General features: G+C 35.3%; 1 protein-coding gene across 8 annotated transcripts; it reads right to left on the bottom strand.

Annotated features, from left to right (window-relative positions):
* Positions 1 to 13549: 13549 nt before the first annotated feature.
* Positions 13550 to 66526, bottom strand: LOC117399737 (eyes absent homolog 1). 8 transcript variants are annotated; one of them, XM_033999095.3, is made up of 19 exons: positions 66245 to 66526; positions 60874 to 60924; positions 58477 to 58604; positions 57335 to 57400; positions 55417 to 55494; positions 54138 to 54204; positions 53649 to 53794; positions 53270 to 53407; positions 49499 to 49581; positions 47226 to 47412; positions 44671 to 44813; positions 44067 to 44150; positions 38060 to 38149; positions 21490 to 21548; positions 21218 to 21378; positions 20894 to 21008; positions 20367 to 20488; positions 17085 to 17185; positions 13550 to 14187 (listed from the first exon to the last, which is right to left on the bottom strand). In XM_033999095.3, exons 3-19 carry the CDS (start codon positions 58598 to 58600, stop codon positions 14107 to 14109), a joined length of 1845 nt encoding a protein of 614 aa, XP_033854986.2. In that variant the 5' UTR covers positions 58601 to 58604; positions 60874 to 60924; positions 66245 to 66526; the 3' UTR covers positions 13550 to 14106. The 8 variants fall into 8 exon arrangements, with proteins under 8 accessions (XP_033854986.2, XP_033854988.2, XP_033854987.2 ...); XM_033999097.3 differs by lacking the exon at positions 66245 to 66526 and having other exon boundaries at positions 53270 to 53392; positions 60874 to 61322; XM_033999096.3 differs by lacking the exon at positions 66245 to 66526 and having other exon boundaries at positions 53649 to 53791; positions 60874 to 61314.
* Between the last annotated feature and the right edge of the window lie 5563 nt (positions 66527 to 72089).

The following is a 72089-nucleotide window of genomic DNA, read 5'->3' as shown; positions in this document are numbered from 1 at the left end:
TATTTAGACACGAGGGGGCACAAATCACTTCACAAGCAAATTAAGAAGTGTAGTGATATGTGAGCACAGGAGTGCACAGATTAGTTCACATGCTGGGATTCAAGTGAATAATTAATTGGTAATTGAATCCCAGCACAATTGTATATATAGATGCATGAAGCACTCACTCGGGGTTGGGTGTTCGATGAGTAGTGAACGGGAGAGAGAGGAGGAGAGAAATAAAATAAAATAATAATAACAACAATTAAAGTATACAATTGCTATTCCGTGCTGGAAGGACCAGCACGATACTTGTGTGTTTGTTCGGACTCACCGTGTTTGTTTGTCTATTTGTCCACTGTTTGTTTAGTGTTAATTTGTTTTGTTTGTCCATTTATTTTAGCCTCAAGTGCCGTGTGCTGTTTTTGTTTAAATCTTTTATTTATTTCATTCAAATCTTTTATAATATTTTAAATTATATTTGAAAATTATTGAAATATAAAAAAATATATAATTTAATAGTAAAATATGTAGATAATAAAGGCTGTATTATTATGTTTTCTATTTTTCATCTTTCCATGCTTTAATGAGTTAAGCCCGGAACCGACAGGCGCGGTGCAGCCCTGCTGGGCATATTTACGGTGCGAAACCGCTAGTCCGCACTCGGACACACAGGAGCGGTATGCACTACGCGACTGACTTGCCCCCCATATAATCTACTAAATAAAAACACTGGTTTGTTTATTAAAGTTGTTTTTCTGTCATCAATATGCAGGTGTATGAAATGAGCGATCAGCTTAGCAAAGAAACATACAGTACGTTGCTGACAGCAAGTAGCCTACTACTAAAGTGTTTGAAAATATATCCTTTTACAACCAGTTATTTAGTAAAAATAGTAGTGACCTACGGAAATGATAAAAAAAGGCAACAATTGACAACAGTGTCAAATTGGTTACAGGAAAGATGCTTATCAGAGGTGATGTATAAAATACTGACCTGCCTGTCCTTGTATGAAATATAGGAGTGATCAAACACTTCAGGGTGCTTGGACACCTCCGTAGACAACAGTTTCAGTCAAGATTTTTCCTGTAAAGAATGTGTTGTCATCACTTGGCTGTGATTGGTTAGTCCACCGAAGGTACTGCGCGGCAGCCAGAAACAATTGCTCTGGATTTGGTTTGAGTGGCACTGCTCAGCACCACAGCAGGACTAGTTGTATCATCTCGCGTTAAATGATCCAACACCATATTAAAGCAATGGCAGCAACACAGGTGGCAAAATGCCTCACGTGCCGCGCCTGTCTGTTCCAGGCTTTACCCTGATGCTTGTTAAGTAATATAGCAAACTAAAGCTTCTTAGGAAACTACTGTCATCTTGCCGCATACATATTATTTTCCAGTAGAATTTGAAAGAAAGTTATTTAACTGAAATGTATTTATTCAGAATATCTAGAAGTCCCAACAATCTAATGCATTTTATATACAGAACGTTAAAAAATTGATTTTATAAATACGATTGACATGAAAAATATGAGGTGAGTTTCGATCACAACAACTACCTAGTAGACAAATGTTTCATCATTTCTTTTCTATTACTAGTGGAATGTAAACAGCATTGTTATCAATTTGTTCTAGTATTTTTTATTTCACCATCATTATTATTATTATTATTATTACCACAATACCTTTTCTGAGGGGGTGCACTATCTCATAGTTATTAAAATACCTTTTCTGAGGGGGTGCACTATCTCGTAGCTATTAAAACACCTTTTCTGAGGGGGTGCACTATCTCGTAGCTATTAAAACACCTTTTCTGAGGGGGTGCACTATCTCATAGATAATAAAACAAGTTTTGGTCTTCATCTGCTAAGCATGAGGCGTCTGTCAATACAGTAGTAAAGCAACAAATAAGGACCATTATTATTACAAAAATAAGTCACCTCATTATATCACAAGTAGAGCTGCACAAGCTTTTAGTGTTCAACCTGTGAAAAGGCTTGTCTTAAAATCAAAAGCTTGATATCGTTTGCAAACAGGCTTCTTTTTGAGCTCAATGATAGTCTACGGGGATTCGAGCTTGAGTTAAAAAACAGACAAAAAACACATACACCACTCTTTCCAGTGCAGTGTTTTAAACTACAGTAAAACTTTAATTATCCGAACAACTCCATTATTCAAACAGCCCTTTGTTAACCTGTCTCGTTGTGTGTTGAGCTCTTCTGCCTTGTTTGCCAAGAAAATGCACTATTCAGCCCTCAATTTCTGGTATTTACAGAACAGCGCAGTACTGTAGGTTATATATTTACAGGTAAAGTGGTGAATTATATATATTTTTTTGATTGGGTAAGTCATGTAAAAAATGTCACTGTCATAATTCGATTATCCAAACACCTCCTGGTCCCAATTAATTAAGATAATAGAAGTGCTACTGTATTTGGGGTCAGAACATTTAAGGAACAGATTCCAGTGCCTAGGATTCCATTCTGATTACTTTTCTTATTGTATAGCAGCCGCATGGTGTGCAGGTGAGTCATACAGCACAGGTTTGCGTCTTGGCTGTGGGAAGTAAGACGGTCTTCGCTGGGGATTCTGAAGGAAGAGTCGCATTGGCTCTGGCAATCCCATGGGATGGGGAGATAAAACCGGTGGGGACTGTTTCTCCTCATTATGCTACAGTGAACCCTGCTGGCCAGATACCCAGTGAGCTCAAAGACTGACACCTACAGGACTGGCCTTTGTCCCCAAGAGGTCGGTAGCTTGCTGACATCCGCTCTTGAGTTCCTGGGTGACAAAGGAAGCTGGCTTGATTGTGGGATCGGAGGACGTCTACTGAACCTTCGGATCTCCTGAGCCATGCTGTGGTGAGAGGAAAAGCAATTGGGCATTCCAAATTGGGAGAAATCAAGGGTAAAACAATAATTGGACACACTACATGTCTTTTTGCCAGACAGCAAGTTTGCAAAAGTTAGGGAGTCTGTTTTATTTTTTCCAGTCCCCCTCCCATACCCATTTTGTTGCAATAAAGGAGTTATTGTGTTAGTGGCAAAAGGTGACTGATAGAATGTACTGACATGTTAGTTTTCATGTTTAAAATGTTTTCCTTTGTTGTTTACTGTTTATTATTTGTATTTATATTTACTTTATTTGTTTCAAATGCTGCTTATATTCATCCGTCTCTCTCGAAAAAGACGGTTACGGTGGAAACAACAGCTTGAATGCATCTCAAACTTCCTGAATGCAGACAAGCTGAGTATGCAAACAGAAATGTAACCGGTCTCCACAGTTTATAGAGCTTGGAGTGCGAATTTGAGCATACAAGCATTTTGAACAGTGCCAAAAGAGAAAAATGTTACGAGCTTGTTTGGGCTGTTCGAATTACAAAACAAACGTGCTCGCTGCCATTCTAATCACAAACTACTTAAAATTAGGTGTTTTTGGTTTGTTGTAATTCTCCATAGAATTTCCCAGGAATGTATTTATGTTGATTTTGAAACACATGTATACTTTGTTCAAACTGTGTGACAAGTACAATCCAATTCATTTTTACGTATACCTCAAACACAAACACAAGGTGTTTTACTGCACTTTTCCCTATTACATCTTTAGAGATGCCCAGTAAGGGTGGTGGGGATTGCTGATCCTCAAACTATTTGAAAGCTAGTAAAAGCTGTTAAGATATTATTCATGGGAGCAGGGGATTTATTGGGGCCAGCCATATGTCTGTTCTTCTATCCATATGTGTGTCCAACCAACCGTGATGAAACTTGCTATGAACTAGGTTTATCACAAGTGATTGCCTTTTTATGCACTTATACATGTTATTGTTGAAGCTTAAGGGGCATAAGAAAACCCCTTATCCAACTGTCATGAAACACCCTGCACTGCTTTCAGGGGTAATGGTTCCCAAAGTGTTAGTTAGTGGCTCCTGTATGACAAATTGACTCGCTTTGCTTGCAAGCCTGATGCAACACGAGAAACCACTCAGCTGTACAAAAAAACTCAACAAACTTAGAGGCAGCCTGAAAATGCACATTTTTATTCCATGCTTTTTTTTAAAACAATGTTTTTCGAAAGCTTACGATATGACTTGTCCACAGAACAAAGGACTTTAAATACATTAACGATTGCAAGGTAACATACAACTATTAAAGGCCTTTCTAGTTGTAGAGAAACTCAGCAGGATCAAGTTCTTGTGTTTGATATACTTGTAATATAATATTTTTCAGTAGTGGTACTCTAAACCTAGTGACTCTCAATGTCAATCTGCATGAAATTGCTGTCTGAGTATTTCAATAAATCATGCAAGTGCTGTTTATCATCATGCTATAGTTTTATGGCTGGTGTCTGGGCAAGGATGTCCCTGCTGGGCAGCAGACTGCCTCATGTAATGTTAATTTATATGGCTAAATATCCTTGAAGAAATCATTTAAAAACATTTATGTTTTATTACCTGTAAAAGTCTATGAAATATGAATGACCTGTTTGATGCATACAGTTTATTTGAGTTCCTTATTAATCAAAGGAATCGTCTAAACGCTTTCTAAAACAGAACTATAATAAAGTAATAAATGTTTCGTATGTGCGGCTAATTTAGGTTTGTGTTTACTACAAGTCTATGTATGGTATTAAACCAAATATGACATATTGTATAGTGCATATTCACATAACTAGCATAACTGCAGTCTACCAATTGTTAATGCTACAAAAACTGCCCCATGTTTCATTGAGCCAACAGCCAGTGGACTATATGTATCTTCAGATATGTCCTACTTGTGCAGTAATGAATCAACAGAAAACAACACATAGGTGAACCTGTTTTAAAGATAGAAAATCTTAGCTGTTCTTTAAAAAGACAAAGGTTCAGAAACTCACTGCTCCATTATTTAGGCTTCTAAGTCATACAAAGTTCACAGGGATATATGCAGTATAAGTCTATTATTTTGTAACAACTCAGGAATAACAGACAAGTAAAATGCTGTTCCTGTCAGCTGTACATTGCTCTGCATTATCATTTAGACAGAATATGAAAACATAATTCATTTTAACATTAAAAAGTATAGATTTAAATAAAATTCCATGCATGCTTAATTCTCCAATGTAGTTAGAAAAAAAAAGTCTTTATTCTTTATCTTGTCTTATGTTACAGACTGGATGGTCTGTGCTTTGACCACCTCATAAAATAGAGCTCATAAATATTGTTCATGTGTTATTTAAACTAACCCAGCTCCCTGTGGCAATAGGGTTTGATGTTTTTTAAATGCTCTCTTAGGATTTCAGAAGCATTTTCAAACCAGAAGTGTTGTTATAAATACTTGGGCCAGCTGTAAAGAGAATACACTATTTGTAAAGTGTATTATTTTTATTGCCTGTTAGAATTATTGCTTGTGTCTCAATTACTAGAATGCAGTGTCCACTCCTGTCCGCTTGTGCAAGTAAAGCTGTCTGTTAAAAGGCTAGTTTAGTTTTTATAGATAAACAGTTATGTTTTAGGACAGTTATGTGTTATGGACCACATGACAGTGTTGAGCTCACCAAAACTTAAAATTAACTACCAATCTGACTTTAAAAGAATTTAAAGCACAGTCGCATAGTGTGCAGGGATGAGTCATACTGCACATGTTCGCGTCCTGGCTGTGCGGAGTCGCCAGTCTTTGAGGATTCTGAAGGAAGCGTCGCACTGGCTCTGACGCTCCCGTAGGTTAGGGAGGCAAAACCATCAGGGACTGTTTCTCCTCATCGCACTACAGTGAACCCTACTGGCCAGGCGTCCAGCGAGCTCAGTGGACACCTGCAGGGCTGGCCTTTGCCCTCCAGAGGTCGGTAGCTCGCTGACATCCGCTCTCGAGTTCCTGGGTGTAAAAGAGGAAGCTGGCTTGGTCGTGGGATTGGAGGATGCCCACTGAACCTTCGGACCGCCTATTGCTGCAGTGAGAAAAAAAATTATAATTGAACGCTCCAAACTGGGGAGAAAATCGGGGGTAAAATAATTGGGCACACTATATAAAGTTTCAGCAAAATATTTCTATATTTTTTGGGTGGTGTGAGGTTGAACATTATCCTGACGCTGCAATAGAAATGCTGTACAATTGAGAATATTAGAAACAAAAATGTTCTGAAAATAAACATTGCTCTGATTTAACATTTAAAACATTTGAAATACTTCCGACTTTAACTTGATTCCCACCTAATATTTATTAAAAAACATCAATACAACTGTTTCAAGAACCAATTCTTAAATGAATGCTGTCTATAGATCACTACCTTGTTTGAATACAGTAGATCCACGAGACTTTATATTGACAAACAATTATTTCTGTTGTGATAGAATATGGTGATTGTTTATTTTTTTTTTTTAATTTAGTAGTCGCCAATTTTTTACCCCGGTTTTCTCCCCAATTTAGTATGCCCAATTATTATCTGTATCCTCGGTTCACCGCTCACAAACCCCCCCCCTGCCGACTCGGGAAACGGCGGCTGGAACACGCGTCCTCCAAAACGTGCTCCAGCCAAGCCGTCATTTTTCGCACTGCAGATCCACAGCAATGCCACCAGACCTATAGTGCCGGAGGACAACACAGATCTGGCAGCTCCACTGCAGAACCACAGGCTCCCTATCGGCCACAGGGGTCGCTGATGCGCGGTGAGCCGTGAATTCCCCTGCCGACCTAAGCCCTCCCTACCCGGGCAGCGCTCAGCCAATTGTGCACTGCCCCCTATGAACTCCCGGTCACGGTCGGCTGTGACATTGCCTGGATTCGAACTTGCGATCTCCAGGCTATAGGGCACATCCTGCACTCCGCGTGGAGCGCCTTTACTGGATGTGCCACTCGGGAGCCCATATGGTGATTGTTTACCAATCAGCCCCTACTTCTGCTTTGCAAAGCTTGACACTTTGCATAGCAGTCTGTTCAGATGTGTGTTCTAGTGTGATCTGTGTTCTGCTTTATCTTGGCTTCCTATGTCTGTCAGAAGAAGGTATTATTGGTTAGTCCTGATATATAATTGTTCAAATAGTCACTGTCCAAAATATCTCTCCTGCTTTTGGAGGGTGAGCCACAGCATATTCTTCAAGATCTGAGGAAAACTCAATATTGTCCCTCATTGTAAAACTGACTTTGGTACTTGTTCATTTACATTTCTTAATCCAAGATGACGTAATCCTTTGCTGCCGATGCTAAATCTGCAAGCTCTCTAACACGTTTTAAGACAAAGCTTCTTGCTTTATTAAGATCCTCTTTTACTTGACATTGCTATAGATTATTGTTGCTGTATATACAATTTGTGAAAGGATGATTTGCTGTAACTGAGTGTCTACAGTCTATTGTATAATATCCATGTATCATAACAGAAGGTACGGGATGTATTGTATGCTAGTTTATTGCCCTGCCTGAATTCTCTGTGACTCATTGACTATATCCATGTGATTTCACATCCCTGCTACACATTCCCCTTCATAGCTTATCTTGCAGAATGCCTGAACTCTTGGGTGAACTTCTCAGCACATACGAATTTCCACAAGCCTCAGATGAGGAATTTAAAGACTCAGAAGCGGTTATTAAAAACACCACTAACAGTAATTCTGGAATTTGTATATGCAAGTCAACCAATATTAGAAGATATTGAAAGATATTGTACACATGTGAGTTTTACACCAAAGCTTGACTGCAACAGACTTGGACTGTACATTTTTTCCAGTGGGAGACGATTGACAATCAGACAATCAGTCAAAGCTGTATAATTAAGGTTTTGAAATAAATTTCCCTACTCTTAATTAACTTCAGTGCAATTCCAATGCAAAGACATTATTTAGGTCATTTTAGGTAATTAGGTAAGGCCATCCTTATCTGTGGAATAACCACAATACTCTATAAACATTCATGGGGTGTCCTTTCTCTGTGACCCTCCTCCAAAGAAAGCGAGACAAGAGTTTTATTCATTATTTGTTTATAATTTGTAGTCCTATGACATAAAAGTAACAGGGGCAGATTAAATCTAAATTTTAGCTAAATTGCAATAATGTATTCAAACAATAAAATGACCTTGCCCTCCCCAATTCCTATTCCTATATATAGAATATATATATATATATTCCTATATCTATAAATAGAATAATAGATGGGCTTCAGTGAGTTACAGGAAAATAATTTCATCCAGGGTTTCTGTGACGTCATAAAAACTGTCACAAAAATAGCTGTTTCAACCACCTGTTCACATGTGAAACCTGTTTAAACTGCCTTTTAGTTACTTTAAAATAAAGCACCGTAAAATATAAAATAAACCATTTTTTTGTATTTATTAATAGTCTATATTAAATAACAGTGGCAATGAATATATGTTGTTTTGGTTTCTTTTATGTTTTAAGGTGCTTTATTTTAAACTTCACTTTAATAATGGAAGGGAAACACGGAAACAAATCATTGCAGAGTTATTTAATTAAACACAAACTGAAATCTTTTCTTCTCACTAATTATGTAGTCCATAGACAACTGAAATACAACAAAAAGTACTTACTTGCATAGCCCAGGGGTTCCCAAAGTTTTTTTACCTGAGGCCCACTTGTTCAGCTGCATTAGGCACTGCAGCCCACCATTAGCACCCCTTGGGAAAATGTAAAATTAAAAAAAACATTTTATATGTTTAAACCTGTAACATTTTAAATAAAGCTAATCTAAACTGTCCTTTATTCATTTGAATAGATATTGTGAAAGATGGAAATTGCATAGAATATGCACTGAGTGAAAATATATTTTTTGAAACACATTAATTTTAGTGAATAAAATAAATTGCAAAAACTAAACAGATGTTTTCATCAAACTTTTAAATTAAGTACCTTGCTATGATTGATTCTGGAAATGCAGTTATTTTTCTTGGTCAGCAAACAGGAAAGTGCATGTCTCTTATTATTCCCATTCATAAATACCTGAACAGGAATCACATTTGAGTAAAACCAGTACAACGTGCACAAAAACATAACTCTTAAATCCTCATTTCTGAATGCTGTGTAACTAAAACATCCAGCCGTTACTTCATACAATAACTGTCATGCACACAATACAGAAGGAAACGAGAGCCCTTGCTTAAGTTACTTTATTCGCAACTGCTCTGTACAACCAAATACAACTTGCAAAAATCACATTCAGTTGGCTTGCAACATCTCCCCCCACCCAAAAAAAATAAATCTGAGCACAGCTGCACCACTTAACCAAAAGAAAACTTACAAAAATAAATCCATCTGCAGCGAAATTTGAATCAGTCAAAAACTTTTTTTTGTATTTATTATTTTACAACAAAACGTATTCTAGCGTTATTTTAAGATGACTGTGAATGAGCCAGCAATCAATAAAATAGCAGTATATACAAACATTAATAAATCAATTACCGGTATGTAACAAGATTTATCAGTTTGATTCATAACTTGATTTAGTTAATATTGAAACATACATCAAATGACTCAATATTTTAAATGTTAATAGCTACTTAGTAACAAAAACATATTCATCATAGGCATCAAATGAATTTTTGAATGAATGTTATTACAAAAGTTAGTATGAAAATGTTTCTACAAAAGAAAAAAAAAAACATTCCAACACCTCAAAACTGAGCCCAAGGTACAAATGCATTCAAACTCCTGTAGCTGCCTTTTTTTGTTCTTTATACTTTGCAAAACATATTCTTTGGTAGCGGATTAGACATATTGTAATTTTATTGAAACTGAACACGCTTTTAACATCTGCCACATGACCTTAACATTGCCCTATTGTCAAAGCTCTTGCTTTACATCCCGCCTACAGGTAGGCAATCTGTTAGCTCTGATTTGTGAATTTCTGCTTTGATTGACAGTCCGCCAATACTCCCTTGCTACACTTTATTTTTCTATAATTACAGCTGCCGCAGACGCCTGCTTCTTGCTATTAATAATAAAAAAAAAACATAGAATGTCATTGCGGACCACAGTTTGGGAAGCCCTGGCGTAGCCTACTCTATGTACTGTACTTTCTTTCCTTTACACAACTAAAATATACATAGACTCAAACAAAGGTTTTCTGCTATATTGTTAAAGCACTGAAAGCATAGGGAAGCATGGTTAGGGTACAGACGAGTACAAACATGGTAAACTGAAGAATTCCAGTGCAAATTTACCATGGTAAACTTCACTGCGGTAAAGCGAGCACACTGACAAGCAGATTTTTCTAGCATTCTGTCCCTTGTTTGGACAACAAGTTTTTTTCAAAAATTGCACACCCCTGAAATTAGTATATTGCAGCTCTTTTCATTAACACATTTTCTCTTAATCCATACGACAAAATGTATACTTTGCTAAGTGTCACAACGAAATGCAAATTGTGGTATGTTTGCACTGCAACTGGCCCTTAGTACACCTACCCCTAAATGGTTGAGATAGACAGGCATGCTTCTAATAATCAACAGAATGTTAATCTGCAAGTACAATACACAGATTTAATTTGGGACCAGTTTCTCACACTCACATTCCAATACACTTTTCAGCTGCATGGGCAGAGGATGAGGCCTGATGGTGTGTACAGCAGTTTTCAAAAGAAAGAAAATGGTGGCATCACATTTGTGGGTGTCAGCTAGGTTGTGCTGCAAAGAAAGAGGTGCAGAACTGGCACCGACTCCTAATTCATGAATAAACAAACAAATAATTCATAATTTTATATATTTAACATATTCAAGTGCCTTAATGCTATTTTGCGGCTGCTTTGGTGCTATTGTAAACTGTTTTCCATCACTCAAGACTGTACAGTAGTTAACAGGATTAGCAAATCCTTGAGAAGCAGGAGATGGACGGCTTGCTCAATTACAGACATTTCCGTTTGTTCTGTCACAAACCCTTCATTTAGACCATTCCATCGCACACCAAAACAAGCAAGGAAACAGGGAAAGGGCCAAATACACAAACACATCTCTTACTGACAAAGAAAGGAAGTGGGGTAAAATAAAGGAAGATTTTTTGTTTTTCAGAGTGAAATGACTCTAAAGTATAATAGTGAAATGAGACTTGCAGTAGAAGTACTTTAGTGTAAGAGAACAGACTTTCATTGTGCTTAAATCAATTACATGAATTTTGCAAGCTGAGTTCTTCCTAGTCTTGTTGAGTAAAAAATGTCGATGATAATATGAAAAACCAAATATATGATTCAGTTGCTGGTTGTTTTTTTCTTCTTCTTTAGCCTCCACAGGGTTTAGAAGACCATTTGCACCTTCTGAGGGTCTGGTAAAAGTAGCATTATAAGAAAAAAATAATGAATTATATGAAATAATGCTGTGTATGATTTTACCTTTTGTAGAATGTTAAAATGTATCTGCAGCTGCAGTTAAAGAAATTGCAGGGATGACCTTCATTTTCTCTCGTCCAATCTAATCATTACTTAAATCTTCAGGCTTCTCTATTTATACAGCTATGGCCAAAGGTTTTGCATCGCCTAGAATTTTAGGATTAAGACATAATTAAAAAAAAAAAAAAAAAACGACATGAAAATAATTCAGATATTCTATTTAACATCATGTCATCAAAGAAACCACAAAATGATACCGCAAAAGTCTACTGTAAGCCATAAGAGTAATTTTAGTATATGGAAAACTACAAAGTGGTATGTAATTCAATATGGTAATGAAACATTATTCAGCAGGTTTCATTTGACTTTATGAAGCAAAATTAGGTAATTCTATACAGGTGATGCAAAAATCTTTGGCCACAGCTTTACTTGCTTTTGTATTTTTGTATAATTGAGTGATAGAAAAGTTCCGCCTCTTAATACCCCAGCATACTCAAGTCAGCCTTAGACGAACTTTGGCCGGCTCCTCAGCAAAGGAATCCAAACTAAATCACCAACATATACCAATCTATCAATCTGATTGCCATTCTGACTCATTAATTGTACACTATTTATTTGGGTCATCTTTAAAGATGCTTAAAAACCCAATTTAACTGACCTTGTCTCTGTGTCTCTGAAGGAATGCATCAATAGCAATGTATTAAACAAATGAGATTGATATTTGAAAAGCATGCGATCTGTTATGGTAGAAATACTGAATCTTAAAGTACATTCATTAATCTAGTATTTTAAAATAAACCACCTATTTGTTAACAGTTCACAAATCAAGTTTTATTAATTTAAACACAAAAATGAATGCGACAAAAATCTGTACACATCTTTTGCAGACACAACAAACTTGTTTTTACAGTGAGACCCAGGTCACCTATTGGTTTCCAGTCTGCATTATGCAAATTTAAAAAAAGCTAAAAACAGCAACTGTTGCATTGAACAGGACAAAAAAAAAAACCCAAAAAAAAACAGCCTATGCTGTTGGTTTCTATAAAATACTTAAAGTGTCTACTGTTACATTGATCTAGCAGCAATATGTAGCCCCCATTACAAGGAGGTAGATGCTTTTAAATAAAATAAGCTAATTTGCAGATCTGATGAAAAGCTGACGCTAAAAGAAGCCCGTTTCAAAGAAACAGCATAAACAAACAGAAATTAGGTTCTTCTACAGTGATTGTAGGAGGCCAATAATCATAAAAAAAGATTGGTAAGTTCCAGGGCAAGAAATTCACAGTAAACAGAACAAAGAAGTTCTCAACCTTCTTTTTTTTTTAAGAGGTGCTGACATTTTACAAGGTTCAAGACCTGAGAAATATCAATCAGTAATTATGTTTTATATATATATATATATATATATATATATATATATATATATATATATATATATATAAAATTAAATCGGACCTAGTTACAATGAAAAACCACAACTTATATATATATATAAAGTTGTGGTTTTTCATTGTAACTAGGTCCGATTTAATTTATATATATATATATATATATATATATATATATATATATATATATATATATATATATATATATATATTGGTTTAATACAAAAAAAAAAATCTACAAGAACTCTAGTTCATTAAAACATATTTTCTAGTGATTAAAAAAACAAAACATTTTGTAATAAAAATATATACTATATCCTACACATTTATTTTGTATCAGGAGGTTGAGGCTTAAAACTACTACTCAAGCAGAGTTTTAATATAGGGGAGTATCACAGAGCTGCAATGTAGAAAAGAAGAACAAAGAGTACATGGAAGCCATTTACTGCTAACACAAGGTTAAAAAGAACATCCTTTTTTCTAGTGGAGATTCATGGCTAGCACTGACCTTGCTGAAAGAGAAACACCGAGAAAGAGTAGAGATTGTAAAGAATAAAATACAAATTATTGTTGACACTTGGCATGCTTCTGGTCTTGACAAAACAAGTTATCACAAAATTCCATTATCTACATATTTATAATGCACAAAAAAAAAAAAAAAAAAAACAGTTGCACTTTAACACATCAACACTAAGGCACATCACAACCTGATGTGCACACAATGCCTTTTATACTTCAACAACAAGGCATTGCTACCTTCCAATAGCACGTTCCTAAACAATATGTGAAGGTATAGTCCAGTGATTACAAATTTACACAAACAAATGTCATTTTCTGTACATGATTGTCTCAGCGATGTAATTTTTTTTTTTTCTTAAATTACTAGAAATCAGTTTTATAAACTACTTATTGTTGCGACGGAATTAAATGTGTGTTGTGTTGTCAAAAGGCATAACTCCATATTCGAGTACCTTCAAAGGAGATTGTGACACAAAGCCATCAGTTCATAAATATGAAATTATAGAGTACCCTGGGCGTGAGTGTTCATCAAAAACCTTCCCCACATGCAAATGTATTCCACTGTCTTTGTTCAATTAAGTCTTCAGTGTACTTTTTATTGAAAAAAGAGAAATTGCCATGGCAAAGACTTTGTGCGATTGTAGGCTCAGTGTTAAACGTTAGCTCTGATTTCTTCACAGGTGTGAACCCTTGTAGCAACGAAGTACAATGAGGGTCGTTAAAACATTTTGATAGCTTTTTAAAGTCAGCAAATTTACAGGACTGGGGTCAGCCCCTGCCATCCCATCAATTCATTCTCCTCAATTCAGAGAAAGGTGAAAGGTTAAGACAAATTGCGGCATTATGTCAACACTCTGGACACGTTGCAGTGTTCTGCAGTGTAGTCTGTGGGTCAGCGTGGCATGAGGCTCAGTGGTGTGGTTGCTACAAGTACTCCAGTTCCAAGGCGTGATGAAGGGCCATAAGGTCAGAGTGGCTGGAAATTCTCCAGAAGGGCATATTGTGCTGTGAACAGAGCAAAGAAGAAATGTAAGAAAACACAGCCTACTTTGGAAAAGCAATCAAATCTAGAAACGGTTTAGCAAACAGAGATATTCAACCCTCAAGACAAACTGTTTAGCTTTGACAAGGAAGCGTTTTGGTATAAAGCAATTAAATAAACATTAATACTTGTAAGTAGACAATGCTTGAGCAAAAAGACAGTTTACACACTATTTCCGGAGACTGGCAATTTTATATTTTTTCTTTCTTTTTTCTTTCCCTTTCACATTGTTAAAAGTATAACCTAACAAAGGAATCTCTTCGTAGACAAATATCTTTTTTATATTTAGATTTTGGCAGTGTCAATGGTACAGGTAAAGATGACAATCAGGTTTTGCCCACTCAAAAAAACAAAACAAATATACAGACTTTGAGAAATATGACTCTTGGGTGATTTATCAAATCAAACTTTATTTATATAGTGCCCTTCACACCAAGAAAAAGTGTCTCATAGTGCTTTACACAACATACATAAGACAAAAACACTTAGATATGAAACAACTTTTTAACCAAGGTACCCTTTTTTCACCTTTGTAACATTGCTCGTCTGTACCCTATGTTGGCTGTGCCTGATGCAGAAAGGCTAGTTCACGCCTTTGTTTCTTCCCGGCTCGATTATTGCAACGTGTTGTTTGCAGGTGTCTCCAAGGCTGCTATCAGCAGGCTACAATATATTCAGAACTCCGCTGCTCGCATTTTAATTGGCACTAAACTGGGTGCCCATATTACACCGGTTCTTGCTTCTCTGCACTGGTTGCCGGTTGAGAGCAGGATTGATTTTAAAATACTGTTGTTAACCTATAAGGCTCTGAACAGTTTAGCTCCATGTTACATTGCTGAATTGCTTACACGTTACACACCCGTACATAATCTACGTTCTTCATCCTCTGGTTTATTGGCAATACTCAAAACTAAGCTTCGCTCCATGGGCGATAGGGCGTTTTGCTGCTATGCGCCCTAACTTTGGAACAACCTTCCTCAATCTATCAGGGATTCTAAGACCGTTGAGGCTTTTAAAAAAACAGTTAAAGACACACTTATGTTCAGGCATTTTTTATTTTTGATTTGTGTAATTTCTTTTTATATTACGTATGCTCTTAATATTCTGTATGGATATATAGTTTTCTGTTTTTTTTTTGTTTGTACTGCGCTTTGAGATGCGTGCATTTAGGAGCTTTATAAAATAAAGATTCTTCTTCTAGATAAAATAAATAAAATACAAATATACAAAAAACATACATTTTTGAATAGCAATAAGACAATGTTTCTTGCTCTTATTGTATTACTTGTATTGTAACGCTTGAAATGTTTTTGCTTACGATTGTAAGTCGCCCTGGACAAGGGCGTCTGCTAAGAAATAAATAATAATAATAATAATAATAATAATAATAATAATAATAATAATAATAATATCTGTGATAAATAAAATATAAAAAAAGTGATACAATTTGCATTAGGAAAACAGCATGACATCATGGCAACAGCAAACCCCCAGATCATCCCATGCAGCCACAACCTACATCATTTATGTCAAGGGAAGTCTTCAAAACATTTTCTCGGACCATTACCAATGCTTATCAAAGGTACATAGTCTCAGAAGGTATGTGCTCCACTGAATAATGCTTGCACTGACCCTAGAAAAGGTATTTTCCTTTTGTTGTGTAAATTGCCTTTACTTTAAAAGTTTAACAGCTTTAAGACGTTATCTCTTTTCTAATTAAAAAAATACTCAGCTCAACTATGCATGTTTAGTTGGACTACATTTAAACTGCTTGACCATAAATTATATAATATATAACATGCATATTATACAGTGTACACAGCTTGCAGTGTTGTCAAAGGTGGACTGCAAAATAAAGCTTTTTAAATGTTTCCCTAAGAGGAAGGATGGAAAGCCATTACCCCGTCACATTACTTGTACTGCTCAGGCATAAGATGTGCTTTCATCAGTTAAGATTAGACATTCATTCACAGAGCTGACTTCAAAACAGCCTTCAGTCTTAACCACAGCCGTCAATCCTGTTTAGAATGTCGTTACTTGATTTATTGACAAGTTCATTAGTTCAATAGATAGAGAGGAATATACTCCCAGGAACAGATTTATATTTCATTAGCAAACTGTCATTGTTCAACTGATTTCATTAGGCCAAAAAGTAGCTTGTCTGGACATGTTGGCGCTTACTTTGCCAACTGAGAAAACCCAGTTAGATAGAACGGAAACAGTGAAAAGATGTTTTTTACTCTTTGTTGTCTTTCACAACACCTTAGTGTTGATAATAAAAGTACCTTTCAGTTCATTAGGTCAGGTCTATGCCTGTAAGTTAATTAATATTTTCAAGGATGTGGTTATTGTGAGGGAATTTAGTTTACTTCAAAGCCTCTTAGAAAAGCTGAATACACAATTCTTGTCACCAGGCAGCAGGTAACACAAATCTTCTCATTCATACAACAAAAGAAATATACACTCTGATGTTTAAGTGCTTGAGCTGCAATCAAACCACATGATGGTATACATCAAAGCTTTCAGCCAGTCAGCTTTTCTTGTTCTTTTTTCAATGTGCTTGTCATTTGCATAAATCTCCTAATTTCAACAACAAAGATATAAGCCTCTTAAATACTAGTTCTATTTATGGGTAAGTACTCATACCTGAGCAGACTTGTATAGCATTACATGTCATTATGCAAGTTTAAGCTCTAGATAGAGAAGTTCTGCATAATTGTATTGTACTGTCCGCTATACAAGACCTTTTCCTGGTAAGTGCCAGTTGCTCATTTTGAAATTCCAGTGATGTTTGTATGTTTACACATGAGGAGGACATACTGCAAGAAATAGAAGGAAACATTTTGGGAAAATATATTACCTTTTTAGATGCTTGCTCCTCTTCTACTCCATCTCCCACCACAACGTATACTACTTTTCTCCCAAACCTCTGGATTATTCTTTCGAAACAACTTTCTTTCCCTGAGAACAGAAATGAGTAATCATTGTTAATAGTGGGTGGCACCTAGCATGGTCCTCCTTCATTAAACAAAATGCCTTTAAAAGAGAATACAAAAACACAATAAATAAATAACAGCAGTGCAGAACTCAGTCCTAATGAACCATAGCGTTCTATGTGACCTAATTAAAAATTTAGTACAACATTTAAGTTTGTATTACATATATATATATATATATATATATATATATATATATATATATATATATATATATATATATATATATATATAGTAGAAGACTCGCACCACTCACGGGTTCGTGCCCCTCTAAAAATACGACCCAGTACACAGAAATGGATTTTCTCGCGCTGACGTGCTATATTTTTAATAAATACAAAAATAAAACAAACACAAAACAAAACCCAACTCCGTTTTGGAGCGCTAATTAAACAGGTAATTCCCTGACTAACTCACAGGACGGCTAAGCCGTTTACCTGACACCACCATACACAAAAACCACGCGGGCTTAACACAGCACTTACTTCTCAGGACTGCTCGGAAGCAGAGCACCTCACTTCTGCCTCCTTCTACACAGCAGCCCGAATAATCTGACTGCCTGTCCTTTATACCCTGCACCCAGTTCTAATTTAATAATAATCTCCAGGTGCAGGGGACCATTAAGCAATAAACAATTAACAAAACTGATTAACAGAAACGCAAAACAATTAAACAATAAACCGACGTGCATTTTCACATGTTTTTTTCTTCAGGGAGGCTTTAACCCCCTCCCTGCTATCTCACAATATATATATATATATATAATATAATATAATCTCAACAGGGGACTAAATGCCCGACGCCATTGTCCCCTGGAGGTAACTATAGTTCTTCCCGAAAGTGCCTCCAACTCCCGAGAAGTCCTCATAGTGGACGTAGACGGACATCCTGAAAGGCCTTACTGCAGTTATAATCCAGGTCAAACAGTGGATTTAAAAAAAAACCAAAAAAACAGAAATCATGTTTAGCAAAAAAATATTTGTTTTTTTATTAAATATCCTTACGCCAATAAAGGGACCAAAAAAGTAGTCCCATTTATAACTTTGAACTTCACACTAAGTTAAGATGAGTAAATTAATTTGATTGAAACATGTAAGTAAATGTTTGATACGTGTTGAATTGTACATTGCCATTGAAAAGATCCACCAAGAGGCAGAGTTGAGATGGCACCGGATTCATTTTTTTTTTCTCAAAACACTGTTGATTCTGCAGAACGGAGGCACAGGAGGAATACAAATAAATTCAATGCCGTCTCGGATTTCAATCATTTGTTAGTCTGTGTCGGAGAGAGGTGGATAATGTGCAGATGTGTCTTTTTGTGTAGCGTTTACAAACCGCTAAAAAGTCATTGTTTGAAGTGACGAAGTCGGGTTGAGTGCGTATATTGACAGATTCCCCAGTTTTGTTTTCAATTAGACAGCGGTTTATTCCAGCTTGGAGACTAATGTAGTTTGAAATTGTATATTTTTCTCCTTGGGCATTTCTTACATTTCAGAATGAAACATCAAAATAATAATAATAATAATAATAATAATAATAATAATAATAATAATAATAATACAGTTATTAATGTTAAATGCACAGGATTCTTTGTGACATATATTGGCCATATTCCATTGTTATTGTTGTTGTTGTTGTTAACATGGCTGTTATTTTCAGTTTTAAAACGAATGCAGTAGTACAGTACCGCTATTACATTATGGACTGTCGCAACAGCTACCGTAAATTGAGCAGGCTGGGTTTTGACAGCAGTCGCAAAAGAGACATGTGCGTCTGTTTGGTTAACAATGAAGTGCCGTTCCTGATCACTAAATTCTGTCTTGTGAATACAGAACAATGGCATCCAAGCAAAGCATTGTGTGGAATTTCTTTACCAAACATGAGAAAACTGAATTTGCAAACTCTGCCAAGGAAATATTTCATTCAAAGGAGGAAGCACACTTAACATGCTCCACATTATTCTATGTTATTTATTTGCTTATTTACTTTTAAATAAAAGCTACTTATTTGATATTTTTTTATAAGAAACTATATCTGCGCAATAACTGTAGATAAAGCATTCTGTATTGGAAGCCACACGGTTATTAATGGATCACTGACATAAACCCAACAGGATGTTGTTATGTTGTTTTCTTTCTGATTTAGTTCCTGATAAGAATAGTTGCTGCAGTTATTATTATTGAGGTGTACTTGCGGCTTGCTTTGTGTTATTGTTTTCTGTAAAACATTGATATTTTGTCAGTTAAGAAAAGGCTTAATGCAAAGCTTGCTTTAACGTTGTCTTTATTATGACGGCCAGAGACCTGCGCTTACAACTGCATTGTCATGTTTCCTACATTTTCTTTAAATTCTCAAATTAATAAATGGCTACCCGGGTAGTAAAGAGAGACCCAGGTAGGATCGGGTAATTTAAAACACGATGGGTACCTGGGTTTTTGGGTACCCATGCCAACCTCTAATTATAAATATATATATATATATATATATATATATATATATATATATATATATATATATATATATATATATATATATATACATACATATATACACATACACACATACATGTATACACAGTATAAGTCTTTGTGGAATGACATACATTTGCAGAAGTGGTTTCATATGTACAGCTGAAAAAGGAGAGGCCCAATTCAGGCTTGGGTCCAAGAAAATAATCCAAGTCTGATTAGGCCCCTTCCTTAGAACTGAACATCAACCATCTCGTATGTCTCTACTTTCCATACAACAAAATCACACAAAAATATGTTTCAATCTGCTTTCCATAGAGTACACACTTGTGTTTATACAACACAATAAATGAACTGTATAAAACTAGAACATTTTCAAAAATGTTGGTATTTTATTTATTTTGCATTAAGACTGATGAGAAATCTTTAGAGCTCACAATATGCACACACATGCACACATGAGTTTCCTTCTCAATCCTTGTCAATGCTATATAACATTTATGAATTGATTTACCCCCCTTTTTTCCTAGTTTTTTTTTGGGGGGGGGGGGGGATTATTACCAGTATTAATGCTTAGTTAGCAAAAATAAATATGAAACGTCTTAGAATAAACAGTGAGACTGTTTTAGAGTACAGTATCAGTTAATAATAATAAAAAACATCTTTATTAGTTCTTACCTATTTTTGTTGCACTATAAATATTTTCGATTGGAAATACTATGCCCAGTCCGTAGAGCAAGACTTTTGCCAGGGCAGGTATGAGCTGTGTCGTTGTGACTAGAATATTCACACAGTTCGACCTATAAGAAAAAGAAACGGTTAAAAACAAGCAAAAGAAAAGATTAGCAGTACAACTGTTCTCTGGGTTGTTCTTGGAGTTATAGACCATTAGATTAACCTTTACTGACTTAGTTTTAAATGTCCTTTAACTGGTGTTGATGTTTTCCACCAGGGGTGATTTATTGACCCTGTTAGTTCATCATATAATACATAGGAAAGAGTAGGGTCAAAAGTTTTAGGTTGGTGGAGCTGAGATCAATGTTTTTTATGTGATTAAAAGAGATATATGACAAGATTAGGTCTCTTACACTTCTTTTAATATATATATATATATATATATATATATATATATATATATATATATATATATATATATATATATATATAGTTTCTTTTGTTTGTCTTGTCTGAAAATATCCATTTACCTTGAGTGAATTAATGAGAGTGTTTTAAGTGCCAGTGTTAACCAGGAATCTGTCAAGGCCTCTATCTCTGCTTGCAATTGTAACCAGGCTTCCCTTTTAGCTGGACCCAGCAGACCTAGAATGTAACAAGAAAGCTTGTTTAGTCGGAAAGTCTACCAGGTATTTTATTTTATTTTAAATCTTGAAGCTACTGTACATTTGAAACTGTTAAAGTAAAATACAAAGATGAAGCAGACCTTTCCCAAGTTTATGTAAAATGTTTACTTACATGTTACTTTTTTTTTGACAAACCAACAACAATACTTATTTGGGATGACAACTTACCACCAACATTGTTTTTGTAGGTGGAATATATTTCTTTTACTCGTCTATACCGGAAGGCTAGTTTTCTCATCCAGTCCACTCCTCCTCGTACGCCAGTTGCTAGGCAGAGGTTTGCACTGGTTGCCGCTGCATGGAAACCATCTGTGCCAAAGTTGTATGTGCTATGATTGAAAACAAGAGAAAGGGCAATTTTTATTTTTATATTTATTGAATCAGCAAAAATGACCAGCAAACTGTACAGGTAAAATGTCAGGATCACAGATGAAACGTACCTTAAGTCCTGGCCATTGTCATCTGAAGACACGTCATCAATATGGACCTGATCACATTCCTACAGAAAAAAAATAAATTAAAAAATAAAATGTTAAGTCGATGGTTTTATTTTATTAAAACAATACATAAATAAGTGGGTACATCACTAACTTAGAGGCTACTGGGCCACCACTAGGTGGCTCCCTTACCAAACCACCATGATCTCTAATATGAATATTTGCAGATTTTAATATCATTTATTTAGTTATTTACACTTATCCATATGTAAATTACCATGCGTGTCCAGGGAAGAACAAAGATCTGATGAAAAATTAGGACATGTGCTCCTTACAGAGTCCTGTAGTACCTAAAACATCCTGCAGCCCTTGGTTGATTCAGTGTACACAGTAACAAAAAACAGACTTTCTGGTTAATGTAACGTACTAGAAAAATTTAACCTGATGCTAACCACCAATGAAATTATGACCTCTGATTGCTGCCGAGCCACACACCAACACAGCCTGAGGCGAACTTTTCAGGGGAAAGCAGACAGAAAATCTAAAGCAAGCTTTGCATTAAGCCTTTTATAGGAGTCACATTTTTTCCCCCTCAGAAGTATAATATGTAGCCTTGCTCTAATATCCAACCCAGCTCTGGAGGAGGGATAGAAATGCTTTTATACCCAAGCATAAGCAAATGTTGCTACCGCAGTACCGTCCACTTACTTTCATTTTTAAGTTCAAGTTTTAACAACTGTTATTGTAGTTATAACTGTGCAGCTGATTTTTCTTTACTGTAAACTAAATGCTGGCCAACTCTGGAAAGAAAGTTAAGGTCTGTTTGAATATATTTTAAGTATATTATCATAAATGTATATTTATTTTAGGTTACAACATACCATTTTAAAATGTTACTATGTCCTGGAAGGTATTATAAAGAAAACACCTGTCCTTAATTTGTCTCTGTTTTGTTTATACAGTAGACATTTTTAATTAAAATGAAATGCATACTACCATTTTTAAAATGAATTACTTTACGATATTTTATAATTCAAACCAAGTTTTTCCCATAAAAGTCCTTCTCTAATTAAGTTTCAACAGACTGTTAAAAGAGACCAAAACACAGAAACCACTTCCTAGTTTTAACTTCATATGAACTTGACCAAATGTTGACGTTATTACATTCCTGCCTAATGCTATGCCAGGGTAATAGCAAGGGCTTTAGACCATAAATCTTTCTGTTTTACTGGTTCCCCTCTGAACACATTTTTCATCTCCCTGGATTTGTTGGGAAGGGAGGGGAGAGAGTAGTGAGGAGAAACTCGAACCAGCTGTTCCTTAACAGAATTAAAATCTTGACCCCCCCCAACCCCTGTTCTAATGCATCCATTCTCCAGCCAAGCCTGTCCCAGCAAGCCGCAAGATCCAAAGAGGAAAAGACTTTGACCTCATAACCTTCTCCTCCTCTCCTGAGGTCAACAACTTCAGATAAGAAAATAAAAAAGAAAGTCAATATGGCCTCACAGGAGGGCTGTGAATTTAACATTTTAAAAGATTGGCTGCCAATTGAAGACATGGTTCAGGAACTCTAAGTTGTTTGTATAATCTGTTTCAGGACAAAGTTATGAACGTTTATCTAATGCAAAGGTGCCACCAATTTGTTACAGGCTTTGCTCACTGAATGGCCCAGCATTCAGGTTTTCTTAGTAAAATCACATTATTGTTTTCCCCCCTTGTAATACACAGCTCAAGCAGAAGAAAAAAAGAATAGCCTGAGTCCTGGGAAAGACAGACATAACAATGTTTCTCCCGATCGACCACAAATAGCTCTAATCCTCTGATTCAGAGGGGGAGTGTTTGTATGTAAAGGCAAAGCCAAAACCTAAAATTACACAGTTAACATCATTAGACAACCCAACCCTTTTCCAGAAACCTATTTAGTTGTAAATCTCTAAAACAACAATCGCCCAATTATCTACTAATTGCATAGTAATGAATATATTACAACAATTCTTCTTAAACACCCTGTGTTTGTCTTTCAATGTTTGTTTTTTGGGGGTTTGTGGGCTTCAAGTGGAGATAACTATTTGAAACATTTTCTTGGGCCTGTAAGCTTGCACTAATTGTATGCTGGTGATTCACCCATCATTTTTACTGTGAAAAGTCCAGAAATCTAATTCTTTGTCACAAGTTAATCTTAAGTAGTCTAAGTGATAGCTTATTATGTTCCAAGTGTGATATTATTATTATTATTATTTATTTCTTAGCAGACACCCTTATCCAGGGCGACTTACAATCGTAAGCAAATACATTATTTTGAAGGTACACTGCTCTCCCTATTGGTTACATTTCTGAAACAACACTACCGTAATAAAAATCCATCATTTAATATAAACAAGAACAAGGACATCACACAAATACACTGCATAGGGTGAATTTGTGTTATAAAATTCAAAAAATCACAAAAAACAGTACCAACTGAAAGAAACTATGCATACAAAATAAAACAACACAGCAAATATCAGTCACAGTTTTACTGCAGTCCATATTATCCCTAACATTAAACAATCCTAAAATATATAGAAGACCTGTTGTTTCTTATGTTTGCAAGTTTTATTTTGTTTTGCTTTTACTGTTAAGTGCATTCTTGTACTTGGGTTATCCACTTTTCATGATACATGCCCTTTAAAACTCCTTTCAGTTCAATTTACACAACAATTTGGATTTATTTTGTTATTAGACCTCCAAAGCTAAGGTTAAAAGAAAAAAAAAATAATGAGCGACCTCTAATAATTACTAAACACCTCTGGCATTCAAATAATGCACTTAAATCTAACACCTATAGTTACTTCGTTTACAGTCAATTCTGTAAAATGTGGTACAAATATATGCGGCAACCCTTGAGATTTAATAAACAGCGTTGTATAAAAGTAATAACCATGTGCAGCACATATTTACAAAAATTACATACAGTGCTTCCCCTTTATAAAGCAGCCCTTTATACGGCGGAACAGGTTATGAGGCGGTACGGTCATGGCTCCCATTTGCCCCATAATGCCATTACACTAACACTAGTATTCTCGTTATGAAGCAGAACACAAATAGCACGGTCTCTTAACTATAGCTCCCGACTACGGGGGAGCACTGCATTATTAAATATAGACACGTAATTACTGTCACAAGCAGACTTTTCTGAGATGAACAATATGCTTGTGAGAGGTGACGGACTGCTAGAATGAAGATGAGTGTTGTCCACCAAAATAGGCAATATAGTGCAAACTTTACCTTTCAGTAAAACAAGTGTATCTCAGCTGTAATCTAGCAGAGGTTAACAATTGTTAAATTCCCACGCTCATTTAAGGTCTCTTTTCTGCAAAGGCAGCTACTTTGTGTTTCTACGTAAGTGCATGGGGCACTGTAAAACACTGATCTCTTCAGAAATGTCATGGAAATACTGGTACTGCATTTTGAAAAAATACAATATGCCTTTCTATGAATACATGAAACCTACAAACCAGCCTGTTTTCATTTCTAATTTACCTTCCCCTTGTCAGTTCAGACTAGTTGGATCTCATTCACTTCATAAGAAGCTATCAGGGCTTCCTTTGTTCTCCATATATCTGTCATTAAGCAATCAGCATTGACTGCCTGATTCTTCCTGTTGGAAAAGGTTACCGGTGACAACGCTTCAGAAAGCTGCATAATGTCAAAATGAAAATTATTATTACAAATAATTTGGAAACATTAGTATTACATTTCACATTGGTTATTATTATTATTGTTTTGTTTTTTTTATCTGAGAGGTAAATTAGATTTCTTTGCTTTGAGCAAACTTAGACCAGGCTATTTACACTACAGTACTTGCCTCCCAACCAGGTGAGCTTCAAGCTGACACGGCAATGAACGATTACTGCAATCATCACAACATTCCTACCAGCATACAAGCTAATTCCATGTGAAAAAGTTGAAACTATGGTTCGCAGGTTCTCAATGCTGGCACTCAATTGCAGAACCTGTCATCCCTGTCTGCCCTGCGGTTCGTGACCCTCACATTTTCTCCACTTTCCCACCACAATTACTCTGCGATGAAGAAAAGGGTGCAGATTACCTGTGGGTCAGGCACAGGATATGGGAAACAAAGGGTGTTCTTGAAGCCCACTTCATTCCAATCTACAATTTGTGGATGAACAACCAGGGAATTAAAACAGCCCATGAAGAGTTCTAAAATGTTTTATGAAATAGGCATACACAGTTTTGGTCTCAATTTTCTTCCCTTGTCAATACAGTACTGCCCTGGACCAATGTTCCTCAAACCTGCCCTTGAGGTTAGGGGTTAAAAGTATAGTTTAATCTTCATGATTTATTTATTTTGAGAGATTACCTGCAAAAGGCTGTCAGTAAATGACCAATAGTGATTGTGGTTTTGCAAGTTTGTCATTGCACTGAGCAGACCCTGGAACAGCTGACAGATGAAAATCCTGTTTAGTATCAAATGCATGCATTTAATGATATTTGGATCAAATGACAGAGGACATTCTTATATTTTATTGAAATATGTGAATAATAATAGGTAAATATGCATTTCATTCTTATTTTTCTTGTCACTAAAGTCAATACAATGATTGCTTTTCTCTTTGTTGTAACTAGGGTTGGCCGTGCTCCGGCTCCGGAATCTGGAGCCAGCTTCAAGACCTGGAACCGGATCCAGAGCTGGCCAGTTTTTCAGCTGTGCTCTGGAGCCGGAGTGCAGCTGGAGCTGGAGTGCTGGAGACGGAGCGCAGCTGGAGCTGGAGTGCTGGAGCCGGAGCGCAGCTGGAGCTGGAGTGCTGGAGCCGGAGCGCAGCTGGAGCTAGAGTGCTGGAGCCGGAGCGCAGCTGGAGCTGGAGTGCTGGAGCTGGATTCAGGCTCACCAGTGTGCTCTGGAGCCTGGCGCTGGAGCTGAGGTCGTGGAGCTGCTCCACTCTCCTACCTTACATTAAACACTCTGATATATTAAGTCCAGTTTGAATTAACAGAACATGTAACTTCATAGGTATTGTTATGTGTTGGGGGTGATAAAATGAAAGCAGTTCTCTCACCAGCTATTAGTAAATAACACATTATTTTTATTTATTGTAATCTTATGACACCTTCCCTTTCTTAGTTCCAGAACTGATTCTATCATCTCAGTGCACATCTCTTGTAAAATATACAGGTGCAAAAGAAGGTCTAATTTCTCTCTGCACTCTTAGAAGTATTTTCAAATGATGTCATTTTAACCAAACCCCTGCTCTGCCTAAATTCACCTCATTTTACAGCAATCTGTTTTCAGAAATTATGTCCTGACTTTTGATTGGCCAAAAGTTGGTTACCAGGGAGTTAAGGTGACATGCTGGAGTCATGGGGACCCCTGCCCCTGAATTGCCACATAAATAATGATAAGGCCTCTTCTGACCAACCCAAAAAATCACCTGACTCCACACCCCAGACTCCACAACCCTGATTCCAACATAACTTCACTTCTTGTTTACTTAAGATGATAAACCTGTTTTTCAACTTTTGATTGACCATCGCATTAGCCCCACCCCCAGATGCTCCAGTGTAACATTTTGCATCAGTACCACTTCAGTATTCTCTATATCAACATGGGAGATAGGGAGAGCAAACTGAGGAATGTTATAAAGATGCTGCCAGTTGTTTTCAACAGTTACAGCATGGCAGAAAACAGTGCAAGCTGTGTCATGAGAATCTGAGTGAGAAGTCTTTCAATCAGAAAAGGCACCTGGAAAGACATCACTCAAATGTTTACAAAAACATACTTCAGGAGCAAGAAAAACACAAAAAACAGCAACCTCAGCTACAAGATTTTTTTGGAATTCTATCTGGGAGTTTTTAAAATTTCATCAGAAAAACAACGAGATGTTGACAAAGCTATACTGGAGTGGATTGCTCTTGATCTGCAACCATTTTCTGCTGTAGAAACACCTTCGTTTAGGTAAGAAATTGTTACTTTATTATGTTAAAGATCTTTTTTGTTATGTAGTAAATATGCCCAGTTTGGAGAAATACATATTGTTATATAGAAAGCAATATTAATTATTATATTATGATTAGGACTTCTGATTTTCGGTTTTAACTGATAAAACCTGATAATACAAACAAAAATAAAAAATGAAATCTGTGGATAGCCAATAAACACCGAAAACACCGGGAAAACTGTGGAAATGGTTAATCAATTCACGTTGACTTTACCCTTTTTCAAAAAAAAAAAAAAAAAAAAAAACCTACTACAAAAAATAATAATAAATACATTTCCCAGTGCTGCTGGGCAATGTCCCGCCTTCCTGACTCGCATCTATCATTGATTCGTTCTAAATACTTTAAACCCGCCCCAACTACTGAGTGACAACACATTTCTACATTTCTATTGGAGACTCTGCTTGCGAGATTTAAAACGAGATTACAATCAGGATGGAGGCTTGTTAGCGGGATTTAAAGGTGTATTAAAGTTAAGATACGGAGGATTTAAAACAGAATTGTGGTGAAATGTACAAAAATGTCTACACACAAAAACCCCAGAAGAATGTGTCTGTGACCATAGGGATTTTGTTGTGGAAGACAGCAAAGGAAAGAAGGTACAACTTAAGTGTGCAAGTACTGTCGAGTTACTACTATACATAGTTTGACAGAAAAAAAAACAAAAAAACGCTGAAGCATTTTGGAAAGTAACCAAAAACACTAATTTCATACAGTATATCAAAAATGAAAGCCCTGAAAAAAAAAAGATTTACATAAAACTCGAAAGTAGCTAAAAAATAAGCACCGAAAAATACAATTAATAAAACCTAAAAAACAGAAGCCCTAATAATAATATTCATTCATATTGAAATACTCTACAGTATTGTTACATTATTATTATTGTCCACAGTATTGTTACATTAGTGTATTAATTGTGAACATCTCCAAAGCTTATTTATTTGATAACTAAAATTGAGATGAAGAAAATGCATTTATTACATTTTAAAAGTCTTTAAAGGTATTAGTAAAAGTAAGCCAGCTGAAAAATTAGTTTTAATATGTAACTCTTTATATTGACAAACACATTGTGTTTGTCAATATAAAGAGTTGCATATTAAAACTAATATGCTCACAATATACTGTATTTGCTGAATTGTGTAAGTAGTTTAATTTCACATTAGAACTTAAAACATAAGTACTTTATTGAAGATGTAAAACACTCCAGTGTGGCTACTGGCTTAATGTTATGCAAAACAATATATTTACCAATACTTTAAAAGTTATTTCTGTAACTAATCTGTACTTTTGGAATATAAGTATTTTTAAAGGATTACTGAAAAAAACTCAGCCCTATTATTAACTAGTTGTCAACAGAAAATTATCCTAATAATAAACTGATTTTCATTTGTCATTTTCATCTTTAGATGAATTTAAGGTTTTTTAAAGTTTATTATCTCTTTTTTGTTTACTTTAGAAGGATAGAACTAGACCATTATTGAATATTTTATCATCACATTTAACTTTTTTAAAATAAAATTTACAAAGCTTTTCAATAGTAATTACAGTATTGTTAAGCATAGTTATATGCATAAAACAATTCTAAGCATCACCTTCTTTCATGTATTACTGTTACTATGAAAGCATTGTTTTTAAAGGACAATTTTCTAACTTTCATTTTGCATAAGAGATTTTGTACAAAGTGTTTGATTGGAACTTTCATCTTTTCAGAAAGATCCTGCAACTGCTTTGTCCAGGATACCAACCACCCTCAAGAAAAACAGTTTCCGGAACACTGTTGAGCAATGCATACTCTGGCATTGTGGGTACTTTAAAACAAGAACTAAAGTCTACATCACATGCTGCCATTACTTTTGATCTGTGGACCTATACCAAAAATCAGAAGCAGTTTCTTGCAGTGACATGCCACTTTGTTGACCAGGAGTGAAATTTAACTGTAAAATGCATGGGCTGCATTACTGCTGATGAGTCCCATACTGGGAAGAACATTGCCTACTCTGTGCAAAATGTGCTGGACTCCTTTAACTTAAAGCAAGTGTTATGTGCTGTCACTGACAGTGGAGCCAGTGTTGTACGTGCTGCAGTCTCTTGAAGTTGAAACGGCGCTCTTGTTTGGCACACAGCTTACACCTCTGCCTACAGCAAATTATTTTTCCTAGGGAAGGAAAGCAAGTTTCAGTAAAATAAATATCTTTACAAGATGGAACTCAAGCTTGCCAATGATTGAAAAAGTGGTCCAGCAAGCAGAACAATTAGAGATTGCAGCTGTGAAACTGAAAAGACCAGCACTAAACATTACTGCTGAACATAAGATGCTCCTAGAAGTGTGTGAGATGCTCAAGCCATTCCAGGAAGCCACCACAACTCTCTCAAGAGCAAAGTATCCAACTGCATCTCTCATTGTGCCTACAGTGGTTGGAATTTGCAGAGCACTTGGACAGCTTGAAACTAAAACAGAATCTGGCTTGAAGATGAAAGGCTATCTTTTGAGTCAAATCTCAACAATGTTATCAAGCTTAGAGAATGACCTTGATTGTCAGATATCAATCTTCCTCGGTCCACGATTTAAAACCTCTTCGACAATGAGCAAAAAAAAAGCTGTGACCAAAGGTTCTATGTGGACCTCCTGAAAGTGATCCAGTTCCACCCAAGAGAGCTTGTACATCTGAAAGTATTTATGAGATTTCAGACAGCAGCCGTGAAGACGATGATAACATGAAAGGATCTGCTTTGCACAATGAGCTGAAGGTGTATGCAGCAAAGAAGAGAGAGGCTTTGGACTCCTACCCTTTCGCTTATTGAAAAAATTGCAAAGATTCATTGCCTTTGTTGGCACAGCTGTCACGTCATTCCTTTTGTGTGCCTGTAGCATCAATGGAAAGTGAAAAACTGTTCTCCAAAGCAGGGGACCTAATCACGGAGAACAACACTGAATTCCACAAATGCTGAAAAAAATCACTCTGATAAACCATAACCTATCCTTGAGTAAGGACTGAGAAAGGGGAAACTGGAAAAAGTAACTCGGTGTCTGACAAAGGGAGTAACTGCTAGAAGGCACCATAATTGAACACGAGTGTACAAAAATAATAGGTCAAACTAAATGGAAAAAATGTTTATGTTTAATATGTAGTGTTAGTATTTCCAATTAATAATCTAATATAAATATGTTCCTTTCTCTAGTATTTCATATTTAATATTTTACTTACCCTTTTTAACTATTTCGAAATATTTCACTGATTTTTGTTTCTCTTTATTATACTGTTTTCTACTTTGTATGTTTGAACGTTTAAACAGATGTTTTTATGTTGTAAATATGTTGATTGTCAAACAGGTACTTAAAGTTGCACAAGAAAATAAAACATTGAAGCTTTAAAACCAGATTTCTATATTCTTATCTCTTTTATTCAAAAACACATTTAATCATCTTGGAATACTTAATGCCAAGCAATATCAATAAAAATAAAAGAATAAAAAAAACTTTATAAATAATGATACTCTGCTTTTATTGCCGAGTTTTCAGAATTCCTCTCCCTCGTCTGCACTTCTACTGACAAAATCCTACTCCTAGGTGACTTCAACATTCATGTTGACTTGCCTTCCTCCCCCCTAGTGACCGACTTCAACACGATTCTAGACTGTCTCGGGCTCTCTCAATCTGTCAACGTCCCCACTCACACCCGAGGACACACCCTGGATCTGCTCACCACCAGGGGCCGGTTTTTCAAAACTTTGGTAAATCGGATTTCTGTGTTTAATCTGGATTATATTGGGCAATTGGTTTTTTCAAAACATCAAAATGCGATCGGGATTACTGTGATTCTACCGAAAAAAATCCTACTCCTAGGTGACTTCAACATATATGTTGACTTGCCTTCCTCCCCCCTAGCGACCGACTTCAACACATAGACTGTCTTGGACTTTCTCAATCTGTCAACGTCCCCACTCACACCCGAGGACACACCCTGGATCTGCTCATCACCAAGGGTCTTGACCCCTCAAATCTCCGTCTCAGATATCTTTCTCTGACCATTTCTTAATCACTGCTAATATTAATCTCCCTGCTCTTTTCTCTGCTACTGATACTGTCTCTTTCCGTCTCAAGAATCTGCTGAATCCTCTGAAACTCTCCGAATGTGTCTCTTCATCCCCTGTAACTGGTACTCTCCCGTCCTCAGTTGACGATGTGGTGACCCTCTACAACACTACCCTTAATCATATCATTGACACTGTTGCCCCGTTTACAACCAGCACCGTCAAGCAAGACCGAAACTGCCCATGGTACACCCTCGAACTTCGATTGCTTAAGTCTGCCTGCCACAAGCTTGAGCGCAAGTGGAGGTCATCTGGACTAACGCTTCACAGAGAGATCTGGACCGAGCATCTTGGTAGCTACAGGCATGCGCTCGCTGCTGCCAGGGTGCAGTACTTCTCTGAAATCATAACTATGGGACACGGTAAACCCAATGTTCTCTTTAAGCCCATTGACCAAATCCTACATCCAGCCACTGACAGATCCATCTCCCGTTCATCCTCCTCTCTTACCTGTCATGATTTCAACTCTTTCTTTCGGAACAAAATTGACAACATTATTCTGCGCTCTCCCGCCACGAACACAGTTTACTACTTGACCACCTTGACTCTCCTCCGGTTGCCCCTCCTGCCCTCTCCTCTTTCTCTCCTCTCTCCGGCTTACTGTTGAAATCAACTACTGCCACGTGCCCCCTGGACCCCTGGTCGACCAACCTTGTCCGTCTCTGTGCTTCTGATCTTGCTCCTTCCATTATGCACATTCTCAACATGTCACTGGACTCAGGTTTGGTTCATGCTGCCCTTAAGCTTGCCTGAGTTATGCTGGTACTCAAAAAACCCTCTCTCGACCCGGCTGACTTATCTAATTTCCGTCCCTTCTCCAATCTCCCTTTTCTCTCCAAAACTCTCGAAAGGGCTGTAGCCACAGTACTGAAACTGCTCTGCTCCGGATTGTGAATTATCTCCTGCTTAATGCTGATGCTCCCTCTGTGCTTGTCCTCCTTAACCTAACAGCCACTTTTAACATCATATATCATGACATTCTTCTTGACCACCTTCAGAGGTATGCTGGGATCTCTGGAACCTGTCTCTCCTGGATGTCCTCTTACCTATCCGGATGCATGCAATCTGTTTTCTATGCTTGATGCAGCGGTGTCGCAAACCCAGTCACTTATGGTGTCTCCCAAGGATCTGTTCTTGGGCCTCTTCTCTTCAATATCTAGATGCTTCCCTTTGGTCACCTCATCTGCCAAAACAGCCTCATGTTTCACTCCTATGCTGACAACACCCAGCTCTACTTAAAACTCAACCCTGGAAGCCCCTCTGCCATGGTCCGGCTCTTGGCTTGCATTCAAGACATCAAGGTCTGGATGTCTGCCAATTTTCTTCAGCTGAACACCAGCAAATCTGAACTCCTCCTAGTAGGATCTAAAACTCAACTTAAGAATCTCAAGATAGCTGCCCTGAACCTCGGAAACTGTCTGCTGCTGCCTTCCCCCCACAGTACGAAGCCTTGCTGTATTTCTTGACAGCAACCTCTCCTTTGATGCCCACATCTCCTCCGTGGTCAAATGTTCCTTCTACCACCTTCGAAACATCTCCAAAGTCCGTCCTGTATGCGGAGATACTTTGTCATGCATTTGTCTCCTCTCAACTCGACTACTGCAACACTCTTTATGGTGGTCTCCTGGCACGCACCATAAACTGACTGCAGCTAGTTCAGAATGTCGCTGCCAGGATCCTTACCAGATGTAAAAAATGTGAACACATCACCCCCCGTCTTGCCCAACTGCACTGGCTACCTGTAAAGTTCAGGATTACTTTCCCTATAACCTTCATCACAGAGGTTCCGAGTACCTCCTCAACTTGCTGACCTGCCGACTCTTTGGAACTATTGTATTATGCTACTATATCATGTAGTATGCATTTTCACTGTATTTAATGTATTATGCTTTTTTTTTTTTACTCTATTTCATGTATTATGCATTTTTCACTGTATTGTATTATGCATTGTTTTTTTTTTACTGTATTGTGTATTATGCATTTCTCTGTATTTAAAGTATTATGGATTTTCTTGTTGTTACTGCATCTTGTAAAGTGCTTTGTGATGGTGGTCCACTATGAAAGGTGCTATATAAAATAAAGACTGATTGATTGATTGATTGATACCATCCTAGTTTGCACTATTTTTTGTGGCTTGGGAGCCGGAGTCAGGTAAAAGCAGCCGCAGCTGGAGCAGCAGTGCGGAGCTGCAGCGGAGCAGCTACAGAGCCAGAGCAGGGGGTCTCTTTCAGCTCTGGAGCCAGCCTGGAGATGGAGCTGAGCCACCGGAGCTGAAGCCAGCAAACCCAGAGCACTGCCAACCCTAGTTCTTACGTGGTCTGTCTGATTTTGTTAAACTGTTTGCAAAATGTACAAGCAATGAAGAGACAAATTACATATCTCCTTGTGGCAGGATGGCTGCAGTGGTGACGTCACCGTCCCGGAAGAACACAAACACACAGCAGCTGCAGGTTAAAACCGAGAGGCGAAAGCGCTCGGTTTCTTTATTAAATAATAATGAAATTAAGGGTTTTATACCAACCACAAAACAAAAAGGCACAAGGGCCAAACAAACCAGACAGACAAACAAGTAAGTGTCGTGCTGGCTAATCCAACACGTTTTAGCAATTGTTATTTTTAGATTCTGTCTCCTCTCTATCTCCCCGTACCTCCTCTCTGTACTCCCAACCCCGGCTGAGTGACAATGTGCGTCTTTTATGCAGTTGTACCAAGACTTGATTGCTAATCAATCATTCAATTAGAATCTCGGTACAACTGCACATGGATTAATTACGTGTCCTTCCCCGTGCTCACATAGTACTACATTTTAATCAGCACATGAAGTGCTGTGCAACCCTCGTGGCTAAATACAAGTATACATTTTATCACACATGCTACACAGACCCATTTATATCCCGTGTACCAATGACTATACACCAACATTTAACACACTACATGCAACATATAAACAAACAATACGCACAAGGTGGGGTCACACTGCCACACTCCTTAAAGGTATATAAATATGAGACATATGCTGCAGCTGATTAAATAGGTCAATAAAAATGACTAAAGCAGTATGCCTTTCATATTTCATGTGCCACAAGTCTACCCTCAGGTATGTGTATTTTGAGATGCTGCTGCACCAATTTAAGCCTTTGTGTCAACTCCCCATGACCAGCTTATTCTGTCATTACCACGACTCTGTCCTCCATACTTGGTGTTCTTTTTCCTTTAAGATGTACTGGTTCCTGCTGGGATGACCTGATTCCCCCATATAAAGAATCTGCTGCCTTGCTGAGAGAAGCCACATTCCCACATATAATCACTGCTTTTATTGCAAAGCCTCTGTCAGAATCAGTGAATGATAGAAGACAGGAATGCTTTTATCCCTTCCTATTATACATAGCTCCAGGTTGTATGTGTACACAGCCCTGTGATTAAAATAACAACATATACATATACACACACACACACACACACACGTCTTAGACATGTTGCATTTTTCTATGATACATTATGAGCATCAATAATTTACTCAAAGCTTCCACTAGTGTTTTCTACTATTATAACAACTTTGACTTGCATGAAGGAAAAACATTGCGTGAAATAGCTTGCATCACTCGATTTTCAAGATGTGGTATCCGAAGTATAATCAACAAGTACAGAGAAACCTCATCTGTAATTGACAAACCCAGGACTGGAAGACCCAAAAAGCTGTCTAACAAGGATGAGCAATACTTGAAGATAATACCCTTAAGGAATAGAAAGACGACAAGCGTTGAATTGACAACACAGGTGTAATTGTCCATCAAATCAACAGTACGAAGGGCACTCTTGAAATCAGGACTTAAAGGATGTGTTGCAGTAAGAATACCTCTGTTAAGAAAGGGGAACAAGACTAAAAAGCTAAAAGATGCTCAAGAACACAGAAATTGGACTATGGAACAATGGTCAAAGGTGCTTTGGACTGTTGATGCATAGACAATGACACCTGTGCCTTCTGCCAGTTCTGTTGTCAATTCAACGCTTGTCTTCTTTCTATTTCTTAAGGATATTATCTTCAAGTATTGCTCATCCTTGTTAGACAGCTTCCAGTCCTGGGTTTGTCAATTACCGATGATGTTTCTCTGTACCTGTTGATTATGCTTCGGATACCACACATTGAAAATCAAGTGATGCGAGCTATTTCACTCAATGCTTTTCCTTCTTTATGCAAGTCAAGGTTGTTATAATAGTAGAAAAGACTAGTGGAGGCTTTGAGTAAATTGTGGATGCTCATAATGCATCAGAGTAGAAAAATGCAACATGTCTAAGACTTGTGCACAGCAGTGTATGATAGACTGTGTTTTGGGGTATTTATTAATATCCACGGGGAGAACTAAATATTTCAAAATAAAATATATACAGTAAGTTCTAATGTCTGTATCAGACAGCATTGCACCATTTTTATGTTTTTATTTTTTTTACAAGACAGGTTTCTGGTACATGTTCACATACTGTATCAGACTTCAACCTAACCATGAGGTCTGCTTGAAACAATTTGACTTGTAAGCTTCACCTTTAATTGCTGTAAATTGTAATTTCTATAATTTAATCTTGACATGATGCTTGATTCTTACTACCACAAAATGTTTAATTGTAGTATGAATTACCACAGCATTCCAGTTTCGTGAGCTAATATTGTTCCTTCTGATGGCAGAAACAAGCACACGTATCACGAGTGCCAGTATTGTAATTAGGATTTCCCTTAGGGAATCCTTCAGAACAAATGTCTGTCTTTTCTTCTTCCTGATAGAAATATGGCCGTGTTGCAGGCAACCATTTCAATGCAACTGAAACAAGGTCAAAAGGGAAAATGTTTATTTTTAGAAGAATGAAGCCAAGACTTCAAAGCTGTATGTACGCAGTCGTAACACAGGTTTTAAAGCACACTGAATAACTGATTTACACTATTTAAACTTAACATGTATTCCTGTATTAACACGAGTCTGACTTGATAGCAGTTTCTGGTTAAAAAAACAACAAACATCTAAATCAACATAAAATGACATAAATAATACTTCTTGGAACAGTAACTGCTTCTCTTTCTACTTAGGAAAAAATACTTAAAATAATTATATAACATAATACTGAACATAGCTAGAATTTACAACTTTTTAACTAGATTTAAAAAGACATGTCTTTACACAGTTAAAACAGTAATAAATAGGGGTCATACTACCCCCTTTTGTTTTTTTAAGTGCTGTGAAATGCTGTATGTATAGTTTAAACTGTTCTTGCAGGTTTTATGAGTCAGTTTAAGATTTTTATTATCAGAAAACAAGCCTTTAATCTGACAGTACAAAATGAAATAATTCCGTTACTATGATACTGCAAAAAATATGCAAGGCACATTTAAATAATTTTACTGCAGTGTGAGCTGCCAGTTCATCTGTGAATAGTTTCATCACAGATGAAAAGAAACAAAATACATGACAGATGTTGAACAAACCACATTTAAACTTTGTCACAAACTGACATTTTTTAAATGATTGTGGCTCATCTATTAAATAAGGTGCAGTTTGCTCAATTCTGCAAAGGGAAACATCAGGAAATATTTAAAAGCCAATTGCTGCCAATTAACTTTGATCAGCACAACTGGTATTTGAATCTTTCAGATTCATGCTGGTGTCTGAAGTAGCACACATTTTATTTCCTTTTCTTTAGAAAGCACACCACCATAGTGACTAATGAGTCTTGGCACTCTTACCACAACTTACTTCACACTTGCGTTTCAAATAAACTATTGCCTTTGTTCTTATGTTAGAGAAACTGAGCTATTTGAGGGAATTTGGAAGCCAGTGGCTTCATTTTTACAAGGTAAACCCACAGAGCTTCGCGATGCCAAACACTGCCTGCATACACAGCACTCAACGCAGCTGAACATATTTTACAGCATCTTACATGAGCCACAAAACCAGAACCCAATTTCATATCATGATTGAGGAACACAGTTTTTTTTATGAGCAGTGACACCAAACACACGCAGCATGACACACAGACAGACAGAGCAACTATAGAAACACTAGAACCTGACAAATTGTACCTGCCACTGGGGGAAAGAAGTAGGGCCTAGTCACTGGACACTCAGACTGACAGCGCATGAAAAATTCATGATGTCCCATGGGCTCAAAGGTAATACTTTACCGCAGTAGGACAGAACTGAGAAATAGGCACCCTGCTATTAAATGGTTGTTGATGCTTCAGTTAAATATGTCATGGTCTGCTGTTGCTAGTAATGTAATGTGTGCACTGTATTGTGACTATATCTCAAGCTGGGTCTTAAATATTACAGCTAACTAAATAGGATGCTAAAGTAATTATGGCAAAATACAAATTTGTGTGGAAGCATAAACTACACATTTGTACACTCAAACATTCAACTTTGTTTAAAGCATAAAGAAATGTGTGTTCAGGTCCCTTTATATATAGAAAAAACAAACAAAAAAACCCAAACACTTACTTCCAAGTCATTGAAGAAAAGATGTGTATCTGCTAAGTTGAAGATCATTTCTTCCATCCGAAGTCCTAGTGACACAGATGAAGGAGGGTCCTTTAAAACAAACAAAAAAAAAACATTCATGTTCACTTTAGAAATTAAATTGAAAGAAAGAAATGTAGCACTAGACAGACGTACATAACGTGTTTAGATTTGGATCAATCTGGCACTTTAATTATGATGGTGAACTGGAATATTTAATTTCCTGGTTCATATGTTTTGTAAATCAAGTCGAACAGCTTTGCAGATGTGGTTTAGCAAACAAGCAGAGATATATTATTAGTTCCAAAATAATTTTATTCACAGCACATTACCTTAAGTGAAAGCACAATACAGATGTTCTAGCCATATTTAAAGAACACACTTCAAGCAATTATTGCTTAATTACCCAGAAAACTACATAATTGTATAATTGCTGGCATTGTTTCTACCGTATCTGTAGTTTTTATTAATGGAAACAATGGTGGACCTTGACTTAATTGTGACGGTATTTAAATAATTTAAGTTTTTGGCCACAAAACATAATTGTATCTTTCAGACAAATACTTTATAAATACCTCACATACTCCTACTGATTTTCTTTTCATATTTAAAATTACGTTATATAAATGTATGTAAAAAGATACTCTTTTTTTAATATGAAAAGAATGTTTTAAAGACATCACAGGCTTCTCTTTTGTGTTGCAGTTTGACTTCATGTGGGGTGACAGACGAAATGGGCTTCTGTAGTTAATAACAGATTTCAGGTCAGCATCTCAAAACCACCAAATGGTTTGGTGCAATAGGCAGCTGCTACTTAATGAATGTCTTATAATAGCACAGAGACTATTTCTCTCTTGCTCTAGGCTTTGCTCGTCAGGATTGCTTGTGGGAAAGCTTGATACAGCACCCCTAAAAGCTTTCTTGCCCTGAACTTCAGTTTCTTATGCAATCAGTGCAAAACTTAAAGTGTTAAAAGAGTCAAAAGTGCTCAAAGTCAGACGGATAGTGAGAGAGTACTGTTTTGTCCAATGGACTCTCACTATACCTTCACACTTATGGAAACTTTTAGGAGGATTTCATACATAAAACAGGATGATTTTATTTTACAATAAATAAATAAATACATTAATAAAAATGTGTGTTAACAATGGAGACTTTTTATCTTTTAACTACCTGCTTGAACAGGTCTCTTGAAGCTTTTAAACATTTTCTACTTTAAAGACAAGGTCAAGCACTTCTCTGTAGGACTACATTCCTTTCCCTCTACGTTACTCACCTCATATTTTGTCAAGTGGAACAAAGACAATGAAAACATTTTTTGTTGTAATACCAAGTTTATCTGTCTATCTACATTCTAATTGTTTTATTTATATATTTTTCTCTAATCTGTAGTTACTAATTTTATCGTTCCTATGAAAATTAAAGTATATTCCCAAATCCTCTACCAAACAAAATATAAGACCTGACAAATGAGATCACTTCATCTGCTTTGATACGATTTTGAATGCACTGTTTTTTAAAACAATTAATGCTGCTGTAACCCAAGCACAATATGATGGCTGTTAATGTGAGCGTGCTAAGTCATGCCCTGACAGCTAATACTAAGAGAACTGTGAACCACACAGTAACAAAGTGACGGCATTTTTTTCAGTATCAGCAGTTCTTGTATGAAGCTTGTCTTGTGAGTTGGCAATACCCTAATATCTTTTAAGTTGAGCAGAGGCCAATGTCAAGTTTCATGCCATAAATGCTGCACAATATGATAAAACTGTCTGTGACTCAAGAAAAAGTATCTATCAAAAAAAAAAAATTCAAAAGATTCTTTCATTCAATGGTGTTTCTTCTTCAACAGCAATTTATCTCTCAAAGCTGCAATTAGCCTATATTTTTGGGTACCACAATCTGAAAGTACTTCCTATTACAGGTCACAGAATATACAAACTGTGTTTTTTGTGTTGAAACTACTGATTCACAACTGATCAGTCTGGGCAATAAAATTCCTTGCTAAGGAACTCTAATACTGCATGGATGTTTAAAAAGGATCTGTAGCTCAATGACAGTCCTTTAAACGATGGTTAAGTTGGGAACATATCTTTAAGGGAGGTGATTATTATGAGGAAGGCACAAACAGAACACTTGAAACAAAGTATTTTCCTGATTGCTAACCACGGTGAATGTCAGTGTTTTAATCAAGCCTGTTGAACAATGCTGTCTTAAACAAAGCTGAACAAAAAGAAAAATCAAAAACAGGTTTGCAGAAAAAAATTAATTATTACTGTCCTTACACATACCATAGATAAAGAGTATATCCATCACCAAATGTTAACAAAAATGTAATCAGTCAATTGTCAAGAACCACCAGATTCAACTTTTTTTTTTAATCTAAAACAAAAAAGGCACCATCAAATTGTTTCTAATTAACAAAAGCATCCTTTGCTGTGCACTTAAACACAAATACAGTAAAAGTACAAAAATATTTGAATTAATAGTCTGTGTAAATGAAGAGTTGTATTCCAAACAAACAGAAACAATAATTTTCAAACAATTTAAGTGCAACTAAGCTGTGTGGCCAGGCCTGTCTTTATTGCTTTTGCACCTGTCTTCAGTCATCAGTGCCATCTAAGAGATGCCAGCTTCACCCCACCCCCCAAAACTTCTTAGATCCACACACTGACAGCTGGCCTCAACCATCAGCTTTATGGGCCCAAGCAGCCCCAATGCCAATTAAGATAACTGATAACTACAGCAGTGCTCTTGGATATAACTCTATTTATAGTTTATGCGTCGAAGCTAAGAAAAATATTGTTTATGCAATTTTTTAATTGTGAAAAGTCATTAGGAGAAAAAAAAAACATTTTATGCACACATCTACATCTATCTAGATATGTATTTCTATATACTTTAGAACACAAACAAAAAAAAATCATATTACAAATGTATAAACTTTACATGTGTAACTTTCTGTAGTGGCAGCAAGGCTCAGTTTTGGCTGAATGACACGGCTATGAAGATGAAGCATCTACAGATTTCTACACATTTGATTGCTCAGCATGCATGATGTAAAAAGTAAATAAACACCACAGGGCCAAGGGCTCAACCCTTTCTTAGCCACCAAAAACAAAACATATAATCAATGAGAGAGCTCACAGCACACATTTTTCATTAAAGAACAAAGGGAAACCTTAAGGCCATACTGAAAACCCATTAAGCAGACGCGAGTGTTTTTGATTTCTCACATCTACAAAGCAACACACTTCCCTTTAAAAAAAGAGAAGAAAAAAGGGCCAAAATAGATGCTGCAAGATGGCTAAAGATCCAAATAAAGTGCATTGCTGAAAGCATTTGTACTTACGAAACCATGTGAACTTGAATATTTCCAATGTTTGATATATTCTGGGTCAAAACTCCTTTACATCAAAAAGCTTAAGTTGTAGAATTATCCATAAAGATGTTTTAAGTATTCTAGATGCATGTGCTTAAAACTCCCTGATGTATTACTGTAAGAACATAAGAAAGGTTACAAATGAGAGGAGGTCATTCGGTCCATCTTGCTCGTTTGGTTGTTAGTAGCTTATTGATCCCAGAATCTCATCAAGCAGCTTCTTGAAGGATCACAGCGTGTGAGCTTCAACAACATTACTGGGGAGTTGGTTTCAGCCCCTCACAATTCTCTTTGTAAAGAAGTGTCTCCTATTTTCTGTTCTGAATGCCCCTTTATCTAATCTCCATTTGTGACCCCTTGTTTCTTTTTTCAGGTCAAAAAAGTCCCTTGGGTCGATAGTCAATACTTTTTTTAGAATTTTGAATGCGTGAATGCTTGAATCAGATTGCCGTGTAGTCTTCTTTGTTTAAGACTGAATAGATTCAATTCTGTTAGCCTGCATATGACATGCCTTTTAAACCCGGAATAATTCTGGTCGCTCTTCTTTGCACTCTTTCTCGAGCAGCAATATCCTTTTTGTAGCGAGGTGACCAGAACTGAACACAATATTCTAGATGAGGTTTTACTAATGCATTGTACAGTTTTAACATTACTTCCCTTGATTTAAATTCAACACTTTTTACTATATATCCAACCATTTTGCTGGCCTTTATTGTAGCTTCCCCACATTGTCTAGATGAAGACATTTCTGAGTCAACATAAACTCCTAGATCTTTTTCATAGGCTGCATAGATGTACAGTAGTTCATCAGCCTCCAGTCAAATAGGCTGCCTTATAAAACCTTTTAATAATGATGGTAAAAGCAAAACCTTTTAATGAATTTCTTTTACTAATTCTCTAGCAATTAAGACATTTGATTGATTAGATCTAGGTGCATTTTAATGACAGCCATCCCCAATGACATCATCTTTGCCACCTTTATGACATCATTGTAATAATGCTGCTTCTCAAGTAGCTGGTTCCTTTGCCTACTGTTTTACTCTTGATATTAATGTAGCCCAACATCATATTTAACAAGGTATCTAAGTAGGATACAGTTCCCCACCAATATGCACGTTATTATTATTATTATTATTATTATTATTATTATTATTATTATTATTATTATTATTAGTTTATTTGGCAGACACCTTTATCCAAGGGGACCTATAGGTGTAACATAGCAATACATATATTGTCAGTATATGCACAAGTGTCAGTGTCATGAAAAGTAGGTCACTACTCACCAGACCTACATTCGAGCAGGTAGAATAATATATTTTTTATAAATGTCCATATATAGATTAATCAAAACCAGACAAGCAGTTCCAAACAAACCTATGGATTTATTTAAATGAAGGCACCACTATCCTAATAGCAGTGTTTAACTCTTTAATCTTTTAACCTTTTAACACAGCTCTAACATTTCGGAAAGAGGTTTCCAAGATATAGCCATGATAATATAGTAATATCTGCTAATCAGGTGTCAGTGCTGTGACAGAGTAGGTTACTAAATTATATTCACAATATGGAATAACCTTACATTTGTGCAAGCATTTACCAAGATAAAGCAGGCCACCATTACCTTGCCTGTGTATAGTACATACACAAATACAGAGTTTCTCAAGCTAAAGCTGAGCAAGTGTGAAATTCATAAGTATTAGATACTATATAAATACTCAATGACTGGCTCTAGATCCTTCTGAATAACAAATATACTAGTATATTCTTTTCATAGTATATACTTTTGATATGGACCATAGGCATTGGTTTAAAGTACAGTGTGAACTAATTGTTTACTATATTGCTGCTCATACAGAACATCTTTTACATCCTTAACTAAAGCTGTGTTTGCAAAGAATGCTGCTGTTAGACAAATGTGCCACATCAATTGGCTGACTTGTCAGATGTGTAAAGAGTATGTCATCCACAGCCAACTGTGTTGTTAAAAAAGAGGAAAAAAAACAGATGCTTAGAAGAACAATATTAATACAGCACTTGAAGATGATTATGTTTTCTATTCCATACAGTCCTTCTGGTAGACACAAAGACACATGCATTATAACAAACTGTGTCGTGCAGAAGGCATTATATCTCATGTATGACTTTGACATTACAATTCATTCCTGAATCTAAATACAACTGCAGTAGCCAGCATGCAAACACACACTTTGACTTTTCTGACAAGTGACCAAACCAATACTGAATATCTCTTCAGCAGGAAACAACTGTAAATATGTCAGTCAACTTTAGTACAGTAAATGTTTTTACTGTTTTTAACTAAATACAAACATGCCAATAGAATAGGACTAACTTCTTGATAATCTTTTTAAACGCTTGGGTTCACCAACGGCAACAACTATTCGCATAGTTTTAAACAGCTGCATAACAAGTCAAACACTTGAGAAGCCCCATTGTACCTATAAAATAGAAGCAATTTGCTTTCAAATCTACACAATTAAATAATTCAAATGGTTTTGCTGCAGTTTAGATCTCATAATAAATCACTGCATCATTTTTTTAAAATATGCTGATAAAAATATGCAACTTTTGTCTTGTGTCACTTACCCTGCCGTATCTGTTAGCGTAAGAGCCAGTGAGCAAGGAATGGAAAACGATGATTGTTTCATCCAAATCCCAAATGAAAACACGCTGGGAAAGAAAGAAGAAAATCAATACTGCACTCTGTACCCTGGAAAGTGATACCCTAGTCAATAAACCAGGGGAGTTTGTGTTTAAGTGGCACTGTGCTGCTGCTCCATTGTCTTTGTTATTCACTAGAGGGCTTTAAGTCAAAGTCATAGCTATGCATAATCCATTTCTTAGTCCTTTATATTATAATAATCAATAGGGACCAACCAATTAACTGGCCATATTACTATAACATGCAATAATTTACAGCGTTTATTTATTAAAAAAAAAAAACAGAGGGATAATATAACATTGAAAACCTAATAATAGGTTGCATCAACTATCCGTGCTGTCTGTTATTGGACAGTCGTTAAAGGTGTTCTTATTTTCCATTAAAATGTCTTTATTTTTCATGAAAAAGAACACATTTATAAACTATTTTTTTCTAATAGTCCTTAATATTTTCCTTGAATAAAATAGCCCTGCACTAATAAATGTGTTTAGTTTTTATTTCCATGTGACACAAAGCCATCGCTCCTACCTCAAGGTCAGAGTCTGGGGGTGGTGACGGGTTATTGTTTCTCCTGCCTCGGCCACGTGATTTTCCATCTGAAGCTCGACGCAATCGATCTGAATCTGAATCTTTAATGGGAGTTGATGCACTGTGGATTGTACTGTACTCCCCTGAAATATTTTAAAAAATGACTTTCACCTTCCCATTCGAACACAGAGACAGTATCTTTTTACCTTAGTGTTGGAAACCATTTGCCTTAGTCTCTGTAGCCTGGTTTCCGAAATAATATGAGCAGCATGCATTTCCAGTTTTATATAGGTTCTGTAAAGTTTATTCACTTATATACATAAATGGAACCAGTAGAAAATCAATATTTTCCCATATTAGCTACCAGTATATCTTTAGTCAAAAGTGTTTCAATTGGTCTGTTTTTGCAAAGGCTGTGGTTCATTATGGCAAAAAAAACAACATCCTAGGTTAATAGATTAATTTGTTTTGCTATAATTAAATGGCACAAACCTACCAAGAAAGAGAGAATGTGTTCACAAACTGCAACTTCAGAAGGAAGTGTCATAATGCCTCTCTATTATATTGCACTATACTGTATATAGTACTACATGTCTGAGAGCTATTATAATACCAAGGCTGCCAAAAAGTGTGTCTGCAATCAATAAAAAAAAGAAATAATTACTTTCGGGGCTTGTGATTAAATAATAATATATTACTCTTGACATGAAGCCCTGTCTGTGCGTTTGCCAGCTTTGCTGTTAGATGTTTAAAGCTAGTTTGTTTGATAAGATCTAGCCTTGTGACTAGGCGTGATTGGTTAAAAATGATATCATTCTTTTCCAAATACTATATGTGCCAAAAATGTCAGATTCTGATCTGGGGTAGTTTACTTTTCACATCAACGTGCATTGTTTTCAGTAAGTTATGTAAAAAAAAAAACTAAAAACTTCAAGCTTTACAAAGTCACAAAAAAAGAGCATAATCCAAATGATTTTAAAGTGATAAGAGTAGAGATAATAAAAACAAAGCAAATAAATTAAAACAATGTAAACAGCAGAAATGATAGCTGGGCTGCCATGAACATTCACATCCTGAAGCTGAATACTAAACAGTGTCAAGCTTGTATGCACAAGGGACGTTTAGCAGAAAACAAACAGCGAAATCTTATAATAAGCAAATAAGGTAAAGTAAAAATCTGTACACTATATAGTGCATAACACTAATGAAAAAAAAAAGACTAACATTAGAATTATTGACTGACTCAGTGCCTTTGCATCCACCTTTATACATCCTTTTGCTGACACAGTGTGTGCAGTAAAATCTCGTACAACTATTTTAAAAAGCTGGACAGCACAACAACCAAAAAAAAAAAAACAATGTGAAAAACAATGTGAGCAGCTCTAAAAACTTTACACCCCACTTTGTAATATTGATAAAGTAATATCTTGCCAAGACAGATTAGTCTTGAGTCTTAGGATAGGAAACACAGAAATATTGCAACTTTAATTGATTGAAGACTGACACCAAATTGTAGAGTATAAATCACTGCTTAAATGGAAAAGTGTGAAGGCATTAGAAAAACTCAAATTTCTAATAAAAAAAAAAAAGATTTGTGTAATTCATCTTTTTCTGGATGACATGCAAAACAGAAAGGGCAGAAATTGTGCACACAGCAATAGCAGTCAGACTGCAATATGCTTTTATAGCCTGTGGTATCGCCCCCCTTTCAAAGGAGTAGTAATATCATTACACCTTTGATGAAAAGGTAAAGTAATTCATTCAGCAGTTTTATGTTTATTTTTTATGTGATAAAAAGGAATGCTTTTATGGTAACATCTGAGTTTGCCACTCCTAGATGAGGTAAGGAAAATTAAGCTTCTAATTATTTGTGGATAAAAAAAAATGTACCCATTAAGCAAGTTCCCCCCAAAAACATAACTATTCTGATGATGTAAATATATTTACATTAAAAAATAACTGTTCTCTTGATACTAGGGCTCTGGACTCTTGACCAGAGGGTCGTGGGTTCAATCCCAGGTGGGGGGCACTGCTGCTATACCCTTGAGCAAGGTACTTTACCTAGATTGCTGCAGTAAAAACCCAACTGTATAAATGGGTAATTGTATGTAAAAATAATGTGATATCTTGTAACAAATTGTAAGTCATCCTGGATAAGGGCGTCTGCTAAGAAATAAATAATAATAATAATAATAATAATAATAATAATAATAATAATAATAATAATAGTACTCACTGATATTATCGTCAGTATTTCAAATAACAAGAACCGCAACTCTCATTTAACTCGCAAACCATGGGGATGGGTGGGGGTCACAAAAATGATTTTGTTTCAGAGATCCCATAGATATTCACCACACTAGGTTTCATATTTCACTTAAACCTGTATAATTAGAAAATCACTAGACATAAACTAGAAAACATAAGCTATTCAAGATGTATTCCTATGAAATTATTTTGGAAGAATTTGTAGGTATAATTTTAAAGTGAAACCACAGCATGTTGCCACTGAAGCATGCACTCTGTAAACATTATAAGGTAGTAAAACTCCATACCTGTGGTAGGATCTGTAACAGCTTGACTGGCGATGCCAGACGGGGGTTCTTGAAGCTGGTATGTTGCCGTGGTAGAGGGTGTCGTCGGGCTGGTGTTGTTGCTTGTCATATAAGGGGAAGTGTAGGGTGAGCTGTTGTAATACTGTGCATACTGGCCTTGGCCAAAAGCTGGGTAAGAAGGATAATCCTACAACACACGAGAAGAGTGACATGAGATTACCCTGTTAAAATGTTGCTACTTTACAGTACAGATTCCAAAGCATAAATGCAAACATATGTTGGCTAAATTTTGCATCTGGTCTATGATTTTCTTTTTTCTTCTTTTTTTTTCTAGAGCACTGTGGCAGATGTACTGGAAGTATTAGTAATCGTTGTTTCCACTGTAAAAAACACACACACACATATACAGTCACCTCCAAAATTATTGGCACCCTTGATAAAGATGAGCAAAAAAGACTGTATAAAATAAATACCAGTACTGAGCTATATTGTAATTTTCCAACATGTGGAATATATTTGACTTTATTAATGATTTAATGGAATCAAGCAAAATTACACATTTCTCAAATTATAAATTTATTTCCAAAAAAAATGAAGTGTCACAATTATTGGCACCCTTGTTTTCAGTACTTTGTTTGGCACCCATAAAGATTCTTATAAATAAAATCAAACAAAATTAAATCTGCATTAACATTCTACCTCTTTAAGTTTTTGTACCCTCCCCTTGCAAGGATAATGGCAGTCTTTTTCTATAATGTTTAATGAGATTGGAGAACACATTGGGAGGGATCTTAGACCATTCCTCCATACAGAATCTTTCCAGATCCTTGATATCCTTCGGTCTGCGCTTATGGACTGCCCTCTTCAATTGAAACCACAGGTTTTCAATTGGGTTCAAGTCTGGTGACTGAGATAGCCATTGCAAAATGTTGAATTTGATGTGTGCTTGGGGTCATTATCTTGCTGGAAGATCCACTTGCGGCCAAGTTTCAGCCTGCTGGCAGAGGCAACCAGGTTTCTGGCTAAAATGTCCTGGTACTGGGGGAAGAGTTCATGATGCTGTTGACCTTAACAAGGGCCCCAGGACCAGTGGAAGCAAAACAGACCCATAACAAAAAAGATCCACCACCATATTTTACAGTAGGTATAAGGTCCTTTTCTGCACACACATCCTTCTTTCGACGCCAAACCCACCGCTGGTATGCGTGGCCAAAGAGCTCTATTTTCGTCTCATCTGACCATAGCACCCGGTTCCAATCGAAGTGCCAATGCTGTTTAGCAAACTCCAGGCGCTTACGTTTGTTGGTTGCTCTCAATAAAGGCTTTTTTTCTGGCAACCCTTCCAAATAGCCTATTGGCATGGAGGTGGCGTCTAATTGTAGATTTGGAGACCTGGTGACACCAAGATGCAACCAAGTTCTTTAATTCTCCAACTGTGGCCCTTGAATTTCCCTTTGCCTCCCGAACCATCTGCCTCACTGTGCGTGGGGGCAAGATACACTTGCTTCCTCTACCAGGCAAGTTTACCACTGTTCCAGTGGTTTTGAACTTCTTAATTATTGCCCTAATAGTGGTAAGTGGTATATTTAGTTTTTTAGCTATTGTTTTGTACCCATTGCCTGATTTATGAAGGTCAACAACCATTTGTCTCTTTTCATTTGTGAGTTCTTTGCCTTTCCCCATGGTGATGGATGACAAATGGATTTCATATGCGTGTTGCATCATTTTTATACCCCAGTGAAACAGGAAGCCATGGAAGGCCACAATACAGTTCCTTAAGACTGAGATGAACTTAAAGAGGTAGAATGTTAATGCAGATTTAATTTTGTTTGATTTTATTTATAAGAATCTTTAGGGGTGCCAATAATTGTGACACCTATCTTTTTGAGAAAATGTTTTATTACTTAATAAAAAACTCTCTGAGCAATTGTATTAGAATAAAAGAATATGGTTTTCCCATATATTTGAGCATAAAATATAGCTCATTACCTGTGTTGTTTATTTTATACAGCCTTTTTTGCTCATCTATCAAGGGTGCCAATTATTTTTTAGGTGACTGTGTGTGTGTGTGTGTGTGTATATATATATATATATATATATATATATATATATATATATATATATATATAATTGTAATGTATAGATACTAGTGGACAGTATGAGCTTGTTAAAAAAAAAGGGAAAATAAAATCTCATAATACAACACTTTTTCCATGTGTGTAAATGTACAGCAATTTCCATATCTGTAAACAATTCAAATACTGTTCAACTACCTGTTGTGAACTATTAAATCCTGTAGAATTTGTGAGGGAATTGCTTCCTGCATAAAGTCCTGATGTTGTTGTAAAACTGCCACCTAAAAAGGAAAGACAAAATATAGTTACATTATTGTAAGAACACTTAGCAATCACTATTCCTAATAAACAAAGGAACTTGTATATCTATGTATTATATGCATGAGTTCTCATGAATCTTGATTCTTATAAAATCTCCATGTATATTAGAGCATTCTTCTTTGTGAGTGTTTATTTTATGAACGTGACAGGCTAATTTATTTGTGAACTTTTTAATCTGCAAAAAGGAAATACCAGTAACACAAATGTAAAAAAAAAGAACAGTAGATACTGTATAAGCTGCAACTTGTCTTAAGGAAATAAGACTGACACACAAGTCCTATCTTTCTTTCCTTTCCTGAAGCTCAGATCTTTATCAATGCTCAGATCATGGCTGTTATAGCCCAGTTCTTTTCAATGAAGGGCGGTGGGTGAGGGGCAACCCACTTGCTTTCAGTCACAGCCTACTAAACAATAAGCTGAACAGTACAGCTGTTGTGTGCGAGGCACAGGGGAAAAGGGGGGGGGGGACTTTCTCCTGACATATTGGCCAGTGAATATGCATGTCTGTCTACCCTTTATTGAATTGGTCGGCTTCAAGAAGCACCTTCAGGTAATTAAATCAATCAAATAGAGATACCATCTAATGACTTAATATACATTGGAAAGCCCCAGAGGCTGACAAGTCCCTGTTAATTTAAATTTATACATCCTTAGTCTCCACCTGTATACTGACATCAATGAACACCTGGGAGAAAATACAATTTCTTTACCCCCCAATAATTATAAACCACTTTGTTGCAAGCAACATCCCTGAAAGGAAACTGGATCCTTTCCAAATAACTTTTACATTAAGCAAGTGCTTTTTTTGGTTGCAATTGATCGCTTTTTTATTTATGTTTTCAATAAGCTTCTCCACCAAAACAAGAAAAAAGAAAGTAAATTACACAAGTTACTTCTGCATCTGCATTGATCTTGACAAGCGACTTAAGGCTCTGGTATCTTTCTACAGTATATAGTTCTGGCATATAGAAGAAACAGTTTTTGTAATCATCTTTCTAGGTTTCATCATTAAAATATGGAAGTCACTGTTATCAAACAATACTTTCATGAAGGTATCAGTGCAGTTTAAATTAATACTATATTTAATGTATACTATGGGTACCTTATGCCCCTGGTCGTACCCTGAGATCAAGCAAATGCTGGCTTTCTGGTTGCTCCTTGAAGTCAGTTGAAATCAGGAGGGGTGAGGGGGCCTTTAGTAGTTCTGCTCCCTGCCTTTGGAACTCTATTCCAAATCATATCAGGAATGCTGGCACAGCTGACATTTTTAAATCAATTTTAAAAACATATCTGTTGAGTTTGCTTATTTTTGAGCTAGATAGCTAGGCCATTGGATTCCTTTTTTATTTTATTATTTTTTTTACATAAAAAAAAAAAAAATTGTATTACATGAAAAAGGGAATTTATATTTTTAAATAGCGAACCACTTTCACTTGCTTTCTGCGTATGAAAATAGAGATTCACTCACAGTTATTTTAATGGATTATAAGGAAAACTTTCATTTACCTCACAAATTTACCATTTTCTTAAATTGTATAAATTCAAACAGCAACAGAAGCAAGTAAAACAAAAACTGCTGTTACTTTAATACTATATCTGTTCTACTACCTTGTACAAGTGTTGCAAGACAAGGTATTAACGTTCCAGATTTGTACATACTACCTCCAAAGATCTAATAACAAAAATAAACTTTAGTTATTACTACCTTCTGTCATAATGCACTGGAGATTAATTTACTGCATTTAAATTAAAAGGTAATTATACCTCTGTTCAGGTAAGCAAAAAGCAAAGCCCTTTTATCCTGTGGTCATCACTAGCTCCAGGGGAGGTCTTACAGACCGTAGCAAATGTGAAACGGGTTCATTACAAGCTAGCTAGTGTGGGCTAGCCAGCGGTCTCGGTTCTAACCACTTACAGCTATGGCCAAAAGGTTTGCATAATCCAATAGAATTAACTAATTTTGCTTCATAATGTTGAATGAAACCTGCTGAATACTGTTACGTTAACATATTGAATTATGTACCACTTTGTAGTTTTCCATATATACTTAAAGAAAAACTGACACATTTAAAAATGTGACATTTGAAATCTAACGTGAAACACTGTACTAGTATTATGGCTTCCAGTAGACTTTTGCGATCTCATTTTGTAGTTTCTTTGATTACATGATGTTAAATAACAGATCTAAATTATGTTGATAGTTTTTTTTTTTTTTTTTTAATTATGCCTCAATCCTAAAATTGTAGGTAATGCAAAACTTTTACGCATAAATAAATGATGCCAAAAGATAGAAAAATAAATTAATAAATTAAAAAAAAGTTACATTTAAATCAATACTAAATTTTTTTTTAAAAATATTTTAAATAAGCTGCTGTGTAATTTATGTAAGTTGTGTCATTTGTGTAAATTGTGAATCTTTATTACAAAAGCATCAAAAAGTGAAATAAGAAAACCTCTTTGTACAACAAATTAGCTTGACAGGCAGTTCAAAAAGAGATAAAAGCTACAACTTGCAGAGCAAAAGGTTCCCTCAGCAGAGCATGAGGGCCCACATAAAAGCAAAAAAGCTCCACCAGCATTTGAAGAATGAAGCCCTGCTGGGGCTAGTATGCAGTTCCCAAGAGCAGTTCTCTTTTTCCAGTCCATGCACTGGCCTCCCATGGAAGCCCATTTGCTTTGCTTGATCAGTCTTCTTACACGTCCATCATTAGTGCACAATATTTGTGGCAGAAGTTAGTACAACTCTCTAGAGAATAGCCTACGAAGTCCAGACGGGCTCTTTAAAAGTTAAATCTTGACTACCATTTGTTGTTTCTTCAAAACCTGGGCAAACTGTTTCCTGCTTTCAACCTCACATTCCTAATACTTAAAGTAAAAGTCAGAAAGACTGGAGTGTTATTATAATATACTGTACTGTAGTAAACACACGGGCCACGCTAAACTTTTCAAACAATGTGTCTGTGTGTTTGATTCTACATGCACACAACTAACAGACTGACAAATGTGATTCCATAAGTAATTGTAAAAAAAAAAAAAAAAAAAAATTACAAAATTGACACAATTAGACAGAAATAGCAGCAAAGGCCATTAGCTTTGACCATGCCAAAACATTTTCTTTTTCTTGAACATACATAAATGTCACATAAGCTGCCAATTATCACACATGTAAGTAAAGTGTAAAAACATAAATCTAATTGTATTTGTGTTTGGCAGCTGGGAACAGATTGCCAATAATTGCTGTGCTTGAATCTAGAAAAGTATCAGATGGTCTAACCCCTGCAGCAGCTCAGTTACATTGGCCATTGTCATGTGTCTCCCTGGTGATCTTGAGCGATCCAATCAATACACGGTAAAAGCTACATAATGGGGACATTATCTAGTCTAGTTAATCCACTGATGGTCAAGTGTTTTAAAATGTATTTTATGTGTTAATTGTGATAAGACAAATGCACACATACTACTGTCACCATTACTTAATGAATTATAGACATTGTACATTGCCATAACACAGGGGGCAATTACAATCTATATAAGGCAGACAGTGTAAAATACTTTAAATATCCCACTTTGGCAATATTTTTTTCAGTTAGACATATAAATGTTTAGTTTCCCCCATTTATTACAGAAAGCGTGAACACTGATACTAACCTTGCATCTGGTAGCTATAAGGAGCCTGCCCTGTCTGAGGGGTCGTAAAGTTTGAACCGTAGCTCAGAAATCCAGTCTGTCCTGGAGACTGTGCTTGGGTCAGTCCGCCTTCTGTCTTGATGCCTGCCCATAATGTACCTAAATCAGTTAGTGATATCACATCTGTATGATCTTAATGTTTTTTTTTTTTTTTTTTCAATGACACATGTAAGTACCACACTATGTTTCCCTAATATAAGCATAGTATTTTTTCAACTAAAATATTTAGCTAGTCTGGGTATAACCAAGGTGCAAAATTACTGGAAAGATGTTTTTTTTTTCTTTTTCTCTCACATATTCAACAACAACAATAATAATAAGTAATAAATAATATTATTACCGTAAGCAGGAATTCCATAGGGCTGGCCAGGCTGTGAATAGGTAGCATAAGCGGCTGCTTGCTGCATTCCTGTAGTGTACTGCGTCTGCCCATATGCAGCCATAGTTTGTGATGAAGGGGTAGGCAGAATATGTGGATATGGTCTGCTATTTGTCAACATGTCAGAAAAAAGAAAGGCCTTCCTTTAGATCAAAAACATGTAGCTACATGTGCTAACTGACAAATGTATTGTAATTGTGTTACCTGATCACAAACAATGACCTGAATTAAAAAAGATAGCAATCAAACATTGTATACACATTGTGAAAGACTAATACGTCACAATGGACATTTTTGAAAGATAATAATTACAGCCGATTTTACAATATGCAAGTCGCAAACATCACAAACAAAGCCAGCGTAAAATCCTGCTATAGCAGAAGGATCTAATTAGGGCTCTAAATTAAGTAAGAAGATGCTTATTTTTTTCAAAGATAAAAGAAGCCTTACTTGGAAGGATAGATCTGTGGAGAGAACTGGTGAGTTTGTCTTGGGCTGAAGCCACTGCTTCCAATAGCTGAACAGAGTTGAAAAGAAAAAAACAAACAAGCACATATTTAAACATTAGAAAATAAGTAAATGTTATTTTTTGCCAACAGAACTTCTGGAATCCAAGGAGACTGAAATTACTCTGCATTACTCTGTTTATTGCTATAACCTGACCAGGTTAAAAATGAAGTGTAAAATAATCAGGTAACATTTTATTTTTCATAAAACATCTGTAATATTCAACATTGTCAAAGGAGCATTTTTACGATGCAATACACAGAATAAAAGAAACAGGAACCACTCCTAGTAAAAAGGTAAATCATTTTCTTCAGCCTGATGATAATAATTAATGCCTTGTACGCAGCAGGTCTCTGAGTCATACTAACTAAGAGACAACTGTAATTAAAGGTAACATCTTAACATTACTGTTTCTAAAACATAAAAAACAGAATATAATTGATGCGTTTTTCAACTGTAATAACTGTGCAAAACTACCTCCATTTAAAACACATACACTCACACAAAGTAATAACTGACTATAAACTGCTCATAGAATCAAAAATGAGTTCCTCAAAATCAGGGTTTCAAACCTCTATATGATAAAACAGATTCAATCAAATGCATACAAAAAAAACCCCTTCAGATGCCTAGTCCGATACTGATTATTATATTATTGGTGATTTTTGACGCTCATCAGCCAGTGAATGGAAAGCTAAAACTACCACTTTAAATATTAGCTTGAAAATTTCATTTTATTTGCTTTAGTTTAACAGAACTCTTCTGGTGAAAACTTGGGCATTTTATAGATTACTAGAATTTAAAACATAAACTGCTTTTAAGTAATTTTGTACTGTTAAAATGGTTTAGTGTAAGCTGCAGCAGTCTGGCAACATATTTCTGAGTAGAATTAAAAGCCTCATGAGACAAATTCTACATCGTACCATTAAATAATAATAATAATAATAATAATAATAATAATAATAATAATAATAATAATAATAATAATAATAATCAAAAAGAGAGGCCTTAAGTTATAATTAGTAAGTCAGACAGTCAGGCAGCTGCTTCTAAATTATAACTAAGCACACCTTTTCATCCTTTTTTATCATGGTAATTTAGCAAGAGGGGCATATCTTGGGGGCCTGCTTAGCAGGCTGACTTAGGTGGATTATATGGTTCATTTGTATTTAATAAATTGCCTTTTGATACAAAGCTGTTCATGACCTTGAAAAGCCCTTACCTGATCCTGAGAAATTGTCTAAAGATCCGTCCGCTGTCGATGTGGCAATGTCACTGTTGCTCATTGGCTCTGTTTTAACTGCAAATGTAGGAGGAGGGCTTGTTAATTTCATAGTACCTATAGTATTTATAAAATGCATAATATATATATATATATATATATATATATATATATATATATATATATATATATATATATATATATATATATGTATATAACAATGAGAAATTAGATTCAGAGTCCACAGGTTACCAAAAGCTCTAAAGCTAAATCTAAGTTCAAATTTTCAACTTCAGGTGTTGCAGCCGAGTGTATCCATTTTTATGTAAACCTAAAACTATTACATTTAAAAAAATATTTTACACCAAAACAAACTACAAAAGAGGCTGAAACTAGCCAGTCTCAATATTCTCATCCCTGTATCATGAACACTTGGCCCAGTGCTGGTTTGGCTTAATCCAGTGCATAGTTTTATCTGAAAAAAATCCAATAACTTTATAAAAAATAACAAGAAACTACTAGGGTACTATCAAATTAGTTATTTTTGGTTGTTTTAAAAAATTATAAAAACAAAATTTAAAAATGTTTTCTTACGTAGCAAAAAATGAGGGTTAACTTTGCACTGGTGCAAACGGAATGAACTTGGGCATGTTGTGAATTTCCTTCTTTATCATTATCATGCATCTAGACAGTCAATGTTTGTAATCTTATCCCAGAGTAAAGTTATCACAATAATTTAAAGCATCTATAAGGCACAGTTATGAACCACACTGTTTGTGCTAAAACTACAATATGTGTTATTGAAAACCATACAATGTTACATTCTTAACAGCAAAATATAAAGGGAGCATGAGTCATGCCTGGTGAATTGCAGGTCAAATGAATACATGCTTTTCTTTCTATATGGCAAATGAGTCATGATTACATTTTGAGACAACACTTCTAACAAGTTATATTACTGACAGTTTCCAACATTAACTACATAAGAAGATCATAAGATCTCAGGTTAGCGAATGGCTATTGTCAGCAGGAAGAGGGACTTTCAGTATGCTTGAAATTCCCCTTGACCAAATCAAAATGATGTTCATACAATGTACTAACATTGGTGGTTCCTTGCTACTAAACTAAAATGATGGGAGTTAAAGACAAGCTTGCAGATGTCTGGGAGAAACCACAACTCTTTGGAATAAATCAGCTTCACCTCAGGAAGGGGGATTTTTTTTTAAAAGACCAATTTAAAAACAAATGTATAATGTGGGTATGGAACCTTGTCCATTTAAATCCTTCATTGTTGCAACACTTTTGCTGTCCTGTTTAACACATTTTTATTTAGCTCACACTACATATGAAGCACATGCTGATGTACAGTATATTTGAATATACATCACCATAGCAATGCATGTTTGAATATTTCAGGACTATCACAGGGCATGCACAAGAATATACCATTTTCACTCATACCATCACAAATGTTTAAACTCTCCCTGCAGAAGCTCTAAACACATGCATTTTTTCCCCACAAATTTGATTAATTCATTTATGAAAGAACAGATTTCAGCAGAAATAATTTCAAACCATGCCTTTAACACGAAAAGCATGACACAACAATCAATGCCAAAATAAAACTCTAATTAATGATAGATGCAATACTTGATAGAAGTTATTTTTTGTCTTAATCCAGACTACAAGATTTTAGAGGAAGTTCAATACAAGCAATTCAAAAGGAAGTTATGGAACAAAAAAAGTAAATTTGATTCTACTACCAACAATGCACAAATCAGGTCAGGGCATAATTTTAGAGAGGTATAATTTCCTACTTTTAAAATATTGATCAAAAGGAACATACACCCCTGTTATATATTCTGAAATGAACCCAAAAAGTATTGCACATTCAGTCTAGCATCAGAACTACACAAACCTGCAGTGGTCTCTGTACTAGAACTTAACAACCAGTCTGCAGGGGTGAGCATAGTGATGGTATCACCTAAGGGGGAAAAATGTCAAAGGAGAGTGACTAATTATACAGTACTTGGGGTCATGCACTCAGCTTCTGCTTCTCAATGGTCACTGCATACTAGCTTAACCTAGTCAGTAACCCTGCTCTCATTTAAAGAATCAGTGTCCCACAATCACGTTCTATGTTACTCTCAAACATGGTGTGTACTACAGTCTGCCATTGTGTATTCTGTGTTTCCAGAAAGCAGACCCTGTTTACTAGTTTATTTGTTTGCATTCCTAAATATGTGTGCTGTTATGTCACTATGATCAAAATAGTCAGGCTCATTCTACTACTTTCAACAGGTTATGAGTGGCATATTCAGACCTTATAGCTTGGACAGAAATGCAAAAAAGAGATGTTCTTATACTGAGAACCCCGTAACATGAAACAGTAATTACAACAGGCCTAATTTGAAACCTACGTCCGCGAGTGATTGATCTGTCTTCTCTATCCTCTTACTACAGTATAGTTTTTGCTTTGCATCTTTTTTGTTTGTTTGTTTTTTTGTTTTTACAAATACGTCCCCTCTCCCCTATGAATCAGGAACTACATTTCTAATTCTATGCAAACTACAAGCTGAGCTGTTTCAGCTTTTATGGTTCTAGTGTAAAGCAGTGAAGAGCATTCACATTTGTAAATGCAAGCTTTAGCTAGTGTTGGTTTGCATTTAACAATCTACAAAACTAGAACTAAAGAGTTCTATAGTCAGATTTTATTATATTCATAAATTATTTTTAAATTTAGTTAATCTGTAAAGTGTACAACACATTTGAAGAACAGTAACACTAATAAACTAATCTAGTTGTACATTTTTATAAACTATGTCAAAAATACAGAGTAAATCACATATATATATATATATATATATATATATATATATATATATATATATATATATATATATATATATATAACAATTTAACTTTTATAAAGACTGCAGATAATAGGTACAAGTACAGCCAAACCAACCATTATAATGTCTATCAGAATATAAAATGCAAATGTATTAACCAGTACAATTAATCAATTATAAGAAAGAAAAGAAAAACACAGGCACCCACCTTCTGTGCCATTTGGTGCCATGGAATTATTATTGATATGTGAGTTGTCAAGTGTTGGACCATTAGGGGATTCACTGATTCCACTGACTCGACTGTGTGGGCTGGCTAGATCCTGCATTTCCATAGACCTAAAGCAAAACACGGGCAATTTACGTCTTGCTTTATGTCTTATTTAAAACTATCAATAAGATACTTAAAACTTAACTTGACATATGCTAATCAGGCTTGTGCTTTTGTGTACAGTTCGGTTTTCAGAGAAATAGAATATGATCTAGGTTGTTTATATGTATTCTACAAATAAACACACTGAATATTTATTTCAAGTGTAATTTGTTTGTGTGATTTTGAACAGAGGATTGGAAATAACAAGAACATAAATATCATTGCCAATTTCACAAAAAAATAACCACTGTTCTTTAGTTTAAACCATTTTTTTTTTGTACCACGAAAAACAGATTTACTGGACTAGCAAGAAACACAATGTGCATGAAGGAGCTCATGAAACAACCTTCTGAGTTGTTTAATATTACAAATTTGTTCTAAAAAAAAAAAGGATCATTAAGGATATTTTAAGGATCAGCTAATTTATTAAGCAGGAGTAGCTAATTAGGCTAATTCAGAATTGAATAGCTCATTAATTACTTAGCAACCACTTATGCACCCCAAACACAGGATGATAGATTAAAGAGTAAAACAAATAGCAATTTTCTAATTAATGGGCCATATTTTCTAAGCATTTGCTCCTGTAATTAACAATTGGACAATTCTACCATAATGTTAACAAAATAAAAAGCAAACAAATTCATAGGGTTTAAGAAACCTTATTTAATTGTTTGGTTTAAAATATGGCCTCATATGTTTAATAACCTTTAAATAACGTTTTCGTTGAGTAGCTACTTAGCGAGAATGTAATTCATATTTAATACACGCCAAAAAGTAGTCTTTTCTATATTTATTTTCAGCAGTAGATAGTTAATGCTTCAAACACAATGTAGCAAAACATGAATTTTGAGCTCAACTACAGCAATTACACTAAACATAACAAAACAAGACAGCACTACTGTATAAGAGACATTATTAGAACACTCTTTAAAAATTAGAAGGGTCATGTAGGCAAAAAAAAAAATCACGAATATTGAAATTACAATTAGAAAAACAAAAACATTGGTTATGACCTGTGTATTACTAATATAGTAAACACACAATTTATATATATATATATATATATATATATATATATATATATATATATGTGTATATATATATATATATGTGTATATATATATATATATATATATATATATATATATATATATATATATATATATATATATAACTCCAAGTTCAGTTTCAATTGGTTTGCTGTCTAAATACAGCACTTCAAACCATTGTGAAGCCCGTGGTCCACTGACAGGGAATGGAGTTTGCTTAATGTGTGTGTTTGCACTGGCAAACTACCTAATTGTGTCTCTGTTTCCATTGAAGCCCATTGCATTAAAAAGATTTTTATGTCTGTTCATTTGTTTGCCTTCTGGATTATATAAAGCGTGCCTTATTGAAAAGAGGTCAGGCCAACATATAGTATATTGTGTACACACACGCACACATTCGTATGCCATACTGGTAAATACTGCCTAATTGACTATCAAACAAAATTAGCAAAAAGAGAAATAAAAAGAAAATACACTTTTTAATAATAATAATAATAATAATAATAATAATAATAATAATAATAATAATACAAAAATATTTGACTTGCATTCCAAGTTATAGTTAAAACTGTAAAAACCTCACTAGGAAAATAGCATAACCAACTTGTTACGTTTGAATGCTTCTGAATGAATGTTATCACTGTACTGAATATACTTCTGCATGGACAAACACACTAATCAGATAGGGAAAGTTTATGTTTATGCCATTTCTGAATTTTAATTGAAAAGATAATGAAAACTGAAAAGTACACAACGTGTTTTAATTACAGGTAAATCTGGAATGACAACTTTTACACTGTTTCTTATTTTAAAAGTGATCGTGCTATAATTCCTTAATTCCCAAATCAAAGAGATTTAAAGAGTCCATGTTTATGGAGTTTAAGTTAAATACATCTTATGGTTAATGATTTAAACCAACAACGCATTTTGAACATTCCCTTTTTTAACTTTACTTACAGCTCTGAGACTATTTTAAAGTTTTCTGTTTATTTTTGAAGTAGCCTTGAATTAAAGTGTATTCTCCTATGTTTGTTTTTCTAATATATAAAAGATGTAACATTTCAAGTATACACAGCAAATCCAGATGAGCTATCATTCCATAATCTTTCAGCCTATTTACATGAAGACAACACTTTGGTCAAGTTCTAATCAACAATGCTTGATAAAATATCAACAGTGTTCTTACCTGGAACTTGATGGATCAGAAACATCTGAATCACTTTGAGGTTTTTTTCGCCTGCCAAACAGAAACAATAAAACTCCTTGTTATTTTATTATGGTGTTGCTGTCCAGGTCCATCCATGACACAATAGACATTGTCTGAGAAACAAATATTATTATACTCTAGCAGAATGGGAAAAGAGGAGACCCAGCAACAGAGAGGCACATTGTCTCTAGGTTAAACCCTTCTACTGTTGTTTCCTCCTTCAGGTCTTCCCTCCTCCCCATGTCAGAGGAAAGCAGCCAAATGCCGGGAAGGTGATTCATCATTGGCCTACGACAGCTGCAAACTGGATTAACCCTCCCCCAATCAACATGCAAAGCAGCTTAGCCAAGGTAAGCAGGAAGAGATGCCTGAAAAAGGTAGCTGCTGGAAAATGAACTTGCTGAATGGAAGTAACTCAAGCATAACACCCCTAGCATCTTCAGAGGATCTTTCATCTACCATTGACACTATCTGAAATACATCTCCACTCCCACTCCCTGAACACTGACAGTTTCTAATGATCATCATGGTGTATTCCCGCAGACCTGTGTCAGCTTAACTCTACAGGGGAACTTTTCAAATGACAGAAATATTTTAAGGCAAGGCAGTAGTTTTACCGAACAGACAGGTAACAGCGAGAAAATAAGTGGTGAACTAAAACGGGTAATTAAAGCATTTAATAATCAAATGCATCTGAGAAAGATTAAGAAGGGAACCACAACATGTTTTAGAAAACACACGTTCACAGTAAATTCAGTCAAATTTAAACAAATTCAAGTACTATTTTGATTTAAAGCAATTTATTACAACTTTAATATATTACAATCTGATACTCTAAAAGTAATAACACATTTATAGAACTTCAGGCCAGGGGCGACTAACAAAGAAAATGAACTGAGGCCACATGTCAATGCTCAAGCATTTCATCACATTTGGTTAGTTGGACTATTTTCACAAAGCTTTATATTTGTATTAGTTTAGATGAGATCTGATTGTCTTGCTTAAAAAGCCTGTAATAGTCTTACTCTCCGTGAATGAAATGTTACTGATAAATCCTGTTGAACAAAGCAAAAAAAAAAGAAAAAACACACACACAATCAGGAGACAGCTATTGTCTGCGAACTAAAACAAAAGGACATTTGCATAGGTTTGCTTTATCCTACTGTTTTTGTAAACAGTGACTGAATACCCTTGTTTGAGTGTGCATTCTCTCTGCTCAGCAGTGAAAGGCTGTGAAGAGCAATCAGTAATGATGCAGGTCTTTCCACCACAGCCAACATAAACTGCCAGCAGGTGATATAGACCAAGTGAAGAGAGGCTGTGGCTTGAAAGCAAAAACAAAACCCTTCTTCTATGAAGCCTCATATATAAGTCTGCATTCAGCATCTTTGATGTGCATTTCAATTCAACCTGAACCGACTTCGCTGTGATGATCACAGAACAAAGCCAAGCAAGATGAGGCACTCTAAGTGTCATCAAAATAAGCTAAGCACGCCTCACTTATGTCTGTTTGTTCACCGCTTCACTTTACTTATTTCAAGAATTTCACATTTCCATTAGCCTACATTGTAGCCTTTTAACCATTCATGAAGCCAGAATGCTGGTACAACACATCCCAACCCTAAAAGGCCACACAGCTCATGACTTGTTTAGATGTCACTGGACCTTGCTTATTAATGATTTTAATGAATTCATTTTAATTATGATGTACAGTAACACTTCTGACACTGCTATATATTCTCCATATTACATATACAAAATTAGTGATAGTTTTTAAAATGGTATTTTTAGCTGATCAGACTTTTTTTTTTTTACTACAGTATTCCCAGTGAAAGCAAATTATCAGAAATGATAATAATGGTGGTTTAAATATCAAAATATTACGACCACTATAAGTTATTTTAAATAAGCAGTACTTTACTATGTGTGTGTGTGTGTGTATATATATATATATATATATATATATATATATATATATATATATATATATATATATATATATATGTCCCTTGTCACAATTTTTCCACGCCAAGTTTACAGGCTTTTCATTTTATGGTGTAAACTGTACATATTTCTTTCAGTTACAGATTATGCAAACCATGTGTTCTATGTTAGCAGGTTTTAAAAACAACGCTTTAATCAAAATAACTTTTAAAACAACTAAATCCTCACTTAAGCTGGTCAGCTGAATCCACATGGTGGCCAAGGAAAAATAAATCTACTCAAAGAATGTAGATGCAGACAACAATTGGACACAGATGTGAGTGGAATTAGTCACAGTTTACAAAACGTTACACTTCACTTGTTTCTTTTTATCTGGGCATCAACATTAAAATGTAAATACTGCTATGATAAATTTGCAATTTTTCTATAGGCAGTAAGTAAAAATTTTTAAAAAAAATAACCCCAGACACTCATTTGGGTGCATATGTTAGTGTTCATTTTGTCTGGGTATTATTTTAGTGTTTTTTTTTTTTTTATTATTAATTGCACACAATTTATATATATATATATAAAAAAAAAATTTATAAACTATTGTAAAAAAAGAAAAAACAGGCAACACTTGTTTTCAAGGATGAACTTACAAATGCTTTTTTAAATTTGTTTTTATTTTTTTGACAAATAAACTAAAATGTTGTTAAAATATCCATATCATCAAACTTGCATTTTTTCTTTTTATTTAACTTAATGTCACTGTATGTCTAAAATAACCGTAAACCCTAAAATAACTAAATTATTTCACAAGCATATGACAATCAGAAATATTTAGAAAGGATACGTAAATATAGTTTCCTCAACAGGTAATTCAATTGGAATGTAGATGAATCAAGGAAAGCACAGTAAAATGACTTTTGATTTTGATTTTCACTTTTCTTTAATTAAAAGTGTAATTCTTCACAGATGGGGTTGTTGATGTTCAATTTGTCTCCCTCATTTTACTAAATCTGACACAGTGTTCCAGCTATCCACTGAATAGCTACATTAAATCTGCTAATACTGTGCTCTTCAACCCCCCAAATTATTTCCAGAAGGCAAGCTCACTTTGAGAGCCCATCAAACAAGATTTAAGGCACACATTTTATCACACTCTCCCTACCGCAGAGCCAGGGGATACAGACTCAAAAGTCAGGAGGGTTTTTTTTTGCACTTTGTTATACTTTGCTAAATGTCAAATGAGAAGCATCTCCTAGAAAACCATACGTGAAGCCAAAAGGATAATAACACGCTGCAAAAAGTAAACTGTTAATAGTATTTGCATTCCAATTTCAGAAAGATGCAACATACAATTACATTTAAGACTGAAAAGCATTTTTTTACCATTTCCATTTTTCTAGTTAAAAAATGCTTAGTTTACCCAAACTAAACATATAAAAAGGATGAATAATAATACTAATAATAATTCTCAATCAACAGTATGTTACCCAAAAACAAAGGACCACATTTACACATTTAAAACCAACTATACTGACAGAATCCAAACATCTTTATTTAAAAAAAAAAAAAAAAAAAAAGTGTTATATACATGATTGTCATTAACAGGAAGATATTGGTAGAATTCTACTGTCCATTAATTCAAACAATTATATTTTTACTAATTGAGTTTAAAACATTTGTTTTATTTATTTTTTCTCGAGACATGATTGTGAAGTTAATTTGAGACACTCAGTTCTCATTTCCTTCTCTTTTGGCAACATATTCCAGAGACAAACAGCATCATGTTAATAAAATAACACACATCTGTATTTAGTAAACACCACCTATCTAATTGCTCAGTATGTGTTTAGGGTTTTGTTTCCTCTGTCTCTTACTAATAAACAGCAGAGCTAGGCAGTATCAATTAGCCTTCTGTGTCTATCACCGCACACAATCTTCAGCTTTGAAAGACTTCGGCTGCACACATACAGAACGCATTGGGCCTTTAGCAAACACACAGCAGCAGGAGACTGCTGGCATGGCCTCTAATCAAGAAAAGCTCAATTCACAAAATATGAAGGCCATATACAAACAAATACAACAGGTAAACAATACAAATCAGGCAGCGCATTATCAGTTATTTAGAAAGACAGGCTCATCGTGTAACAAATTAGAAACCCTCGTTGTTTAAAGATCTTATGCAATTTTGTTCTTATATGGTTAGGATTATTATTATTATTATTATTATTATTATTATTATTATTATTATTGTCTCTATGTATTTTCTAAGTTTAAATATATCATTTTAAATTAAAATTTCAACTTGTTGAAAATATATTTCACATTAGTAAAGTACAATACATTTATTTTACCAGATAATAAATTCACGTTGGTTATTGTTGTTAATCAAGTCATAAAAGATGCCTTTCGCATTATTTTCCCCCAAAATTCAGCAAGAAATGTTTGTCATTCTATTATCAATGCCTGTGTTGAATTACTTTCGAATGTTAACAGAAATACATAACATAACACACAAATATATTGCTATTTAAATTGAGCAAGCACTAAAAATTCACATTCTATATGAAAAAACTTTTACCAAAGGTACTATCAGAAACATAATTTTGTAGCATGTTGTTCTTGAATATATATTTGTGGTTTCTATCTCTCTGTAACACATTCCATGCTGCAGCAGATGTCAACTTAAATGTCAACTGTTTTGACTGTGTGGGTTTTGTTTATTCTGCCAGCCTGAAAAAGGGTCAGTATGTTTTGGTTGCTGCATGGAAAATTTAAACTTATTAAGCAGAAGGATTTCCTGCTCAAGCAAACTCTGTCAGATTCATCCAGCTTGGTTCTATATTTTCAGAAATATTTCAGTACACCTGTCTTGTATATTTGTTTATATGGTTTGTATAAAACAAGCAATCGTGTCATTCAGTAAGAAAATATATTAGCATCATATTTATGAGGCTACCATGCAGAATTATATAGTATATATTATCTACCATACAAAATGAACTGTACTTTTAAAATAACTAAGTAACTCCCTAGATACTGCCAACATATAACAAGCTGGAGTATTATAAGCGAGCCAGATTTAATTGTCATATTTTGTGAACATTTTTTTTTGTATACCGTTATATTGCTTTTTTTAAAATAACAAAACAAACACATTATTTTTTTTAGTTTTGAATATTACATTCAATTTCAGCAAAGACTGCTCATAAAAATAAGACTGTGTGTAACTATAACCTTAAAAAAACACACACACTATTATGATGATATCAAAACCCCAAGCCTTTTCAAACTGTTCCAACAGGAAAACCTCAAAAATGAAAAGCTTGTATTACAAAAAAAAACCCCAAAAAAACACAAAAAACGAACATTTACAGACAGTTCATCTAATTTAAAAAAGCAACATGCATATACTTACAGCACTAAAAACGGTTGGATCCTCTGACCTTGCTCTGTTTCTTACCCTTTTTTAATATCCTTCAGGTTTTTCCATTTTTAACCATGCATAAGTGCAACTCTCTGCTCTTAAGAACATAAGGCCTATGATGTATGCAATATGTGTTCACAGTTTTTAAGCGCTAAATTAGCCACAGTGCAGTATCTCTGCGGGGCAAACCAGAGCTGGAATGAGAGCTGTCCGATTACTGCTGCAGGCTCTGACTGAGTGTCTGAGGAAGGAGGAGAAAAAAAAGCTGCTATCTGAAGCAGCAAGAACTCCTCCGTGAACTTTCACAGGACTAGGGAGAGGGACTAGGGAGTTAGCACCGAGCAGCGCAACACAGGACCTCCGTATGTCATTTACAGCTTTAAGCAATATAGCCTTTTCCAGATCGTATCAGTGAACCTAAGACAAAGAAACAGCAGATCCTTCATCCATCCTATTTGTTTGCTGAATCTTGTGGTTCTGGTCATGCAGCCTTAGGGCTTTTTTCTGTTGTTTTTGTTTTTCTAGTACAAACCACAGCTTTTCTCTTGTGTCGGCCTTACTGGTTTTAACCCGACTGATAACCTCATCAGTGTTATCTAATTCACCCTCACATAAATTCATGTAAATTATGGAGCTTCTGCTATCTGGATAGACTTCTGTGTCTTACCAGCCTAGTGGAAGCACTCCTTCAACAAGTAGCAGCTACCAGTATATGTTTAAGTTAATGATTACATTCTGTCTTACATTTAACATTTTTAATTGTTAGCTAGTAGAGGCTTTAATTTGGATGCATGTGTTTCATTTTCTTTACAAATATTTAAGGGTTTGTAATAAATGTTACTGTACATAACTGTCTCTAAGAAAAATTACTAATTTCAAATAAACATTAACTTTATATATTAAAAAGGTTAACAATTGAGTTAACATTTTTTGACAGTATACATTATTTTTGTAAAACTTTAATTAGTTTAGATTTATTTCCATTATAACAAAATATCTTAATTCACTTTTGAATTATGAGCATGCAAAAAAAAGACAAGAAATGTTGCAAAATATTAAGCAAGACTCAATTAACTTTTTCAACACCAATTACTTTTTACAACTGAAACAAAATTGTTCAAAAAACTAAATGAAAAAACTAAAACATTCCTTGTTTTAAAAATGTCTGCATCATTTGAGGGTCTCACCTTACCTTTCAGACAATTCATCTACGGAGCACAATATTAACAGTTCTAAAGAGGAAAGGCTGTCTTGCTACGTATCCGATTTCTGCAAAGTGTACATTTCAGTATGATACCACCTTCTTTGGAGTTAGTTGGGTAAAATGTGTGGAAACTTTAGAATAGGAGAATGTTTTGCCAGCAGCCTCCAGTTGCACATACACCGAGGATTTAATTTTGCTTGTGAGCTGCTAAGGCACTGTGGTATATCACCTACTGTACCATGTAAGGGAGACCAGGTCACCATGAGCAAACCTTTAACTGACTTGTCAGTGAAACTGACATAAATAGAGCTAGCTGCAGTTTCCGTTATAAGCGTAGTAAGATAAGAGGAAATATAACTTCTTATGCAAACGTATTTACAGTAATTTACAAAAAAAGTACCTACAAATAAATTTGTATTTCCAATTGGATTTAGAACAGTTCATGAATATCTCAAATTACCTTAGGAGTTAATTACATAACTTTATTGTACCTTTATTTATTTACACATTTTACAGTTTTTAAAAATAAAAATTTCTATGTCATTTTGCAAGTGAATTATTTCTGAACTGTACAGTATAATTATTTTCAGTTTCTTGAGACTGCTGTTTAAAATGCATTGTGTTTTCTTCATGTCCTGAAACAAAGTAATTCTGCAAAAACTTAACAATATACTCTTTGCTAGCAATGAGTATGCTATCATCAAACAACATCTTGTAATGTTCTTGAGTGTATTGGACTGCTGTGTGCCATTAACATAAAACAGAATAATCTGGCATGCAAATTATATTCTAGGCTTGTTAGAAGTTGAAGAGTTATTCGAATCTAAAAGATACCAATAATAGTTAGCCTAGACTTTGCACTGATTGTACTTCATAGATCTAAAACATTATGAGCCATTGAAATTGACAGTAGATTACTAGGGTGTTAGATCTAAATACTATCACTGTTAAAATCATTAAAAGAAGGAGACTTTGTATTAATTAACATATTAACAACTATACCCCAATAAATAAATAAATAAATAAATATTGAAGAAAAAATATCTTGTCTGAAGACAGATGAAAAATATCTTTGCTTCATAAAGTAAATTACTGTTCACATTTACCTAACACTTTGCTTAAAGTCAAATATGTAGATAACAAGCGAATGTGGACATAGCAAAACAAGCTGCAAAGTAAGGCAAGGCTGACATTTGTCTAAACGTTTATTGACCAAAAACTATATCAAGCTCGAGACAGAATTAAAAGTCAAGCACATTTTTCATTAAGCATATTTAGGGCCGGACTGCATGGCTCCCACACCAGAGACAATTTCTAAGTATTTTTCAAACTCCAAGCTGCTGGCTTTTTAATGTTTAGGCGAGCTTGAGTTGAATGAAATAGCTAGAATGAAATCTAAAGTGCCTTATTAAAAATCACATATATCAAACATAAATACAAGACTAGTTTCACATTTACCTTCTAAAAATAATGATGTTTTTGTGTGACTTTTAATTTTGCTAAACAAAAATGTTACTTTTATCCTCAGAACTAATAACAGTGTTTGGAATCAGCTGTGCAGGAAAGAACAAATAATTATGGCAAATAAAGTGTGCTTTCAACTGCATATACTGTCCAGAGGTTTTTTGGAAGCAGGATGTTATTACTCTCTTAACTATTAGCAGCAACTGAGCAGCTCCAATGAGCTTTGATGTTTCACGTTTAGCTTTCACCAAAGTAACACATACATTAAATAACATGTCATTTTGAATGTCTTTATAGCCTATGCACGGTATCTACGGTATTTTTATGTGAACATTCTAAATATTTGCTTTTAAATGGCTACTATAAAAGTTTATACACAGTCACACTTTGTGGGGATCAAGTTGCTTTTCTCCCGTTAGGTCTGTGCATGTTGTTCTTCAAACTCACCCCAGACATAGGAAATCTGAACTCTGTGCCTTGCACTAATGAAAACAGCACCTTCTATATATTTATCTAGACACTTAACCAGCAAAGTGTTTTTCTATTAACTAGGAGGAAAATAAAGTTTGAAACCTCACAACTTTGTTTGGTCCCTTGCCACTGCAGATCTTTTTGGGCCTTTGAATGGCATTTTGTCAAGTGACTGTGCAGTAGGTATTGAATATCTGGCACTCCTGGATCAGTTTAATTACCCCCTCCTCTGTAGTAGAACATTCTTGTTTTGTTACCAAACCAAAGGTCTTACACAGTAGAAGTAGTATCTTATTTGAAAACTTTATTTATTTTATTTGGCTCAATCTCACTAGATCTATTTGATTGTCTATGATTATAAAACTATTCAGTTATCATTCTTGGATCACCTGAAAGTTACATTTGAGGCCTTTTTTGCTACATATTTAGGCCCTGGTATGGATAATGTTGACCAGTCCAAAGTAATACAACTAGAAGCTTACCATTCTAAATATACAGGGACACATTTCCTTTGGCACTAATGCTAGTGGGAGAAAACTGCTGTATTGTTCCAAAAGGCAGGTGTGTAGTTTCGTTACAGCTTGAAGTTCTTAAAGCTTGGGTGCATTTCTCTTGCTGCACTTTAAAAAATAAAGAAGGCTGTGAAATGGTGCTAACTGTCTATGAGGTATACTAGTGGGTTGAATGATTCTGTGATGGTCATATCAGTTGTGTGGAAATCCTGGGAGAGGAGAAATTGTGACAACCCTATTCTTGCAGACTGGTGCATATAGGTCCAAAAATAGTATTGTTTTAGATATGATACATTTTATTATTTGTCAATTTTACATTTGAAACAACCTTGTAGATTAGGATCCAAAGGCCTTGGTTGTGACCAACATAGTTATTTTCCATGCTAAAACCTGGCTAGTTTGGGTTTAGCCAGACACCCTTTATAGCCCATAAGGGTGCAGATTAAATTTTATTCTAAAGATTTTTTAAATTAGTAGGAACACAAAATAGTTTGATGTGGTAAAGGAAAGTTACAGTGAATCCAGACTACTAGAACAAACAAAATCATTTTTGTCTCTTATGCAAGTAAATAACATGTGTCAACATAATTATCCTGTATGTGCATATTCATCATTTTCAAAACCATTAAAATAAAATGCACTGAAACTATTTCAATGAGTAATGTTCAGTGCAGTAAATATTTATGATTTGGAATGGGTTTATATTGTTTATTTAATTTTTGTATAGACAATTTAAAAACCACATTTTAAAAGCCTTTGAAAATCATTTATACCAATCCTTTTTTAAAGTAGCCTCTTGCCCAAACTATTAAATATGAAGGGCATTATTCAAAAAATACTAAAATAAGTAATGGCATTGGTCAATTTGGAAGGAAGTCTATGGGACTTAGACAGCTTGCTAACAAAAAGTGCATTCATATTTATTTTATATTAAGCAGTTGTCTAAATGTTACCCAAAAGTTTTGCTTTTCTCATATTGACATTGGACGACCCATTTTTTAAATTCTTTTCACATTTGTTTTTAAATAAGCCAAATATAGCAAGTGGTAGTAGCAGGGTTCCGAACGATGTAGCATTACACGTCCCCACGTGTTGCTACAACTGTTTAAATAACGTGCCTGTAATTTATTTTCATTGTTAACATCCTGACAACTTATAACTTTAAAGTCTGTTTCAAAGTTATTTTCAAAATGGCCGCTCTAGTGCACCGGCATTTGAGATCTGTCCTCTATAAATCGCTGCAGGAAGAGCGATCAAAAAAAACAAACAAAAAAAAACATAACAACTCTGGCATTTCTGTTCCGTACCACATCATGGATAATTGTTGCTGTGTTATCTAAAGTCAAGGTGACCATATGGCTCCGTGTTCAGCAGGACAGTTTGGAACAGTTCAGGGTTTTCAACTCACAACCCAATGCATTCTGGTAAGCGTAGTCCTGCCTCTCTTAAAGTATGGTACCTGAGACAGAATGCATTGGGTTGCGAGTTGAAAAGCTTGAACTATCCCAAACTGTCCCACTGAACATGGAACCATATGGTCACCTTAACTAAAGTTATAAGTGTAAAAAGTTGTCTGGATGTTAACAATGCCATTTAAACAGTTGTAGCAACACGTGGGGGCATGTTACACTTTATTTAAACAGTGGGGTCGTGTAACGCTATATTTTTTGGAACCCCACTACTGACTCTTTAAAACATAAACACTAATATATTTGGTAATTCAGGGAAGCAAATACATTTAAAAAAATGATGTAGCAGTTCTGAATGAATACAAATAAATACAAAAATGAAAAATAGAGGTTGCATGCTTTTCATTAAGCTGCACCCAAACATACAAAAGGGGTTGGTAGTCCCTCTGGAACCTTTTCTGCTTAAGCATGTGAATCGTCCACAAAAACATTTAACAGCCAACCCAACTGTCCCAGGCACTTACATTCTGGCCCACTACATCCAGAGAATTAGCATTTCCAAGCCCACAGCTGCTTTTTGACTTGGTAGTTGATCACCAATGTAATGTGGCAAGTCTCCTGATTAACACAGCAGGGAAGCGCCCTCCTCAGGGATGAGGTTACTGACTGTCATAAGAGAGGGGAAGAGCAAAACCACCTTTAGTCCCTAAATAGCAGTAAACCATTGCCCAACACACAAACGGGAAAGGGCAGGAGCAATCTATTGGGCAATAAAG

The sequence above is a fragment of the Acipenser ruthenus genome, chromosome 4 (assembly GCF_902713425.1).
Source record: "Acipenser ruthenus chromosome 4, fAciRut3.2 maternal haplotype, whole genome shotgun sequence".
In the NCBI taxonomy this organism is placed as follows: domain Eukaryota; kingdom Metazoa; phylum Chordata; class Actinopteri; order Acipenseriformes; family Acipenseridae; genus Acipenser; species Acipenser ruthenus.
The sequence above is the reverse complement of the archived record's forward strand: the minus strand, read 5'-3'. Positions and strand labels throughout refer to the sequence as shown.

Excerpts from the sequence above, each read along its gene's own strand:
- LOC117399737 (XM_033999095.3), bottom strand. The coding sequence starts at position 58,600 with ATGGAAATGCAGGATCTAGCCAGCCCACACAGTCGAGTCAGTGGAATC. Across the intron at positions 55,495-57,334 it reads TAGTACAGAGACCACTGCAG|TTAAAACAGAGCCAATGAGC; the intron begins GTTTGTGTAGTT and ends CTACATTTGCAG. Across the intron at positions 53,795-54,137 it reads CCACAGATCTATCCTTCCAA|CAGACCATATCCACATATTC; the intron begins GTAAGGCTTCTT and ends GTTGACAAATAG.